The following is a 71,689-nucleotide window of genomic DNA, read 5'->3' as shown; positions in this document are numbered from 1 at the left end:
GCATTGGCAGGTGGATTCTTAACCACTGTGCCACCAGGGAAGTTCCAATCAAATTGATTTTTAAATTGAGACTTATAATAGGACAAGGTATTTAATAACTGAAAGTAACTGAAAATTATGGGCTCTGCCCAAAATGATGTTTGGAGAAGGGAGGAAGATTTGACACAGGGCATATGGGGGCAATGACTGGAAAGAATAAAACTATTTAATGTGGATTCTCGAACAAATTGAGATTCCTCAACAAACAAATACAGGAGGGGACCGTAGCACAACATCATTTATGCAAAGTAAAATACACATATAGCAACACTACGCATTTTTCAAAGATACAGACTTCTTTAAAGACATGTATTAAACAGATTTCAGTAGGGGCCTTTTGTGGAGAGAGAAAATGGAAGATGAAGGGGAAAATCAAGCCAGTGATAATCAAGCTAGTGATATGGTTGACTGGACTCTGGCAATCCAGAGAAAAAGAGAACTCAGAGGGAGAGAGAGAGAAAATAGAAGAGAGAGAGAAAGATCTTGTATGTGGACATTCTCTTACCATCGTGAAATTAAGCCAGAATCCAGTAACAAAATGTGAATCACCCCCATCAAAGAAAAAAAAATTAACTTTCAAAAATGTTAAAGTAAAAACAGAATTAAAACCTACAGTTAGAGTGTAGAAAGATAAGAAGGCCATACATTGCAAAGCCCATGGGGTGTGGGCCTGAATTTCACACAGAAGAGTCTTAGTCTAAATACTTTAATACCAAACAAGAGAGAACGAAAATAAATTATTTATTATCATCATCAATAATTTATCACTGCACATTCAGCTGAAGACACTTGAAAAGGAATTAATAAAGACAAAAAGCAGATGTCATGCATTAGAAAGCAAAAAAATCATAGACTTGAGGAATAAAGTCAATAAATTGTACTTAAAAAACAACAACAAAATAAATATATTGTAAGTCCTACCAAGAAAAACTCAAAGAGAAGGAAAATTCAAATACTTTGTGGTGTAAGTAGAAAAGAGACTAGAATCAGATCCAGGGAAAATACACTTTCTAGAATCTGAAGACTATTTATAACTTTCTCTTTATGGATCTAAAATCTGGATGAAATGAATAATTTCTAAGAAAATCCAATAATAATGGACAAAACAACTTAAAGTATTGCTCAAGAACTACCCCTTCAAAGGAAAACAGGCCTATGTGGTTTCGCAAGCAACTTCTATCCAGCATTCAAGGAGCAGATAATTTATGTTATTTCAAATGTTCCAGAAGATAGACTGCGCTTTCAAGTGAAGCATATTTGTGATTCTGTAACTTGACAAAGGGGGTGCCTTCCTCAACACACCTTCAGCGGAGCCCAGCCTCACTGGAGGAAGACAAAACAAAACGCAAAGGCTGCGTGGATGGTGTCTCACAGGACTGCTGTTCCAGGGCCAGTACCTTTCCTGGGCCATGCACCAACACTATCCTGTGCTTGGCCTAGAGCCCAGCATAGGGTGTCTTGTTGGATGAACAAATAAATTAAATGTATTCTAAAAAAAGATATTATAAATCTGAATCCAACAGATGAATGAAACCAAAGCACACCATGACCAGGGAGGGCTAATCCTGGCAGGCAGGGTAAATGGACATGAAGAATCTGTTCATGGCACCGACTCAGCACTCTAGATATGGAGCCCAGTCAACCGTATCTCTAACTCACTCTAGCTCGGTTACAGTGTAGCGTCATCGCGATAGCTGCAGGAAACACATTTTACGAAGCATAGCATTCATTCCTGAAATAAAATGCCACAGTGAAACAAAGGAATGGCTCTCTCCTCAACAGATGATATGCCATGTTAGCAACATGCTTCATGATGAAGTGTGGGAAGGACTTCCAGGAAGGTAAGCAACAAGAAAAAGTAGAGCTACAATTCCAGGCTGCTTTGGGGGAGCAGTACCCAAAATAATGAAAAAAGTAAAAATCATGAAAACGAAAGAGGCAAAATCATCACTAATTGTAGCTCATATGGGCATAGACCTGGAAAGCCCAAGAGAGTCAACTAAAAACTCTTGGATATAATAGAAGGGTTCAGTGAGCTGAACTCCCAGATGTTTTCAACAAGATCAGTCTGGGGGATGGAAATGAGGCAAGTGAAAAGGAAGGGAGGCTCTTGTCCTGCTAAGGAGGAAGCAGTAGACATTGATTAACTCTAGGTGTTAAGTCAAGTTTAAATATGTGTGTGGAAAATATCTGTAGTAGAATGACATTGAGATATGACAACTTATAAACCACTACAGGGGAAAAGTGGAGTGGAAAAAAAATCAAACCAATACATAAAGTAGGGGGATAAAAAGAAACATTCTTCTTGCTAAATGGATTAAAGGAAAGCCTCCCAAATGTGTTGAAAAATATAGCACTGAGCATTATACTGTTTATTAAGAGACATACCTAAAACAAGATAACACAGTGTCTCCTGGAAGACAGAGCAATTGTTCTGGAATATGATTCTTGACATTGCAATAAACAAGAAAAAGAAGTAAGAGGCATACATATTGAAAAGTAGGAGACAAATTTACCATTGTTTGCAGATGGTATGTCTCAAAATTAAAGAGAATCCATTATATCCACTATATCTAGGAATTTTGCTTATTACAAAGTAAATACACAAAAAATCAATATATAATACAAACGGAAAATACACTGAAAAAAACATTTTATATTACAATAGAGATGTAATATAAAATATCTAGGAATAACGTTAAGAAGCAGCATGCAGTAATTATATGGAGAAAGCTATATAAACTCCTGCTCTAGGGACACAAATAAAATAGAGCAAAATAGAGTCTATTTTCCCAAAATCACCACATGATTTTCCTTTTAGTATTATACTGAGATTGTTCAAAAGAAAATGGGAAAAAAACCCAAACACCTGGAGACTAAACAACATGCTACTGAAAAACCAATGGGTCGGGCTTTCCTGGTGGCACAGTGGTTAAGAATCTGCCTGCCAATGCAGGGGACACGGGTTCCAGCCCTGGCTGGGGAAGATCCCACATGCCGTGGAGCACCTAAGCCCGTGTGCCACAACTACTGAAGCCCGCATGCCTAGAGCCTGTGCTCCTCAACAAGAGAAGCCACTGAAATGAGAACCCCATGCACTGCAATGAAGAGTAGCCCCCACTCGCCGCAGCTAGAGAAAGCCCAGGCACAGCAACAAAGACCCAATGCAGTAAAAAATTAATTAATTAAAAAAAAAAAACACCAACGGGTCAACAATGAAATCAAAGAAAAAATCAGAAAATACCTCGAGACAAAGATTGTTCAATTAGAATGAACATGGGAAAAGAGCAAGGTAAATTCTTTAAAAGAAGAATAATGAAGGAGGACTTGCCTTACCACATACAAAAAGGAATTATAAAGCTACAATAATTTAAAAAGAGTGGTGGCGCACGAATGAGACTGCAAAGGGCAGAAATACACAAAAATAAGATAGGAATGTATGATATAATAAAGAGGGCATTTCTAATTCACTGCCAAAAAAAGTATTCAATAAAAATTATTGACATAACTGGCTACATTTGGAGAAAAATAAAACTGGTTTCCTCTCTCACTCTTCTAGATGAATCAAAATTAAAATATTTAAAGAAAAGAATTAAGAACATGTATGAGTAAAGAATTTTATAATCTTAGGGTAGGCAAGATATTTCTAAGCACAGCACAAAAACTATAATCATTAAGGGAAATAACAATAAATATGAACATATGAAAATTTTAATAATTAACTCTATGGGAAGAAATCCACACCAAAAAAAGGTAAATCATGGACAAGTAGCGTAAAATATTGTAAAGCATTTCACAAAGGGTTAAAACTTCTGGTTCCTAAAGTTTTTTTTTAACTTTTTATTTTGAATTAATTTAAGACTTACAGAAAAGATACAAGTATAATATTTTTACCCAGACTCACTAATTTAATGTTTAACCATATTTGTTTTATCTTCTCTCTCTCTCCATAAGTATGTGTGTATGTATACACCTTACTTATGAACCACTTAAAATTAAGTTGAAAAAGACATGATGTTCCTTTACCAATTACCACAGCATATAATATCTACAGTTTTTACAAATCAATAAAAAGAAAAGTAGTTTAACGGAAAAACATGGGCAAAGGACAGGGAAAAGTGTAAATGGTACATTGAACACAACAGGCATCTTCATTGGAACCCCCTTTGTCCCTTTAAAATGTATTTAAGGGGTGAGTTCTTTCCCTGATCCTGGGTAAAAACTGGGCAGAGTCAGAACGTTTTGCTCACTGTGATTAATGTAATCATAATCCGTATGATTACACTGTCACATAAACATCTCAGTACAGAAATCAGAATATCCATAGCCATGCAATAATCACAAAGCTAGACTTGATTTAAAGTCAAACTTCTCAATAGATAACTAATTAGGACCTACTGTATAGCACAGGGAACTCTACTCAATATTCTGTAATGGCCTATATGGGAAAAGAATCTAAAAAAGAGTGGAGATATAGATATATAGATGTAGATAACTGATTCACTTTGCTGTACACCTGAAACCAACACAACATTATAAATCAACTACATTCCAATTCAGCCCCATTTACTTCAGCACTCCCCTCCTCTGGGGCAAAAGCCCCAGTGGGGGAGAAGGAAAAACACACACTTAAAGGGAACAGAGCTGGCTCAAGCCCGACCTCAGAGTTTCCGCTCTAGCAATGTGGGAGCAGACTCCACCCCTGACAGGGCGGCCACAGCCAGGGAGCAGAGAGGAAGTCCCACCTCACACCCTGTGCAGGCTCTAGCTCCTCCATCACCAGCCACACCCTCTATCAAGGGGATAGTGGCCAGCACACCATGAGGAAAGATGTGGCTGGCATCCGCATCAAATCTGGCCCTCACACCAAAGACACTGGGCACACACAGTCTATGTAGGGACACTCCCACATAAAAACACCACTTCAAGACCACAATAGATAACTGTTTCACCTAAATTCACAGAAACAGAGAAAGTAAAATGAAAAGAGGAACTACTCCCAGCTGAAAGAGCAAAAGAAAACCCTTGAAAAACCAAATAATGAAACAGATGATCAGTCTACCAGACGCTGACTTCAAAAAGTTGCTAATACCCGTGTGCCACAACTACTAAAGTCCACATGCCTAGAGCCTGTGCTCAGCAACAAAAGAAGCCACTGCAATAAGAATCCTGTGTACCGCAACGAAGAGTAGCCCCTGCTCACCGCAGCTAGAGAAAACCCGCATGCAGCAACGAAGACCCAATGCAGCCAAAAATAAATAAATAAAATAAATTAATTTATTTTAAAAAAAAGAAAAGGGGGAAATTTCAAAAAAAAAAGTTGGTAATAAAAATGCTAAGTGGGGGCTTCCCTGGTGGTGCAGTGGTTGGGGGTCTGCCTGCCGATGCAGGGTACACGGGTTTGTGCCCGGGTCCGGGAGGATCCCACATGCCATGGAGCGGCTGGTCCTGTGAGCCATGGCCGCTGAGCCTGCGCGTCCGAAGCCTGTGCTCCGCAACGGGAGAGGCCACAACAGTGAGAGGCCCGCGTACCGCAAAAAAAAAAAAAAAAAAAAAAAAAAAAGCTAAGTGGGGCTTACCTGGTGGCACAGTGGTTGAGAGTCTGCCTGCCGATGCAGGGGACATGGGTTCGTGTCCCGGTCTGGGAAGATCTCACGTGCCAAGGAGCGGCTGGGCCCGTGAGCCATGGTCGCTGAGCCTGCGCATCCGGAGCCTGTGCTCTGCAACGGGAGAGGCTACAACAGTGAGAAGCCCGCGTACCGCAAAAAAAAAAAAAAAAAAAAAGCTAAGTGAATTAAGAAAGAGTATCAATATAAACACAGATTCTTTTTAACAAGGAACTAGAAACTATAAAGAAGACCTAATCAAAAGTAGATAATTCAATTTCTGAGATAAAAAGCACTCTAGAAGCAATGAATAGCCAACTAAATGACAAAGAAGAACACATAAGAGATCTGGAAGATAGAATAATGGAAATAACCCAATCAGAACAGCAGACAGACAGACAAATGGAAAAAAAAAAGAAAGCAAAATATGAGATCTATGGGATAATATAAAATGTGCCAACATATGCATAGTAGGGGTTCTGGAAGGAGAAGGGAGAGAGAAGGGGATTGAAAATGTATTTGAAGAAATTATGACTGAAAACTTCCTAAGCCTAAAGGAGGAAACAGATATCAAGGTACAGAAAGAACAGAGGGTCCCAAACAAAATGAATCCAAACAGGCCCACACCAAGACATATCATAGTTAAAATGTCAAAAGTTAAAGATAAAGAGAGACTCCTAAAAGCAGCAAGAGAAAAACAGTCATGTACAAGGGAACCCCCATAAAGCTATCAACTGATTTCTCCGCAAAAACTTTGCAGACCAGAAGGGAGTGGCATGATATACTCAAACTCATGAAAAGGAAAACCCTAAAACCTAGGATACTCTACCCAACAAGATTATAATTTAGAACAGAAAGAGAAATAATTTCTCAGACAAGCAAAACTAAAAGAATTCAGCAATACCAAATCTACCCTAAAAGAAATGTTGAAGGATATTCTCTAAATGGAAAAGAAGAAAGAATCTGTAGGAAAGGGAAAATCCCAATAGGAAAAACAAATATATAGTAAGGATTGAAGATAACTTAAGTAAGCCAGTACATAGAATAAAAAAACAAAAAATATTGTAAAAGCAACTATAACTACAATAAACAGTAAAGGGATAAGCATGAAGATATAAAATATGACATCTAAAACACAAAATCTGGAGGAGGGGAGTAAAAAATGTAGATCTTTTAGAATGTATTTGAACTTGAATGACTTCAGTTTAAAGCAAATAGATATAATTATGGGTCAATATATATATAAACCCCATGGTAATCACAAAACAAAAACCTACCTATTGTAGGTTTTGTATACACAAAAACCAAAAAGAAAGGACCTCAAGAATACTATAAAAGAAAATAATCAAACCACAATGGGAAAAACAAAAAGAAGAGGAAAGGAAAAAATAAGAACTACAAAAACACTGGAAAGCAAGGAATAAAATGGCAATAAGTACATACCTGTCAATAATTACTTTAAATGTCAATGGACTAAATCCTCTGATCAAAAGACATAGGGTGACCGATTGGATACAAACAAAACAAAACAAAACCCTGCATTATGCTGGCTACTCACTTCAGGGACTCACTTCAGGGCAAAAGACACACACAGACTGAAAGTGAGGGGATAGAAAAAGATATTTCATGCAAATGTAAATGACAAGAAGGTGGGGGTAGCAATACTCATATCAGACAAAATAGACATTAAAACAAAGACCATAATGAAAGACAAAGAAGCATATAATGATAAAGGAATCAATACAAGGAGAGGATATTACACTTGCTAACATATAAACTCAATACAAGAGCAACTAAATATATAAAGCAAATACTAACAGACATAAAGGGAGAAATTAACAATAATACAATAATGGTAGGAGACTTTAACACCCTACTGACCTCAATGGACAGATCATCCAGAAAGAAAAACAGTAAGGCAACAGAGTTCATAAGTGACACCAAACACCAGTTGGACTTAATTGATATCTGCAGGACACTACATCCAAAAAAGAAAAAAAAAAGTAGAATACACATTCTTTTCAAGTGGGCATGAAATATTCTCCAGATTAGATCACACACTAGGTCACAAAACCAGCCTCAACAAATTTAACAGGATAGAAATTACATCAAGCATGTTTCTGACCACAATGATGTAAAACTAAGAATCAACTATAGAAAGAAAAATAGGAAAAGAACAAACATGCAGAGACTAAACAACATGCTACTAAAAAACCAATGGGTCAATGATGAAATAAATGAGGAAATCAGAAAATACCTCAAGACAAATGAAAATGAAAACACAACTTTCCAAAATCTTCAGGATGTAGCAAAAGAGTTCTAAGAGGGAAGTTTATAGTGATACAGGCCTTCCTCAAGAAAAAAAGAAAAATCTCAAATAAACAACCTAACCTACCACCTAAAAGAATTAGAAAAAAAAAAAACAAAGAAAGCCCAAAGTTGGCAGAAGGAAGGAAATCATAAAAACCAGAAAGGAAATAAGTAAAATAGAGATTTAAAAGATATATATATATATAAAAGAATGATGAAACCAAGAGCTGGTTTTTTGAAAAGATAAATGAAATTGATAAACCTTTATCCAGGCTCACAAAGAAGAAAAGAGGACCCAAATAAACAAAATAAGAAAGAAAGAGGAGAAATAACAACCAATATCACAGAGATACAAAAAAATCATAAGAGAATACTATGAACAGTTATATGCTAACAAATTGTACAATACAGAGGAAATGGACAAATTTCTAGAAACATATAGCCTGCCAAGACTAAGTCAAGAAGAAACAGACAATTTGAACAGACTGATCACTACAAGTGCAATAGAATCTGTAAAACAAATAAACAAACAAACAAACAAACAAACTCCCTGCAAACACAAGTCTAGGTCTGGACAGCTTCACTGGGGAATTCTACCAAGCATAGGAAAAACAGGTTACACCTATCCTCAAACTATTCCAAAAATTGAAGTGGAGAGGACACTCCCAAATTCATTCTATGAGGCCACCATTACCCTGATACCAAAGCCAGAAAAAGACACTACCAAAAAAGAAAATTACAGGCCAATATCTTTGATGAATATAGATGCAAACATCCTCAACAAAATATTAGCAAACTGAATCCAACAATACATAAAAAGGATCATACACCATGATCAACTTGGATTTATTCCAGGGCCCCACGGATGGTTTAACATACACAAATCAATCAATGTGATACACCACATTAACAAAAGGAAAGACAAAAACCACATGATCATCTCAGTAGACACAGAAAAAGCCTTTGATAAAATTCAACATCCATTCATGATAAAAACCCTCATCAAAGTGGGTATCTCAACAACATATGGGAACATACCTCAACATAATAAAGTCCATTTATAACAAACCCAGGGCCAACATAATATTCAACAGTGAAAAGCTGAAAGCCTTCCTCTTAAATTCAGAAACAAGACAAGGATGCCCACTCTTGTCACTGCTATTTAACATAGTATTGGAAGTCCTAGCCACAGCAATTAGACAAGAAAAATAAATAAAAGCTATCCAAATTGAAAGGGGAGAGGTAAAACTGTCACATTTGCAGATGACATGATACTGTATATAGAGAACCCTAAAGTTTCCAACCAAAACTATTAGAACTAATAAATGAATTCAGTAAGTTTGCAGGATACAAGTTTAATATACAGAAATTTGTTGCATTTTTATACTCTAATAATGAAATACCTGAAAGAGAAAGTTTTTAAAAATCCTGTTTAAAATAGTGTCAAAAACAAACAAACAAACAAAAAAACTAGGGCTAATCTTAACCAAGGAGGTGAAAGACCTATACACTGAGAACTATAAAACATTAATGAAGGAAACTGAAGACCGAAAGAAATGCAAAGATATCCTGTGCTATTAGATTTCAAAATTAATATTATTAAGATGGTCAGGGCTTCCCTGGTGGCGCAGTGGTTGAGAGTCCGCCTGCCGATGCAGGGGACACGGGTTCGTGCCCCTATCCCGGAAGATCCCACATGCCGCGCAGCGGCTGGGCCCGCGAGCCATGGCCGTGGAGCCTGTGTGTCCGGAGCCTGTGCTCCGCAACGGGAGAGGCCACAGCAGTGAGAGGCCCGCGTACAGCAAAAAAAAAAAAAAAAAAAAAAAAAAGATGGCCATACTATTCAAAGCAATGTACAGATTTAATGCACTCCCTATAAAAATACCCAGGAGGGCTTCCCTGGTGGCGCAGTGTTTGAGAGTCCGCCTGCCGATGCAGGGGACACAGATTCATGCTCCGGTCCAGGAAGATCCCACATGCTGTGGAGTGGCTGGGCCCGTGAGCCATGGCCGCTGGGCCTGCGCGTCCGGAGCCTGTACTCCGCAATGGGAGAGGCCTGCGTACTGCAGGAAAAAAAGAAAAAAAAAGTTCCAGGATTAAAAATACCCAGGAGGGCTTCCCTGGTGGCACAGTGGTTGAGAGCCCACCTGTCGATGCCGGGGACACAGGTTCATGCCCCGGTCCGGGAAGATCCCACATGCCGCAGAGTGGCTGGGCCTGTGAGCCATGGCCACTGGGCCTGCACATCCGGAGCCTGTGCTCTGCAACGGGAGAGGCCACAACAGTGAGAGGCCTGCGTACCAAAAAAAAAAAAAAAAAAAAAAAAAAAACCCAGGAAAATTTTCACAGAACTAGAATAATCCTAAAACTTATATGGAACCACAAAAGATATCAAATTGCCAAAGCAATCCTGAGAAAAAAGAACAAAACTGGAGATATAACTCTCCCAGGCTTCAGACTATACTACAAAGCTACAGTAATCAAAATAGCATGGTACTGGCACAAAAATGGACACAGAGATCAATGGAACAGAAATAGAGCCCAGAGAGAAACCCACAAAACTACAGTCAATCTATGACAAAGGAGGCAAGAATATACAATGGAGAAAACACATTCTCTTCAACAAGTGGTACTGAGAAAACTGGACAGCCACATGTAAAACAATGAAGTTAGAGCATTCCCTCACATCATATATAAGAATAAATTCAAAATGATTTAAAGACCTAAATGTGAGACATGAAACCATAAAACTCCTAGAAGAGAACATAGGTGAAACACTCTTTGACATAAATCAGAGCAATTTTTTTCTTGGATCAGTCTCCTAAGGCAAAAGAAATAAAAGCAAAAATAAATAAATGGAACCTTATTAAACTTAAAAACTTTTACACAGCAAAGGAAACCTTGACAAAACCAAAAGACAACCTATGGAATGGGAGAAAATATTTGCAAATGATGTGACTGACAAAGGGTTAATATCCAAAATATACAAAGAGCTCATACAACTCAATATCACAAAAACAAATAATCCAATCAAAATGGGCAGAAGACCTGACTAGGCATTTTTCCAAAGAAGACAGGCCAACAGGCACATGAAGAGATGCTCAACATTGCTAATTATTAGAGAAACACAAATCAAAACCACAATGAGGTATCACCTCACACCTGTCAGCAAGGCTATCATCAAAAAAATCTACAAATAACAAATGTTAGAGAGGATGTAGAGAAAAGGGAACCCTTGTACACTGTTGGTCGGAATGTAAATTGGTGCAGCCATTACAGAAAATAATATGGAAGTTCCTTAAGAAACTAAAAATAGAGCTACCATATAATCCAGTAATTCCACTCCTGGGTATATACTTGGAAAAAATAAAAACACTAATATAAAAATATACATGCATCCCCAATATTCATAGCAGCACTATTTACAATAGCCAAGACATGGAAGCAACCCAAGTGCCCATTCACAGACAACTGGCTTAAGAAGATGTGAGAGATATATATATAACAATGGAATATAACTCAGTCATAAAAAGAATGAAATACTGCCATCTGCAACATGGATGAACCTAGAGAATATTATGCTCAGTGAAATAAGTCAGGTAAAGACAAATACTGCATGATATCACTTATATGTGGAATCCAAAAAATACAAATGAATGTATATGCAAAACAGAAACAGAGTCACAGATATAGAAAACAATCTTGTGGTTACCAAAGGGAAGAGGGAAGCAGGGAGGGACAAATTAGAGGTATGGGATTAACAGATACAAACTATTATTCAATATATATAAAATAGATAGGCAACAAGGATATATTGTAGAGCAGAGAGAATTATACTGATTATCTTGTAATAACCTATAATGGCATATAATCTGCAAAAACACTGAATCACTACGCTATACACCTGAAACTAACACAATAAATCAACTATACTTCAATTTTAAAAACCACAAGAAATACTTGTCTTAAAAATGAAAAAAAATTTTGAAGGTGTCCAACTCAAGAAATTATCCCGTGTATATAGAAATTTGATTTATGAGAGAAGTGGTGACAGCCAGTACAGGAAATGTTTTTTTCAGCGAACGACACTGGGACAATTGGTAGTCCATACACAAAATAAATAAAAATAGACCCCTAAATTACATCGTTCACAAAATGAATGCACATGGATTCAAGACCCAAATGTGGAAACCAAAATTCCCAAACTTTTAGGAAAAAGAAAACATAGGAAAATGTCCTTATAACCTCAGGAAAATGAAGGATTTCTTAAATAAGCATAAACCAAAAAGAAAAAATAAGATATGTTTGATTGAAATAAAATCTAAATTGCTAATACAACATTATGTCAACTATACTCCAATAAAAATTTGTTTTAAAAAATCTAAATTGCTGTTGAGCAAAGGAGAGTATATACAAAATGATCAAAAAGAAAGAAAATATTTGCAATATACACAATGAACATAAAATCAGTATCCAAAACAGAAAAATATAATAAAAAGGGGGCTTCCCTGGTGGCGCAGTGGTTGAGAGTCCGCCTGCCAATGCAGGGGACACGGGTTCGTGCCCCGGTCTGGGAAGATCCCACATGCCGCAGAGTGGCTGGGCCCGTGAGCCATGGCTGCTGAGCCTGTGCTCCGCAAAGGGAGAGGCCACAACAGTGAGAGGCCTGTGTACAGCAAAAAAAAAAAAAAAAAAAAAAAAAAAAAAAATATATATATATATATATATATATATATATAAAATAAAAAGAAAATGGCAAACAATAGAAAAATGTGTAAACTATCTGAACAAGTGATTCACAGAAAAAGAATTATGAATGGTGAATAAAAATATGAAAGGATGCACAGTTGCATTAGTAACTGGGACAGGTACATGCAACCGCAAAGGGATACTATTTCTCTAGTTCTCATCCTCAGAATGGAAAACATTTTACATTCTGACCAATACTAAAAGTTGGCAAGGATATGGAACAATGGAATTCTCAAACACTGCTGTAAGAATATAGATTAATACAATCACTTTGGAAAACAATTTGGCAATGACTATTAAAGATGAAAGTATGCACAGCCTATGACCCATCAGTTCCTTGCAGGATGCACCATATGGAGAAATTCTGGAACATGTAAATAGGGAGATGTGTGTAAGAATATTCAGAGCAGCAGAGTATGCGATATGAAAAAATTAGAAGCTACCTCAATGTTTATAAACAAGAATAAACTGTGGAATATTCACAAAAGAGAATATTGTAGATAGAGCTGTTAATGAATTACAGAGGCATGTATCAATATGGATAAATCTCAAAAACAATGTTGACTAGAAGATGCAAGAAGCAGAAGCTTGCTTACAGAATGATGCCATGTATGCTAAACTCGTTCTGCCAGCATCTGGCCCAGATCTGGGCATGTGACTGATGTTCAGAAATGCTCAAATAACCTGAGAAGTACTGCCATTATTAACCATAATTGTGGAGAGGAGTGAAAAGTATTTTCACCCTTATTTTACATATTGGGAAACTGAAGCCCAGGGAAAGGAGATTTTCATAAGGTCTCCCAGTGCCATGTGGAAAGGAATGTATGACCACTGAAAGTCATCTTCTTGCCCGGGTCTAGACACTGCACACCTGACAGGTGTCCATGCCCCACTGTAAGATGGCACAAATCATGTCATTCCCGTTTAACTTTTTCTGGCCCTTCAAGAAGAGGAACTTGTACTGTTGTTTGCAGATCTCGTTGGTTACAATCTTGACAGCCACTTCCTGAAGACTGTAGGAGGGCTGTGGGGTCTCTGAAGAGAGAGAGAGATCCTGCCTCGTCATCCCTTCAGTTCTTTGGCACATCTCCATCTTGGAGCTATCCAGATTCGTAATGTGGGATGTAGGGCCATTTCCTGGGATAGTGATGTATAAAGGCCCCAAACCACAATCTGACTTTTGAAAAAGCCCGAGCTCATTAAAAAGTCTCCCAAGGGGCTCAGACCAACATCCAGGCACTGAATGAAACCAAGGAGAGATTACCCCAGTAATTCACGTTCCATGAGGGTGAATGGCTGGGCACTGCTCCATGGCTACCTGCCAATGTGGCAAGACCCTAGAGCCCAGAGTGAGCCGCCCCCTGGAGGGTAGGACCCCACAAAGGCTCCTCAATTCTAGGACCTCAGAATGACACCAACAAGGGACAGGAATTATTGGTGCTCAAGGTAACAAGTGTGTACAATGGCTACCCAATGCCACACACTCCCATGGCTGGTACCCACCTGAGACCACAGCCCTTGTGCCACCTGCAGACAGGAAATCCAATTCATAGTCAAAGATTAATATCCTTCCAGGCTGCAAAGTAAGAGCTTGACATTGGAGTTAACTTAACTTTGGGAACTGAGGTTCATACACGCCATGAGTGTCTTTTACACCAGGGCACTGTGTATATCCTCCTATCAACAGAGTTCAGGGCAATGTGCAGCACGTGTAGGTGCTCAGGAAATATTTGCTGATGGAGTGAATGAGTGAATAAAGGAATGGGTGGAGGAGCCCATGGTGGAGTTATGTTCTGAAGAGGCAGGTGTCTTGGGACCTCGGCCTGCCTTCACTTACCTCGAGTATATGTTTGTCCCCACCCAATCATCCAGCACATGGATCCAAGAGATGGCTTGAGTTTAGGGTTAGGTAGACAGACAGGCTGGATGACGGGGGACCAGGAGACAGAGTCCCTGAGCTTCAGGAGGGCAATATCCTGGGACATGAGGCTGGTGAAATCTTCATGAATCACGATGCGAGTTACTGAGAGTTCAGTGCCATTTTCTGAGAGGCGTTGAATTCCCATCTTCATGGAGTATGATCTGGGGTCCTTGGATCTACAGGGTCACGGGTAGGAGGCAGATCACCAGCAGTGAGGTCAAATATGGAATGGTTGGAGAGACACAGGCTGAGCACAGGGCTACCCAGCCAGGCCCCTACTTCCGGATCCCCAGATTCAGCAGGGCCTCCCAGGCCAGAAAGCAAAGCCCCTGAGACTGGCTGGCCACCCTGACTGACCTCTGAAAGTAGTGCACACCTGTAAGGACCCATTGGTGGTGGATGAGGGAGCCGCTGCAGTTGTTCGCGCCCAGGAATAGGATGCTCACCTGCCATGGCCATTTGCCTGCCTCTACTAGCTTCCCCTTCACATTCTTGCAGCAGATGTTAGTCTGACCACAGGCCTGGAACCAGGACCCTTAGAAAAAAGGTAGAGAGGGGGCCATGACAGCCCCATGCAGACTCTCAGGCAGCAAAGGGCAGCCCTCAGACTTCCAGCCGTCACAAGCAGCCACTGCCACATGCACATGTGGGGAGGGGCTTTTCTCACCACCCCCAAAGTGGCAACCAAAGGCCCAAAGGCAGCAGGAGCCCCATGTTATAAAGAGAGCCTCCAAACAATGGGGACCAGACAACCCCTCCAGGGCTGCTTACAATCCATCAGCCCAGGATTCATCCCTTCGCCCTTGTTTACACAAGTGAAGGAGAAGAGAGAATCATCAGAGGGGTGAGTGTCAGTAAGCGCTAAGTGATGGGGCACAATGAGCAGGGCTGCTAGTCAGTTGTAGCCAGAAAGCAATGGACAGTGATGTCACATTGTACAACTCCAGGGCATGCCTCCATAGACCACCAGCCCTGGAGGTGCACTCTCTGCGACCATACCAGGAAATGAGTAGAGACGCTTGTCAATTTCCTCCTTGCCCCTCACTGGCCCCAACAGCAGGAATGGGAGCAGTGGGGGCTGCACTGAACTGGATAGGAGATTGAGATTCTGAACTGGACCACCTTGGACTGGTATTTAATAACTAAACATCACCGAGGGCAGGAAAGGGAGAAATTCTACAGCGAAGGTTGGAGACCAAGATTAAAGACAAATTAAAAGGTTCCTTATGTATAGCCTGCTGTAAAGTTTGGGCTGGCCAAGAAGCTGTCACAGGCGGTCATGGACCTCCTCATACAGGCAAAGTTGGACACGTATTTACACTGTCTCAAGCAGACGTGGTTCCAGAAAGTGTTCCCCTCAGCAGTTCGGTGTGCAGTGCCAACCAGAGCTTCAGGGACTCAGCAGCAGCAAGCAAGGCTCGTCCTTGCCTGGGAATGGGGCGGGGGGCGAAGGGGGGCGGCAGGGGCGCGTTCCGTGGTGGTGGTGGAGAGGGTACAACAATCAACAGACCAGGCTAATAATCTATTGCAACTTATACACACTAGCAGAAACATCTACTGGGCTCTACCTCATAGCAGTCCCTCAGAGGGTCCCAAACCATTGATGTTTGGTCTTGTTCCACCATGTCCCAGGGCTCCTGGTACTGCTATCAGATGCGGATGGCTAGTTCCCTTGCCACACACTCCCATGGCTGGTCACCTTTACCCTCAACCAGTGGCTCCCCCCAGGGATACACAGGCACCTGCACAAGCCCCAACATCTCCATGGAGTTTTGTCTGCCTTGCCCTCTCATTGCTCCATTCTTGCCCATGTTTCTGTCCAATGGCTTGCTGTCTTATTTTCTGTCTCCCCCAAGGGGGAGCCACATTTCCAGCCCTTCTCATATACTGTGGTGGGTTTATGGCTATCTTGTTTCAGATTACAGCCTGCTCCAATGGAGACTTTGGGAGGAAAGAGAGGGCTTCCAAAGCCTTGCCCTTGCCTCTCTCACAAAGCTTAGGCCCTGGAGACCCAGGGTCCCACAGAATGAACTTCGCTACTTAAAAAGTGACAGCTCTAAGAGGTAGGGTTGGGCTTTGCTTCTGTGCTCCACACCCTCAGTGGGTTCCTCAGTTTCAGAGAACAGTACTCCTCAGAACTCACGTCCAGGACAACGTTGACTCTGATCTCCTTCCCCCAAACCTTATACAAGATGTGCAGGATTCAGCCTGGAGATGCCAGCACCAGATGCCAGCACCAAGAACAGCAGCTGAATCTGGAGGGAGCCATGATGGATTAATTTGGGAGTATGAGGTGTTGCGGATCAATCTGGTCATAGACACAGTGATACCATTCCATACACGGGGGACACTCAGTGGCTCAAACAGATTCCATTGCGGACCACCTCTACCCCTCCTTGGAGTTCCAGAGTGCAAGCACTCCCACTCACAAGCTGTATTCCAACGTCACCCCGTGCACTCACACGTGGCAATGAGAATGTGTGTCTTGGCTCATGACCTCCGTCCCTACAAGGTCCCAGATCCTCACCCCCACATCATCACAGGCACAGCAGTTAGCTACAAGGAGCAGTGCACATCCTCACCACCCCCAGACGTCACAGATGCCTGAGGACAGCACAGAGTAGGAGAGCACTCATTCATTCACTCACTCACTCAAGGAACTGGTCTGGGAAGGGGAGTCAAACAGTGAAGGAAAAGGACAAATTCCCTAAGTTGGGGAACACATCCCTACTAAGAGATGCCACGCCAGCAAATTTTCTGCCAAGGGGCAGAATGGACAGCTGGCAGGTGACCTGAATCAGGGCTGCCACCACAAGATTACATGTGGTCAGTTAGGGTGGGAGCCCAGAGACCTTGTCACATGGGGTCCCACACTTTTTACCCCCAAAGAGTCTACTGAAAACTGGTATTGAATCCTGGCACCACAAGCACTTAGTTCTCTGGGCCTCAGGTTCCTATTGTGAAAGGCGGATATTGGTAAAGCCCACTTCAAGGGGTGTTGAGATATAAGCCATGTGAATGATGCCTTATGTGGCATGAGCAGTCACCCACATATCACATCGTCCTCATCACAAGTCCCAGTTCTCTGAGATTGTGCCTCCCAAATCCGTTCCATGGATATTACTTTGTTTCCATTTTTAATAAGGCTCTTTCCTCATGCTCGTGGTCACTGGCAAACAGAAACTGCCTCGACACTGTCTGGGTCCCCAGGTTTGGCACACCATGCAGTCTGATGAGGAGGTGCCCATCAGGAACAAATGGAGGCCGTGCAGGCATGAGGACAGTTGATATAGGCACCCGGGCAAACAAAGCCCTCCTGCCTCTCTCCCATGTTCCCAAAGCCCTACCTTCAATATAGAGATTATTCTCACTAGTCCTCATTATGGGACTTGGAGGCAGGGTGGGGCAGGGCATCTCCGTGAGAATTCTAGAACTCATGGTTTGTTTATGCAGGGCAGCAGGGAGTGAGCCTCTGCCCCAGGGTTGGGGGCTCACCCAGCTGGGGCAGCAGCAGGAGGCTAAGTAGACAATGTGGTCTGGGTCATGGCCTGCCAGAGCCATGATGTGATGCTGCTGCCAGACACCTCTCTGGAATGGTGCTGCTGATGCCTTGCCCTGAGCCTGTGACAGCACGTGCTGTCTGGCCCGAGACAGTGCCTCCTGGGCTCAGCCTTGGCCTTGACAGGGCCCCTGTATCCCTAACCCTAACTCTGTGATAGCGCCAGGTATCTGGCTCGTGACAGTGCCTAGTGCCTGGCCTGTGAGGCACTCCCAGTACCCAGTTCAAGTTCCGTTATGAAGCCCTTCTCATGGCTCCCCTGGAGGTATGGAAACTGAGGCTCTGAGAGGGGGACAGCTAGTTCCTGCTGTGATTAATTGAGCTGGAACTGAAGTTTTCCTTTTTCCCACTCTACATTTTTAAGAGAACAGCTCATGGGTAGAGGCCAGGTGTTTTGGGCCTGGGAGGTGAATTCCTGAGAGGAAGCAGCTTGCAAGCCTGGGTCTTCATGAATCAGCAGAATAAATGACATTTTGGGACCCCTCCCCACCACTCCATTGAAGTCCCCACCCCAAGAATCCCCTGAGGAACTGTCCATGAGGACAGCTCACTTCGGCTCCACCCCGTTGTCAGTGTTGTCAAGATCATGGGTAATGAGATTGCTGCTCATTACACTGCTAGTGGAGATGGACTGGGGCCAGCACTGTGGAAAACTTTGGAATCATTTAGCAAAGCAGAAAATGTGCCTACCTCACAACCTGCAGTTCCACTCCTGGTTGTGAGCCCTAGAAACATCATGCATGTATGCAGGAGGAAAGACACATGAGACTGCTGGCAGCAGCACTGTTGGGTAGAGCCCCAACTAGAAACTACCCAGCTGCCATCAAAGGCAGGATGAATGCATGGAATACTTGAGCAATGAGAACAGACCACTACATGTAGCGACATGGGAATCTCATAAAACATATTGCTGAGTGAAAGAATTCAGACACCAAATGGTACATATTGCATGAAATTCAAAAACAGGCAACACAAACTATTTTTAGGGGTACATGGTAGAAAATCAGATTTCCCACAATAAGATTTCCTCTGGGGGAAAGAGGGAGAAAGAGGGAGGGAGAGAGAGAAGAAAGAAAATCCAGAGAAGCAAAATTCTCTCTACTCTTCTGCCTTTGTGGAAAGTAATGCTTTGCGGGGGAATGATCAACCAATAAAACCAAGATAATTGAATAAAGACCAAGCATATCCGTTATCACTGCCAATGTGAATACAAAGAAAAACCTCTACTTTTACAAGTCAGAGATTCTTATATTGGGTAGAAAAAAATCCACTCACATGCTACTCAATAGAGACTCACCTAAAACAAAGTGATATGAAGCAGTTGAAAGTAAAAGATGGTCAAAAATATATTAAGTATATGTAAGCAAAAATAGAAATGACAATATTAACCTCTAAAGATGTAATTCAGGACAAAACAGAAAAATAAAATTACTTTCTGTTGAAAAAAGATAAAAATTATAATGACTATGTAACATTAAAGTTGTTCATCAATAACAACATCAAACAGTGACACATGAGAAATAGAAAAACCTCACTTGCAGTGGGAGAGTCTTCTCCAGCTTTGTCTATCTTTGAGGGATTGAACATCTATAAAAATCAACTGCACACTAGACTACTAAGCAGAAACTAATACACCATTGTGAAGCAATTACACTCCAATAAAGTTGTAAAAAAAAAAAAGAAAACCACAATAACTTCCCTAAAAGTGGAACTAGTTTGGGCCACGTTTTTTACCATGATGAAATGAAACAAAGATTTAATAAGAATGAGTAAGTGAAATAAAACAAATGACTTGAAAATTTTAAAAATAAAGTTGGTTAACTTATTTCAAGGAAATAAAAACATTCTATAAACTATTTAGAAAATACTAATAATTAGAGCAATGCATTGAAAAAACTTTTTGAGTGTGTTCAAGGCAAATCTATAACCTTAAAGGTATTTATTATCGAATAACGAAGAATGAAAATTAATGAATTAAATGTTCAAAGCAAGAAACCGTAAAAGGTACAAAATAACCCCAAGGAAAATCTGTAAGAAACATGTACAAAATATAAAATTATACCCTAATCAATTAGTACAGCAGAGTTAGGAATGAACTCTATGATCTGGATCTTTATAAAAAGAAATAATATTAAATAGGACAATGGGCATATTTTACACTGATAGGGTATAACCCATCAAGATGGTGCAGCAGGCATGAACCTTGCACTCCTAACAACACAGCTTTCAAACATGAAGCAAGAATTGTTAGAACTGCAGGAAGAAATAGACAAACTCTGAATTCTCATGATAAACCGCTCAGAAATCAGCAGATTTATAGATATAAAATATTTGAAGTGTTGAGAGGATTTGAATAACCCAATCAACAAGCCTGATCCAGTCAGTTATAGCTAGAACTCTATTTCAAAACACACTCTTTTACTTCAAACGCACATGAAATATTCAATAAAACTGACCAAATACTAGGCACAAAGAAAACCTCAATACATTCCAGAATGTGGAAATAATTAAATCCATATTGATATAATTTTTAATAGAGAAAAAGGAGAAGCCCCTGTCCCTCTCCCAAACTATCCGTCAGGAGATTAAATAACACCCATATAGTACTCTTGGGTTAAGTAAGAAATACAGTGTGAAATAAAAAACAATATAGAATGAATGGCAATGAGGTCAGTACATATAAAACCCTGTGAAATGCGGCCAAAGTGAGACTCACAGGAAATTTTATGGAATTAGTGAAAATATTAGAAATGAAAAAAGTCTATAATAATGAACTAAGCATACTACTCAGGAAGTTAGAAAAAGAACAATAAAGTAAATCTCCCCAAAGGAGAAGATTGAATTACTAAAGCTAAAAGAACTTTCATGAAATAAAATAAACAAAAAGCAGCATATTTGATCACTAAAATCAAAAGGTAGTTTGTACCATATAGGAGTTGACAAGTTAAGAGAAACTTCCACTCAGACAGGCTTAAAATTTCTGTCTCCTCTCTTCAGTGATGGTGGCTTCATTCTGAGTTGATCCCCTTATTGAAAAATGGTTGCCAGCATCCTTCTGCCTCCTCATCCACATTAAGAGAGACAGTATGGGGACTTCCCTGGTGGTACAGTGGTTAAGAATCCGCCTGCCAATGCAAGGGACACGGGTTCGAGCCCTGGTCCGGGAAGACTCCCACATGCCACGGAGCAACTAAGCCCGTGTGCCACAACTACTGAGCCTGTGTGCCTAGAGTTCACATTCTGCAACAAGAGAAGCCACCACAATGAGAAGCCCGTGCACCACAAGGAAGAGTAGCCCCCGCTCACCACAACTAAAGAAAGCCCGCGTGCAACAACGAGGACCCAACGCAGCCATAAATAAATAAATAGATAGATAGATAGATAGATAGATAAATAAATAAATAAGTAAGTAAGTAAGTAAGTAAGTAAGTAAGGAGAGACAGTATGCATTTCTCTCCTCTAACCATACCTTATGCTTATTGGGATAACCTAACTGGGGTCAGGTGGCCGGGCACTGGACTATGCTAATTAGATCAAGCCAATGAACCATCCACTTGGGAGCTGGGAGTATGACAGCTTCTCCCTGAAGATGATGAGCAACATGGCAGACAGTGTGGACTAATGACTAGGACCTGTAGTAATATGAGGGAAGGATGGATACCATAAAGCTAACCAGTAACAGTACACCAGGTGTTTTTTTGGAAAATACCTATGAAATAGACAAAAAATTGACAATTTTAATCTTTAATCATTAAGAAAAGTGAAAGAATACACATGTAAATAATATTAAAAATAGGAAAGGAGCCATAGGTTCAAATTTTACGTATCAGTTTAAAATTTTAAAATCTAAGCTAAATTGATTTGTTTTACTAAAATTAATGCAAAAAGAGGTGGGAAACCCAACTAAGCCAATAACTATGCAAGTTTTTTTTTTTAAATAGTCAAAGATTTGTCCCCTAAAAAAGGCATCAGGCCTAATAAGTTTTATGTGTACCATCTACCAAACGTAAGGAACAGACAATGTTGGTGTTATATAAACTGCTCTAGGGCACAGGAAAAGACTAGAAAGCTCCTCAACATGTTTTAAGATGCTAGCATAGCAATGGCACCAAGGGTGGAACAGAAAGGAAAATTGTAGGCCAATCCAATATTGGAACAAAAATTCTAAACAAAACGGTAGAAATTTAATCCAGAGTGTATTACAGGATTTACCTAAGAAATCTACCGGAGATCTAGTCATGTGTTTCACTAAGTAAACAAATTAAATAAGAATCATCATCTTAACAGTTCACAACTGTGTCACCTGGGCCCAAAACAGTGCCTGACACAGAGGAAATTCCAAGTATCTGGGGAATGAATGAAAGAATGAAGTCAGGGTCAGCACATGTACCCTCACCATTATTGCTACTATTTCATATTGTGCTGGAGTCTCCAGCAATGAGATAGCAAAAGAAATAAACGGTGTGACTTTCAAAAAGGACAAGAGGGAGCTGTCACCATTATAGGTGATGTGATTACCCCAAAATAAGCCAAGAGAATCAACTGAAAAACTACTGAATTTAATACACAGTTTTGCAAGATGACCAGGAATCAAGATCACTGTTTTTTTTAAATCCATCAACAGCTTTAAAATACCTAATATGCAGAATTAGAAAAAGTGTAATGGGAAAAGATACCACCCATAACAGACATAATCAAAATTTGTAAACTACTTAGAAATAAACTCAATGGTTTTCCAGACATCCATGAATAGAAGAGCTGAATGAATGGAGACATATACCATATTCCTGGTTAGGAACTCAACACTGTAAAAATGACAGTTCTCCCCAAATATTCTGTGTATTTAATTTCAGTTAAAATATCAATAACATTTTTAGTGAAAACCGACAAACTGATTCTAAAGTTTATATGGAAGGCAAGCTCTGTAGATTAGGCAATTTTTTTTTTTAAAGAAGAAGGAGAGCTTTTGCTACCATTTAACAAAACATAACATGAAGCTGATTGAAACAGCACAGCACTAGCCCAGGGACAGACAAACAGATTAGTGGGAAATAATAAAGGTTTCAAAACCACACCCACAAATATATTAGGATTTCGTTATTATAAATGTGGACATTCAAATCAGCAGGAAAGGATGGACTCTACAAGAAATAGTGTCAACCGAGTTGGCTCTCCAGTTGAAAACAGAGTTAGCGCCTGACTCACACTATACATAACAGAAATTTCAAAAGGATTACAGTTACACATAAAAAATAAATTTATCAAAATATTAAAAGAAATATGTGAAGATAGTTTTATAATCTGGAGATGGAGAAGGCCAAGTTAAGCAAGCCACAAAATCCATAAAGAAAGTAAACACTGACTTCATTCAATAATAATTTTTAAAGTCTTTACAGGAAAATTACCCATATATTCCACATATTTGTAAAAGATAAGTGGCAACAACTGGAGAAAATATTTGTAAAATAATTGACAAAAGCTTAATATTCAGAAAAGATAAAGACCTTCCATGAGAAAAAGATAAACAACCTAATTTCTAAAATAAGCACATGAACGGAGGATTTACTAGTGAAAAGGTATAGCTTTTTTTCAATAAACACATGAAAAGACATTTTTCCAATCAAGAAAATGCAAATTAAAACAGCAATGATATAACTTTCTACCACTGGATGGGCAAAATTTTTGAAGATTAATAATATCCACTTTTAGCAAAAAGAAGCATTCATTCTTGTATACTGTAGGTGTGAATGTATAGTGGTTCAGCTTTTGCGAGGAGTAAATTATATTCATCCAAAATTACTAAATTTGTGTCTACTGTGATGGTCCTCCCGAGTCCACTCCTAGGAAGACCGCTGCAGAAATGCTTCAGACTGTGCTCTCCCCCACCCCACCCCTGAGCACGCAGCAATATGCTCATGGCAGCACTGTCACAATGCTGACAAGTCAGAAACAGCCTAAAACCTGGTGCTGGTTAAATAACATACATTACATCCACACGGTACACATGCAATAATGTAAAATTATGAATAGCTCTAGGTACTGACATAGGTTTTCAAGGCATATAGATTTTGTTTTTTTTTTTTTTGCGGTACACGGGCCTCTCACTGTTGTGGCCTCTCCCGTTGCGGAGCACAGGCTCCGGACACGCAGGCCCAGCAGCCATGGTTCACGGGCCCAGCCGCTCCGCGGCATGTGGGATCTTCCCAGACCGGGCCACGAACCCGTGTCCCCTGCATCGGCAGGCGGACTCTCAACCACTGCGCCACCAGGGAAGCCCCCATATAGTTTTTTTTTAATGTAGGTTATTAATAATACATATATAAGATTCTATTTATTTAAAAAACCATAAAAATATTTTATTTAAGGATGCTAACAATGATTACTTCTGGGGAGGGGAGCAGCATTAGTGGTGGGGGTGAATGAGCAAGGGAGAATCTTTACATGTATTTCTGAATTTTTTTGGTAAATCACAACAAAAATTCAGACATTGCTTTCAATTGTTTTAAATTTTTTAAAAATGTAGGAGGGGGGCTTCCCTGGTGGCGCAGTGGTTGAGAGTCCGCCTGCCGATGCAGGGGACACGGGTTCGTGCCCCGGTCCGGGAAGATCCCACATGCTGCGGAGTGGCTGGGCCCGTGGGCCATGGCCGCTGAGCCTGCACGTCCGTAGCCTGTGCTCCGCAACGGGAGAGGCCACAACAGTGAGAGGCCCGCGTACCGCAAAAAAAAAAAAAAAAAAAAAAAAAAAAAAAAAAAAAGTAGGAGGGGAACTTTTGTAATCAGTTTTTTTTTTAATGCCATTTTTTTTTTTTTAAAAAGCTGATTTTGGAGCACAGTATGTGGGTCCTTCCTACTGTCACCTACAGTGCATGTCTCAACTGCTCTCTTACAGCATGCCCAATTTACAGTTGAGGAAACTGATGCCTCAGGCCCAGGCCCTTTCCCAAAGCCCCAGCATAAGTGATATAGCAAAAACCATCAGTCCCCACTCTGGGGAGCCTCCCAGCAGAATTAATTCCAGGAGGCCTTACCCATGCACCAACCCCCAACTCCCAGGGCCACCGGGAAAAGAGAACAGAGCCAGCTCATGTTTGCACAGATTTAATTAATCCCTGCTATCCTGGTCCCCAATTCCAAAGCCCTTCTAGGCCGCACTTCCCTTCTCCTGGTCACTCAAGGCCTAGTCATCCACCACATCCTCCCCACTAGGAGGTCAAAGAAGGACCCAGTCTCCCAGGGGCCACTCTTTCCCCACCTTGACCCTTGTTGAATACAGACCCATGACCTTGGTCTAACCTTGATCTGGCCCCATTTGGCAAAGGCAAAGCATGGAGAAGAAAGGAGAAGGGAGATCAGGGGCCCATCTGGGGCTGCAGCAGCCAGGACAGGAGTAGGAGCCAGGAGGAGGTGCAGGGGACTGAGAGAACCCCATTGCTTATTTGCTTCTTGATCCATTTGCTGTATTTGGTGATACGGGTGAACACGCCTGGATTACGTACTTGGGCGCAGGCCTTTTCCCAGGATAACACCCCAGCAAGAATCCATCTGCCCTCGACTTCACAAGCCAACGGACCCCCAGAGTCCCCCTAGGCAAAGAGAGAGGAGTGATGGAGTCTCTGGACCCAGCTGGGATGCAAGGGATTGGGGGACCCAGAATGCCTACCCTCTGAGTTCTGCTTGGAAGCTTCTTTCATTCCTTGAGGATCTCACTACCTGGAGCCCTCCTTCACTCCTCAGTTGGGGATCCCATCCCAGAATATCAGGCAAAATCAAAGTCATGGGGAAGGAAGATGGGAGCAGGGCACTACCTGATGATGATGACAAAGAGGGAGGCCAAGCAAACCTCTCCCTGGGGAAATGCCCCCTACCTGGGGTCATCCCAACCGAAGGAGAGCTGCCAGAACTTCCCAGAAACTCACATAGCACAAGTTTTCTCCATAATTGGTGGCACAGATCATGTCCCCCAGGACAAGGGGGACAACGCGGGGGATGAGGGACTTCTTGCAGTAAATCTGGTCACACATCTTGTTGTCCATGATAAACACCTCGGCCTCCCGCAACTCTGGGGTCAGCGTGGAGTTGGCTGTGGAGGAGTCCAGTGGGGTGAGAACTGACTCCTCACTCTACTCAGCCCTGCCTATTCCCAGGGTCTTGTCACCTCCATCCTCAAGACTCAGCCACACCCCTTCACACCTCCATGCCCTCCTTCACCTGGCCCTTCCCCCTGTGGTGTGGACCATGTCGGGCAAGCACCTTGCCCTCTAAGGCTCTATTTCAGAATCCCTTTCTCTGGGAATCTTTTGCTCCTGAACCAAGCAGGCTACAATCCAAGTTTCAATGCAACCACTCAGAAATTGAGACCCCACCCCCATGCTGCTTCTCTCCAGCCTCTGAGCTCTATACTGGCTGTGCCCTCTGCCACCTGGTTGACATTCGCTCTTCCTTCAGGCATCTCAGGCAGACTCTCTGCCAGAGATCATCCCAGATCCCTCCCGACTTGCTCTCAAGATCACCTGACAAAGTCTTTGCCTCTTTCCTTGTTAATCTATGCTTCCACCCATACTCAGTTATGAGTTCCCTAGAGGCAGGGCATGCATTACCAGTGACAAGGGTTTGGCGTGTGGCAGATGCCTGAACATCGAAGTTTCTCAGGTGAACAAATCAGTGAGTGAGTGAATTTATGAATCCCTGACTCTGAGCTTCCGTAAGAGGCAAATGATCAGGTTTTCCTAGGACTAAATGAAGTGCCCATAGCAAATGCAATGGTGTAAACCACGGCAACAGTTCCCATGTGAGGAGCAATCCTAACACATCCAAAGAACCAGGGGCCAGAGGTAACAGCCACAAGCTTCCTGAGAGGCACCATGAGGGGGCTCAGCAGGAGAGGGCCCAGAGGAAAGGAGTGTACCCTCTGGGGTACCACACGTCACCCCCGACCCCATTCTCCTCACCTGAGAAGCGCTGTTTAACCTGGCCCCAGCCAGTCACCCAGCATTGCATCCCAACCTTCAGGTTGTAGTTGGGCTCCGGGAGGCAGATGGGCTGCACGTACTTGCTGACGACGACAGGAGTGTGAAGCTGGAAGAGGGCAATATCACCCGTGATGAAGTTCCGGCCCCAGTACTTGGGGTGCATAATGATGTCCCTCACAGGGATCAAGAGGGCCCTCGTGGAGTCCGTGGGCTTCAGCTTGGAGGTACCGAGAATCACTGAATACTCTTTTGTGCTACAGGAGACACAGAGCCCCACCTGGTAGATGTCAGGTTATCAAGCAACACTATGCTCCTACCTCCGCCAAGGACGTTCCCCTTAGCAGAAGTCCTGCCTCATTTGCCCTGCTCACTCCATCTTGCTCATCCAGCCAGGGGGCCCTCAGAGTCAGAGATATGACTGCCTCCTCATTCATCAGTCAAGCTGATTCAAAGTGGCCGGGTCTATGTGCTGTGTATTCGAGTGTGCAGCTATTAGCATGCACGCATGTTCTAATGTGTGTGAGGGGTGGGGTGTATACAGGGTGTATGCTGTTGCCCTGGTCAGGATATAGTCTTTGTTGCTTGGGGCTCCTGCCCAAGCTCAGTCCCCAGCCTCTGTGAGATCATGAGCATGACTCTTCCCTGTTCTGGACATCCCTTCCCACTCCGCCCCACGTCCCCCACTGCCACGTTGTTTCATAGAGGAAATGAGGAGTCTAGGCTGGGCCCGCTGCAGCCCTGGGTCTCCGTGGGCCACACTCACCCTTGGATGCAGTGGGCAGCAGTCACCACCCAGTCAAGATCAACGAGGGCCCCTCCACACACATGCTCATTTTCCACTCGGAGGCTCACCTCCCAGGGCCAATGGCTTGTCACATCCAAATTCTTCGGCCACCAGGGTTTGCCACAAGCTTCAGGAACAAGCATGACAGGGAGATACAGTGGCCGCATAGAGGAGGATAAGAATGACTGTGACCAAGATGCCCTCCAGGGTAATTTGCATGAGGCTGTAAACTTGGGGACTTGCTTCCATTTCAAAGAAGGGGAGAATGAAGGTGAGAGAAGAGCAGTGGCCTGCCCAAAGGCACTGAGCTGACAGAAAATGACAATGACAGAGATAAAAAGCATCAAGACAGAAACACAGAGACATGACAGGAGGAGGAGAGAGATACTGAGACACACAGGGAGCAAACAGCACAGAACCTCAAAACAAGGGAGGAGCATAGAAGGAGCCCCAGGACAGGAAATGTATTCTCTTGTGTCAGGGTAAGTCCCTAGGCCACGTTCCTGAAAGGCTATAAAGCTTTCTGCATCTCTTAGATGCAGAAGGCCTCTGTCCCCACACTACTCAGAGTCAAGAAAAGCTCCAGACTTCTATGTCAGAAGTCTTTACGTAGACCATTCAAGAAAAAGTCCCAGCATGGAGCCAACAGAGGCCTCCCACTCTGTGTAACAGCTTACACACTATCAGTCTGCAAGTAGTTCCAACAATCAAGTTGTATGACTGCATGAATATGAACACAGATGCAGAAATTGTAAATAAAATATTAGCCAATATTATATTTTTTAAAATAATGCACCATGATCATGTAGAGATTGTCCTGGGGTACAAGGGTGGTCCCACAATTGGAAGCGCTCTCTGTGTATTCCCCACATAAACAGTTCTTTTTCTCTAGAAGAACTGTGCTTTTCTCAATAGACACAGAAAAAGGCATTTGAAAAATTCAACACAGATTTATGACTAAAAAACAAAACACTCTTACTTAGCAAACTGGGAACAGAAAGAAAATACTTATTTATACAAATTATATGCCACAAACCTACAGCAAACATCATATAACATTAAGAAACAGGCCAGGGCTTCCCTGGTGGCGCAGTGGTTGAGAGTCCGCCTGCCGATGCAGGGCACACGGGTTCGTGCCCCAGTCCGGGAAGATACCACATGCCGCGGAGCGGCTGGGCCCGTGAGCCATGGCCACTGAGCCTGCATGTCCGGAGCCTGTGCTCCGCAACGGGAGAGGCCACAACAGTGAGAAGCCCGCGTACCGCAAAAAAAAAAAAAAAGAAACAGGCCAAAAAAATTATACTTTCTGAAGCCAGGAATAACGATACTTTGTGGGAGGAGGACAAAGGAAGTAACTGGGAGGACATAAGAGAGCTTCTGGGTGCTAGTACTGCTCTACTTTCTGACCTCGGTGGAGACTGCACAGGTGCGTTCACTGTGTGATAATTTCTTGAGCTGGACACATAATTTGTGCACTTTTTTTGTGTATGTATATAATACTTCAGTAACTGACTTTTAAAATCAATAATATTTCTCTATGCCAACCAACCTGAGTATAGCACAACTATATTCAAAATAAGATACAGTTTATAGCTAAAAATTATAAAATACCTTGGAATTAAAGTATCCAACACTAAGCAAGATTTTTGCAGTAATACATTTTAAACTCTAATAAAGGACACTGAAAATGACTGGCATAAATGGAGAAAGAGCCATTGCTTTTAAATAGAATAACTAAATATTTCAGATGTAATTTTTCCCAAAATTAATCTATAAAGTCACTTACCCAGTTAGAATTTTTAAGAAATTTGATAAACTTACTCTAAAATTGAAATAGAAAAACAAAGGTCCATAAATAGTTCCATCTTTGACAAAGCAGAGCAAAGAAGGGACACTTGTCCTAGCAGATATTAAGGCACACATCAAAGCCATAGTGACAAAAACAGTGTGGTATTGACAAGGACAGACAAGTGGACCAAAAAAAAAAAAAAAAGGAATAGAGAGCTTGAGATTGTTTCAGGGAATACAGGAACTTAATGTAAATAAAGGAGCCACCACAATCAGTGAGTAAAGGATGGATTGTTGAGTAGATGGTACTGGGAAAACTCGCCCACTATAAAAGAAATAAGAAAAACAAAACTGGATTCCTCTCTAGTCGTACTTGAAGACCTAAATGTGAAAGGTAAAACCGTAAAGTTAACAGCTAACCATGTGGCATGGGATGGGAAAGGACTCTTTAAACAAAACCTCAAACCACAATCCATAAAGCATTAAACTGATTAACTTGATTACATCAAAATCAAGGATTTTTGACCCCAGGAACAAAGTTAACCATCAGATGACAGATTAGGAGGTAATATTTGCAATATCTAAAATCAATACAAGACTTTTATTAGGAATATACAAGGAAGTCCAGGAAATCAACAAGAAAAAAGAACAGACAATATGCAAAGGATAAAGACAGTCAATTTATTAGAAGAGGAAACTCAAGAAGCCAACAGCACATTGAGACATGCTCAAACTCATTAGTAATGAGAAAAATGTCAATTAAACTAAGAAGTCATTTTTTTGTCTATTAGATAGGCAAAAATGTAAAAGCTGGATCATGCCAAGGGGTGGGAGGTCTGTAGCAATATATACACCTTCACAAACTGCTGGTAGGAATGCAGAGGGCTGACTCAATTGGAATATGGGCCATAGATTAAAATATGCTACCAATGTAAATTTTTGAAACTGATAACTTGTACTGTGGTTATCTAAGAGAATATTCTTAGAAAACACACACCAGAGTATTTAGAGATAAAGAGCCATGCTGTATGTTACCCTCAACTGATTCTGAAAAAAATTTTGTGTGTGTGCGTGTTCCTTGTACTATTTTTGCAGTCTTTTTTGTAAGTTTAAAATTATTTCCAAATAAAATGTTTTTTTAAATGGGACTGAATGAAAAGAGGAGGAAACAGAAAGAGATCTAGAGAACATACTATTTGCCTAAGTTAGAAATACATGCACACAAAACCACAATATGTATTTTTATAAAAACACACACAAACAGAAAGATACACATCAAATACACAAGAAAGGCTGGGAGAAGGGTGAAGAGGGGGAATAGGGGTGGGGCATGGACACAAGCAGAAATAACTAACTTACTCAACCAAACAATCCATAACAAATTAGGGTGCACCTGTGACAAAGGAAGCCCGCAAACAAGCAGGAGCAACCCAACCCTCCACCCCTGAGGTCTAAGGAAAAAGACAGGAAGACCCCAGAAGAGCCAGGCTCTGCAGACACCGCCACAGGGCCCAAGAGGTTCCATTTGCAAATGAACAGTTTAGAGCTCAAAATGTTTCTGTGTGGAAAAGGATCTGCATCAGCTACCTGGACATGTTCCCTGATGGGATGCAGCCTGGGTTGAACTTGAAGAGGTTCTGCATTCCCACAGGAGGCCCAAATACTCTTTTAATGTGCACTGTTGAGTCTGTACGTCCTGAACAGCACAGGCTGTTCTTTAGAAGGCAGGCCATTTAGATATAGACCCAGAAACATTATCTCTGTGACCCTCTTCAGAACATACCCTCCCAGGATCCAAGGTTTTCTTGAAGCAGGGGCTCACCTTACCCACCTGGTTTGGTGTTGTCTCCTTTGTAACCTGGAGGAGAAAGGGGGACAGAGATGAAGTAAGAGGTTGTAACAGGATGACAGTGAAGAGGTGCATTCTTCATTAATTAGTTAATTCATTCATTCACCAAATATTTCCCCACCTCCCACTCTGTTCCCAGCCTGGAGCCCAAGGCCAGGGGGCTGGGGGAAGGGAGCGGGGGGGTACAGAGGTGTATCAGACAGATACATCCTGTATTTGCCCTTGAGGAGCAGGTTGCCCAGCAGAGGAGACATAAGTAAACACACAATCACTCATGTGCGATCAATGCGGGGACAAGGCCACAGGTGTGTCAGGTAAGCCCAGAAGAAGTGGTGGAGAGGGAGGCTTCTAGGAAGAGGGGTTATTGTGCCCGATCTTAAAGATGAGAAGGTAAAACAGAAATGAAAAGTGACAACGACATTCTTTATGAAAGAAACACCATGGTGTAAGCTGGAGACTCCAGAGGATAAAGGGCAAGGCCCATATGACAAGAAATGATGCCAGGGGAAGAAAGTCAGGGGTCAATCACAAGTGCCTTCATAAGCCAGGCCAAGAAGCCTGAGTGAGACACTCTGGGAGAAGGGAGGCCAATGGAGGTGTGACATGGTCGGACTTGTATTGTGAAGGCAGTATGGAGAACAGATAGGAAGGTAACAAGACTGAACGCAGTTAAGATCCCACCGTAGGCTCTGCAGAACCCAGGCAAGAAATGAGGGCTGAATGAAGAAGTGGCAGTGAGAACAGACTTGGTGAGCTGGATGTGGGACTGAGGGAGAAGGCTGAGTCTAGGATGACCCCCCAGTTTCTGATTTTAGAGAAGAGTGACTACTATCCACTGAGTAAGAGAACCCAGCTTACAGGAAGAAGAGGGCCTCAACTTTGGAACCCAAGGAGTTGAGATGGTTCTAGGTCATCCAGGTACAGATGTCCAGTAGGCGGCTGCACATCCGTGCACATTGTGTTGTGGGGCAGCATCACATATATGGCAGCTCAATGCCCAGAGCAAGTGAGTTCACCCAGGGAGCAGTGAAGAAGGAACCCAGACAGCACCTTAGGGAACACCACTACGTCAGGGATGAACGGAGCATGGGTGGCCTGGGAGGGACACAGAAGGGCAAGGGAGTCACCCTGAGGTAGAGGAGAATTAGGAGGCATGGCCTGAGAGAAGCCAAGGGACTAGAGAAAATGAAAACAGAGGGAGGAGCAGAAAGGTTAGGGATGTTAGGACAGAGACATGCCAGGAATGGGCTAAAGGTTAAGTAAGAAGTGAGGAAGCACCTGAAGGAAACATGAAGTGAAAACTTATTTTGAGAAATGTGGCAGTGAGGGGAAGAGAAGGGTGAAGAAACACAGCAAATAGAAAGGGAGAGGATAGAGATCGATGAGAGCACAGGAAGGGCCCAGAGTCCAGAGCAGGGGTGAGCAGGCTGACCTTGAACAGGAGGCCTGTCTCTGATTCCTAAGGAAAGAGGAGCGGGTGGCACTGAGTTGTCAGGTTTGGAGGGGCCCCCGGGCTGAGGGAGTCAAGGGGACAGCACCTGAGGGCATTCGTTTCCTGAGGGAAGGAAGCCGCTGCTAGTGAGGCACCCTCGGTAGGAGCTGAGGGTCTAGGAAGCAAGTGAGGTGAGGAACATTCGTTTAAGTGTTCGGAGACCATGAGTTTGGCCCGGACCGCCTGCCTGGAGCGGGGTCTTCAGCAGTGCCCTGCTGCGTGGGAAGATGAGCGAGGCTGGGCTGGGGGTGTAGAGGGTGAGAGGCCTGAGGATGCCGTCAAGAGCGTGGTTCGGGTCTCAGCCGCGACATCCACGCCTCCAGGAGGAAACACAGGGGTGCCCCCCGCACCACAAGGCCCCAGGAGGCTACAGGGCTGGCGGGTCTGAGGGCGGAAGCTGAGAGCGCGGGAGTCTGGGATCCCCAGAACCGCCCTGGGAGATGCCCCGAGGGGTAGCAGAGGAGAAGGGGCTGCGGGTGGGTGCCGCGGGGCCTGTCCTGGCCTCGAGTGTGGGTTTTGGGGGGGGGGGTGGCGGCGTCGGGGAAGAAGGACCCAGAACGGGAGCGGCGCAGAGCAGGCGACGCCTCACTGGAGTTCAGCTGCAGCAGCAGCAGCAGGAGGTGGCAGCTTAGGCCCGAGGGCCTCGAGGCTGCAGGCCCAGCGCTGAGGCAGGACAACGATGCGGCCATGAGGCCCCTGAGGCGCCCGCTAGCGGCAGCAGGGACGGCTCGCACGACCCCCGAACGCCGCGACTACGTCTCCCGCACATGACGCACGTGACGGAGTTCCGGCACGTTGACAGCCCTTCCGGCACGTGATGACGTCGCGGGCACGTGATGACGTCGCAGACCCATGACGGTGCCCCTGGAACGCTGAACGTTCCTCTGCAGGTACCCCACCTCGTGCGGGTTCCTTGAAGATGACTGCAGATCCCGGGGCCTGTCATTGCCTTCACGGTGGCCAGTCCCATGGAAGTACCCCCAAGTGCCTTAAGTGGGTGACTGTCTCCCAAAACCTGGCCGGAGAAGGCACATCCAAATCCCTGGACTGGTGTTGGCACCTTGTCGCCCAGCCTCTGATCAACCTTGTTTCCCTGGGCTTCGTGCACTGAAGAGCTTCATAATTTATACTGATTTGAGAATCTGAAAAGGTGTAGAAAGCACAAGAAAAGAACAGTAAGGCTAGGGAATCAGGGAGGATGTCTTTACAAAAGTGATATTTAAGCTGGACCTAAGATGAACAAAGAGTCTTGGGGGAGAACTCACAGGAAAGGCATTTATCCTCTTCCACAAACCGTCAGTGGGATGGTGGAAACTGAAAGAAATGGTGGCAAATACCACCATTTCTTGGGCTTTCACAGGGTGTTTTTGTAGAAGAATGTGGTCTTTGGATCTGCTCAGTGTGTCCAAGATTGGGAGATGACAACCAAGATTCCTGCTGCTCCTGTCCAGTGTGGGGGATCCAGCTCTGGGGACCACATTCCCCACCCTAGCATCTAAAGGGGTCCAGATGATGAGTTGCACCAATAGGAGGTGAGGAGAGGTTACAGATGCCACTTCCACGCCAAGGCAGTAGAGAGGAGGTTCACTTCTCTACTTGTGTTAATGCAGAGCAATGGTTCTCAAAGTGTGGTCTGCAGAGCAGCAGCAGCATCACCTGGGAACTTATTAGAGTTGTACATTCTCAGGACCCACCCCAGACTTATAGGATTGAAAACTCTGGGAGTAGAATCAGTGATCTGTAGTTTAACAAGCCCTCCAGGGAATTCTGAGGTAGGTAAGCATGAACCACAGGGTTGAGTGGGGCTATAAGATGGAGAAAAGCCACCTGCTGATCAAGAACACCTGATAGGGATGATACAGGAACAAGAAGTTAAATTTATTTTTAACCCATAAATACTCAGGTGGCTTCTTTTTTAAAAATTTATTTTATTGAAGTACAGTTGATTTACAATGTTGTGTTAGTTTCTACAGTACAGCAAAGTGATTCAGTTATATAGGTATAGATACTCCTTTTCATATTTTTTCATTATAGTTTATCACAGAATATTGAAAATAGTTCCCTGTGCTATACAATAGGACCTTATTGTTTATCCATTCTATATATAATAGTTTGCACCTGCTAATCCCAAACTCCCAATCCATCCCTCCCCCTCCCCACCTGGGCAAGCACAAGTCTGTTCTCTATGTCTGTGAGCCTGTTTCTGTTTTGTAGATAAGTTCATTTGTGTCATATTTTAGATTCCACATATAAGTGATATCATATGGTATTTGTCTTTCTCTTTCTGACTTACTTCACTTGGTATGATAATCTCTAGGTCCATCCATGTTGCTGCAAATGGCATTGTTCCATTCTTTTTTATGGCTGAGTGGTATTCCTTTATATATATGTACCACATCTTCTTTATCCATTCATCTGTCAATGGATATTTAGGTTGTTTCCATGTCTTGGCTATTGTGAGTAATGCTGCTCTTAACATAGGGGTGCATCTTTTTTTTTTTTTTTTTTTTTTTGGCTGCATTGGGTCTTCATTGCTGTGCATGGGCTTTCTCTAGTTGCAGCGAGTGGAGGCTACTCTTCGTTGTGGTGCGCAGGCTTCTCATTGTGGTGGTTTGTCTTGTTGCGGAGCATGGGCTCTAGGCGCGCGGGCTTCAGTAGTTGTAGCACGTGGGCTCAGTAGTTGTGGCTCACGGGCTCTAGAGCACAGGCTCAGTAGTTGCGGCGCACGGGTTTAGTTGCTCCATGGCATGTGGGATATTTCCGGACCAGGGACCGAACCCGTGTCCCCTGCGATGGCAGGCGGATTCTTAACCACTGTGCCACCAGGGAAGTCCACATGTATCTTTTTGAATTATAGTTTTGTCCAGATATGTGTCCAGAAGTGGGACTGCTGAATGATATAGTAACTCTATTTTTAGCTTTTTGAGGAATCTCCATACTGTTTTCCAAAATGGCTGCACCAATTTACATTCCCACCAACAGTATAGGAGGGTTCCCTTTTCTCTACACCCTCTCCAGCATTTGTTATTTGTAGATTTTTTGATGATGGCCATTCTGGCTGGTGTGAGGTGATACTTCATTGTAGTTCTGATTTGCATTTCTATACTAATTAGTGATGTTGAGCATCTTTTCATGTGCCTGTTGGCCATCTGTATGTCTTCTTTGGAGAAATGTCTATTTAGGTCTTCTGCCCATTTTTCGATTGGGTTGTTCATTTTTTTGCTGTTGAGTTGTATGAGCTGTTTGTATATTTTGGTAATTAAGCCCTTGTCGGTCGCATCATTTCCAAATATATTCTCCCAGTCACTAGGTTCTCTTTTCCTTTCGTTTATCGTTTCCTTTGCTGTACAAAAGCTTGTAAATTTGATTAGGTCCAATTTGTTTATTTTTGTTTTTATTTCTATTGCCTTGGGAGACTGACCTAAGTAAAAGTTGGTATGATTTATGTCAGAAAGTTTTGCCTATGTTCTCTTCTAGGAGTTTTATGGTGTCATGTCTTATATTTAAGTCTTTAAGCCATATTTTTAAAGATTTATTTATTATTTTATTTATTTATTTATTTTTGGCTGCGTCGGGTCTTAGTTGTGGTACATGGGATCTTTGTTGAGGTATGTGGAGTCTTTTGCAGCAGCACGCGGGCTTCTCTCTAGTTGTGGCACATAGGCTCCAGGGAATGTGGGCTCTGTAGTTGTGGTGTGTGGGTTCCAGAGTGCATGGGCTCTGTAGTTTGTGGCACACAGGTTCTCTAGTTGAAGCACGCAAGCTTGGTAGTTGTGGTGCAAGGGCTTAGTTGCCCCACTGCATGTGGGATCTTAGTTCCCTGACCAGGGATCGAACCCACATCTCCTGCATTGGAAGGTGGATTCTTTACACTGGACCACCAGGGAAGTCCCCTTTAAGCCATTTTGAGTTTATTTTTGTGTATAGTGTGAGGGTGTGTTCTAACTTCATTGATTTACATGCAGCTGTCCAACTTTCCCAACACCACTTGCTGAAGAGACGGTCTCTTTCCCATTGTATATTCTTGCCTCTTTTGTCAAAGAATAATTGAACATACGTGTGTGGGTTTGTTTCTGGGCTCTCTATACTGTTCCATTGATCCATATGTCTTTTTTTGTGCCCCTACCACGCTGTTTTGATTTTCAGTGGCTTCTTAAAGCAGCTAGCTCGATACTTATTAATGGACTGTATTTCATGTAAGTTCCCAGTCTCTCAACCCCAGCCTTCCTTGGGCAACACATGAGACAGACTGCACTCTGAAGCCCAGGGATATCTGGGAGCTGAAACGCTGACCCCTGGAAGGGCAGGTGACAGGAGATTGAGAGGGAATTAATCACCAGCAAGACACAGAGACTCTGGGACACTCTGTCCTGGAAAAATGGTAAAGAGCCAGTACGTAATATAGGGAATCTCTCTTATAATCCTCCCTGTGGGAATGCACTCTTTGGTAAGAGTGTAGGTGAGCAGCAAGTAGAAGCAGGGGAGAAGGAATAATATTGCTCATGCCCTAATTTTACTTACTCCTAGTTCCAGTCTATCTTGATTCTCTACTCTGAGCTATAAAAGCTATGAAATTAGACTACAAAGCTCCCCGCAGACATGCTGATGACTATAACAGGAGTACAGGGAGCAGGACCCAGCTGGCTGAAACCATCCTTAGACTCACAAATGAGCAGGTTTAGACTCACCTCTCCCTCTACGGCTTAATAAGAACCATGAATAGTTTCTAAGCCAAATGAGAAAATAGTTTTCCTCAGAGCATGTTATATGCAACCCCACAGTCCCAAGGAGAGCAGAGCATAAGAACACAAAAGAACAAACCAAATATTTATTCAGTTGACATCAGAAATCTCCATACTCCATAACTGCCTCAACACAACTTGGGGTGAGCCTGAATGTGGCCACTGGAGCACTGGGAAGGGGATTCCTAGACTGAGTTGCCCCAGGAGGGCTTGTGTGGCAGACGCTGGACGTTCACAGATGCATCTGCACTGGGCAGCCGGGGACCTTCTCCCAACCCAGACAGCTGAGTCAGATGTGGACATGGTGATGCCTCCTCACTCTCTCCCAACAATCACCAAGCGGACTGGTTTGATAAAGTGTCAGGTCTAACGCTGTTTCACTGGTGATGATGTCCCTTCTTTGCTAGATGTTCTCCAAGATGTGGCTGAAGCATCATGAAGCATCACCTGGCAAGTCACTGGCCATCCAGTTGGGATGGTTTCACCCACTCCTTTCCGGCATGTAGAGCACAGTCACGGTGTAGGTGTGGATGAGGCCGGTTCCTTGAGCACCAGACTGGAAAACTTCCAGGGTTCCTTTCTTGCTGCCATTCTCTGTCATGTCGATCTCCACAGGGTCAGTGAATCCCAAACAGGTTTGAGGAAAGTGCATTGAGTAGGAGTGGAAGGTCAGATGCATGGCTAGTGTGAGACTCAGAAACAGGAGACAGTGTAGGCCAGGGTGATCACAGGGTCACCAGGATGCCCAGAGGCAGCACCAGACACAGCGTTAGGATAAAGAACCCTGCTAAGCCACAAGAGGACACCTTAATGATATGATCAATGACCCAGTCTTTGTAGTAACTAACTTCTGTATAAACTGCAGGCAATTCTGTGTGAACACCCCAGCTCACAATCCCCACCTGGACCCATGAGTCATTAAACTGACAGACCAGGGGACCTCCAGAATCTCCCTGGAGAAAAAGAAGAAACACACACAGGAATGGAAGGGGATCATCATCAGAGCAGGCTGATTGTTAGCAAGGCACTAGGGAGATAGGCACCTAGGTCCTTTCCCAGGTACCCACCAGGCCCAGGTTTCTGTGAATGAGATTTGAGAGTTGGAAACTTTAACATCATCTGAGAAATACTACTCCTTCCCAGGTGCTCAGGGACCCACAGGAGCTATGAAGCCAGTAAGCCCTGTACATCAGTCCTGCCAGGAAATACTCTAATTCTCCTTCAGTGACCCTAATCCTTCACTGCCTGACCCCTTCCCCATGACCCTCTCCAAACCTCCCAACAGCCAGCAACTAAAGGGGCATCCTCTGGCACTGTGAGCAGCTTCCAGAGCCCCTCTCCAACTCTAAGGTCAGAGTCAATTCCAACTAGTCAGTCCTAGGCCTCCACAGCTGTAAAATACTTTGAGTATCATTTCTGCATGGGGACTCAAAATCATCACATCTACCCTGAAATCTCTCCCTGCCCCTAAACCCACATAGCCAATAGCATCCTCTCACCAGTTCCCCCTCTCTCCAAACACAACCAGTCATGCTAAACCCCACGTCACACACGCTGCACATCCTTTCCCAAAACTGTTCTGGTGGCCCCCCATCTACCAGCTCAGTCAGAAACTCAGAGTCCTCCTCAAGCTCTCCCTCACCCACACCCTCACATGCAGGCAGTCACCAAGAACTGATGACTCAACCTCAAACACAACCCCTTCACCGCCCCACCAGCCCAGGTCCTGCCTGGGGCTCAACACCATTGCCTACATGGTGAAAACAAACTCCTGGCCTACAGTCCTGCATGGACAGGAACAAGAAACATAGCACAGCGCTGCAGGCCACACATATTGTGATTCCAATCACCTTCTCTGGCCATACTTGCCACCTCATTGCTCCAGACCTGAAACACATTCCCTAAACATGACACGTTCTTCAGAACTCTGAGCCTCTGTACTTGCTGTTCCCTCTCCCAACAGTGATGGTCTCCTCCAACCAAGACTCCAAATACTCATCCTCTAAGACCTGACTCAGATGCCCCCTGCTCAGAAAGGCTGCTTGGTGCAAAGGGGAGACTGTGGGCCCAGGTACTCCCAGGGGGACCTTGAACTTATGTCTTTTAGGGACCACATCTGTATAATAATATGTATAATTATGTTGCAGGGTTGTGAGCTGGGTAACTGAGCTAACGTGGGTGAATGCTCACACTGGCACAGTAAGTTGCCATAGAAGGAACTCAATTATACGAACTTACATTATTATCATCATCACCCCCAACTTCACTACACCCTGGCTGGCAGCATGCCCAGGATGCAAGGGCTGCTCCCTATTGAAGGAACAGGCCAGGCCAGCTCAGGGGGGTCTTAAGGGGTTCTCCCCTGAATCCCCTTAAGTAAAGGCTGAAAGAGGAGGTGGCAAATAACCCAGGCCCTGCCACTGGGGATTGAGGAAACTTTGAGGGGACAACCTCAATGCGGAGGTGGCAAGAGACCCATGAACTTACCTGACAAGAATCGTTTCTTATACTATTATAGCCACTAATCATTCCTTCCAGTACTACATCCTTATCTGTTGGCATGGCCTTCTGGACCATCCAATTACATTCTTCATAGTAGATGATATATTGGTCCGTCTCCCAGAGAAAGAGTGAGACAAATGGGCCCCCTACAAGCAAAGAAACTCAGCAGTGGGTAGATCTGCACAGGTGGACAGTAAGCCCCCAAACATCTTGAATCCCCCTTGAAGAAGGCAGCACAGAGGATACTGTCCCCATTTGACAACGGACGAAACTGAAGCCCAAAGTTGACATGGGGAGAAGAGAAGGTAGGAACCAAAACCAGGACAAGAGAAGGAAGAACAGATCAGGACAGGAAGAGGCGAGGCCTTACCAGCCTGAGAAATGATAACCAAGCATCTGTCACTCTGTGCATCAATAGTAATAATGAAAGGTGTCCGGTGCATCAGCAAACTGTCTTTACTTTAAAGCAGAATCACAGACTCTCAGACAGGTAGTACCCAAAGGAACAATCCAGCCTCTTCCCAGAGATAGGAGGCCCTATGGCCTCACCAACTGGGGTCCTCGGGCTCTGCCAACACTCCCAAGGACAGGAAAGTCCCTGGGCACCAAGGCAGGTACTTCCAGCGAGGGACAGCTCTGCCTGGCAGACAGCTCATCACCCCCTGAGCAGAAATCCACCCTGGAGAGAACTCCAGAGCATCTGGCTCTGTCCCCAGGGAACCTAAAAAATGCCCCCAAACCAGCCAGGCACAGTTCCCCACAAATCTGCAGGAGACTTCACCCATGTATTTCTTCTTCTCCTGAGCAGCTCTAGTTCCCAGGACTGGTGCCTGGCTTAAACGGCTGCCATCAAATATTTGTGTGGCAACAAAAGACCTCAACCAATTTCAGGGCTCAAGCCAATCAGGAACCATTAGCCTGGCTGCCCCCAACCCACCTGCCAGGTGGTGTGCTTCCCTCCCCCTCCCCCTTTAGTGTTGCTGCCTACTCCAGGGATAAGGCTGCCTCCCTCTGCCCAAGGTTACTTTCTGCCTCAGAGTCTCACCGAATTCTTGTTGCTTGCCCCATCCAGTCACCCAGCACCTGGTCCCAGCTTCCACCTGGAAAGTCTTCTCAGGGATGCATATAGGCTGGATGAGCCCAGTGAAATTTACAGGGTAGAAGAGCCGGAGAAGAGCAAGGTCATATTTAACAGTTCCACGTGTTGAGAACTGAGGGTGAACAATGACTCGGCTGATAGGAACCACCAACCCTGAGATTTCGCCATAGACGCTCCAATCTCCCATCATGACACTGTAGCGGTAACAGCTGTGGGAGGAGGACATGTCCCTCATAGAGACCCTGGGAAGCATCCCTTGTGCCTTTCCACACATATCAGCTGTTTCCCAATCTGGCCCCAACCTCTCTCACCACTCTCGCTACGACCCTATCACCAAAAAACCCTCCTAATGACTCTCAAAATTGGTTTGCTTGCCCAAACAATTGGTTTTATTCACCAAACTAGTATTCCTAGTAACAAGACTACCAATGCAGGATCCCTCCCATTTTTATTGCGTGTGCTTTGGTTTGGGTTGGGTTTTTATCAACTTGCAGGGCAGCAGAAACTAGTGGGTATCTGAGGAGGGCAGGACTGACTCCAGAACTCTCAACATCTCCACTTGTCATTACTCACCTTAAAATACAGTGGGCTGGGGCTTCCCTGGTGGCGCAGTGGTTGAGAGTCTGCCTGCCAATGCAGGGGACGCGGGTTCGTGCCCTGGTCCGGGAAGATTCCGCATGCCGCGGAGTGGCTGGGCCCGTGAGCCATGGCCCCTGAGCTTGCGCGTCCGGAGCCTGTGCTCCGCAACGGGAGAGGCCACAACAGTGAGAGGCCCGCATACCGCAAAAAAAATAAAAATAAAAAAATACAGTGGGCTGCAGTCAGCAGCCACTGAGCTGTGATGAGGGAACCTCCACACACGTCTGCCACTGACCCTCAGGCTCACCTGCCAGGGCCACTTCCCTTCTTTTGCTCTGATTTCCTCCCACGATATTCAGGAACACTTGGCCACACAGTGGGGTGAGGACAGGGTAGCAAGAACCTCAAAGAAACAGGCCCTGTCTCCCTGGAGCCCCTCAGACAGCCGAGAAGGCCATGTCCTCCTAGGCTCCAGGGCAGCGCTTCCAAGTCCACAGGCCATGGACCCACAGACGAAGCGCGTCTCCCTCAGGCTCCACAGCAGGGCTGCGCTAATTCAGACCCTGATCCCCTCAAACTCCCAGGGAGCACCGGCCCCCACCCTGGTGCCTCAGCCCGCCCCTCCAGAAGGCCAATGCGAAGAGTCACCTGACCTAAACTCCACCAACTTGGGGGCTCCCGGAGCCCCAGGGGACCCAGGGTTCCCAGGGGCTCCCTGACCCCCCTCCAGGGCTTGGCTGGTCCGCCGTGGGGTCCTCGAGGCCGCCTCCCGAGAGGGGTGAAGTGGGCGAGGGCGTCACTGACCCGCCCGCTGGGGCCTCCCTGAGCCAGCGCTGAAGGAGCAGAAGCCAGACTAGGAGGCTGCGGGGGCCGCCCGGGGACACCACGGGCTCAGCGACGGCCTCAGCGCTCTGCGTGCCCCTGCCCACAAAGTCTCCTGCCCGAGACTGCAGGGTCGCGCTCTCAGATCCTCACGCCAGACTGTCCAGCCAGAACGCTGCCCAGGCCCGAGGGGTAAGGGTACATCTGAGGAGACTGTCCTTGCTGGGGACCTTCCAATTTAACATAGGCTCTAAAAGGCGGTGCTTTCTGACGCCCCTGCCCTTCTTGGTGCGGTACCTGGCCTGGAGCTGGTGAGGATGGGCAGTCTGGGAACTAGCTGAGGAGTCTTAATTCTCCATAACGGTTCCTCAAGGCAGGGCCTCATTCACCAAACCTAGACTTGCGGGGAGGGGGACTACAGATGAAGTGGGTGTGGGTTGGACAAAGGAGCTGGCTGCTATGCAATTTCAGTCGCGGGGATGCCTGTAAAAATGAGCCACCACCAAAGATACCCGCAGGTCGATCCATTCTTATTAGCTCTATGCCCCTGATGTCTATTTGTCTTTGTTGCTTAAGTGCTTCTACCAGGCCTCTGCCTCTCTGGGTTTCATCATCCCTGTTGAAGTCAGGGGAAAGACAACAATAACAACTTTTGAGTTGCAGTACTTCCCACTTTTCCCCAGCCAGAAGAGGACAGCCAGTTACAGTGTTTTTTCAAGGATATGGGTGTTCCCCTCACAATTTATTTTTCAATGTCTTGATGAAGGGGTTATTCTCTAAAGCCCTCTCTCTTTGCATTCCTTTCTCCACATTAGGCCAAGGAATTTCTGACACATCAATTTGCTTTAGTGTGGTCCACTATTGCATTCAGGTTTAAAACAACCCAGTAAACACGTAGAATCATTCCCACCTGCCTGAACCAGCAAACTGAATTCCAAATTTCTAGCAAGTGTACTGTTGATAAATTTGGGACCAAGCCTTCCCAATCAAGAACCCTTTGAATCCCATCCTATATATATACCCCTTGTTCCTTCCAATGTAGATCAGCAAAATCTTGCAGTTCTTTTTGTAAGGAAGCCTTCTACCCCTGGGTTATACTTTGCACCTGTCCTAGAGCATGCTGGGATCTTACTCTAGTTATTAGGTCTAGAGGCAGTGAAGACTGGGGTGATTCAGGCAGAGAATTGGTATGCCCTTATAATGTAATTTACTCACATGAAGTCATTACAGTGTCTCTAAGGTGGAGAGGACTGGCCTTATCAAATGGGAGGAGGCGCTGTTTCTGTTAGCAAGAGTGGTTCAACATGGCTGGGGGGTAAGGGTGTCTTAAATCTATCCAAATGTATTCCCATGTAAATTTTCAGGGTCTCACTCCCAATCAATGCCCTAACTTTTTTGTAAGAGTTCTAATGAAGCTCTTAATTCAATTTATGTTGAAATTCAGCAAGCCAAAAGATCAGATACTACATCTTATTATCAACTACATCAACCCTGCAGTTATAAGGCATATGAAAATATTTTAGGGAAGTCATGGAAGTTTTTAAACTGAGAAGTTAAAGTTGTAAGCCTTGGGGCTTCCCTAGTGACACAGTGGTTGGGAGTCCACCTGCCAGTGCAGGGTACACGGGTTCGAGCCCTGTTCTGGGAAGATCCCACATGCTGTGGAGCGGCGGGGCCCGTGTGCCACAACTACTTAGCCTGTGCTCTAGAGCCCGTGAGCCACAACTACTGAGCCTGCGCACTGCAACTACTGAAGCCCACGCGCCTAGAGCCTGTGCTCCACAGCAGGGGGGACCGCCGCAGTGAGAAGCCCACGTACCACAGCAAAGAGTGGCCCCCGCTCACCGCAACTGGGGAAAGCCCACGCACAGCACTGGAGACCCAACACAGCCATAAATAAATAAATAAATAAATAAATAAATAAAAATTGTAAGCCTTAATTACAGTGCAGTCTTTAGAGAGGTAAGCAGGAATCACTATGGGAAAGGTATGAAGTCTGGCCTGGGTCCTTCTATTCTGTTTCCTCTCCCCCTGTGCTGCCAAAGAAGAAGGAGAAGGAGGAGAAGGAGGAAGAGGAGGAGATGCTGCCTTATGCAACTAGGGGAAGGGCACAAAACTGTAATTTTCAGGACACAGTTTAAAGCCTACTGTAGCTGGGTGAAGAGAACATAAAATAACCTCTATCCTTGGGGGAGGAGCAGGAAACTCTCCTGGACCAGACTTAACAGAGATCTCCTATACTGCGAGAGGGTCAAGGTCACTGAGAAGGCCTCTTCTCTGAGAGCCAAGAATGTAGCACCTGCCTAAGACGGAGGCAGAATCAGGACAACAAAGAATGCCCCACCTCCTCCCTCCACTAGCAAGTGTCCAGGAACAAGTAACAGCAGTCTATTGCTAGAAGAGACAGTAAAAGCACGGAGAGACATCTTCTGTGAGACACAGGCACAAAGAGAGGACAGATAGGTGAGAGTGGAGAAGACACTGAGAAAAACTCTCCAACAAATCAGCTACCACTCTAAGCAAAAAATAACACTAGAAGAGTTTGAAGCCTGCTGCATATTGAGGGTAACCATAGCAACAACAAAAATCAGAGACAATCAGGACACAATTATCTCAACACTCCCCACTAAAGAAAAAAGACATGCCCATTTCTGGACATAAATAGTAGTGCTTAAGTCTCTACTATTCTACACAAGATGGCTAACTTTCAACAAAAAATGACAAGACACACAATAAAACAAACAAACAAACAAAAAATAAACAACACTCTTTCAAGAGACAAACCAATCAACAGAACTAGAGTACGATATAACATGGATTTTGGAACTATCACACAGGGAATTTTAAATGGTATGATGAATATATTTGAAGGCTTTAGTTCAGAGGTCCATAAACATTTTCTATAAAGGGCCAGATAGCAAATATTTTAGAATTTGCCAACCATAAGTTAAAATTAAGGATACTATGTAGGTTTTCTTATAAGAAGGAACCATTTCCTCAAAAACAGTAATATGAATTAGATATAATATTTGATAATATAAATCTACTAATGAGAAGATTGAAATTTTGGAGAGGGGAGGAATAACATTTTACTTGATTGGGGTTCAAAGTTAGCATTCTCTATCATCAAAATCAATTGTAAATGTTCTGTTAATGGTGAACTGTAATGATACCAGGTTGGCCAGAACTTTTTGGCCAACCCTATATTTTATGCTTTTCATCTTTTTTTTTTTGGGGGGGGGGCGCTGCGTCAGGTCTTAGTTGTAGCACACGGGATCTTTGATGAGGCATGCAGGATCTTTTCATTACCCCGTGCGTTCTGCTCAGGCTTCTCTCTAGTTGTGGCGGGTAGACCTCTCTGGTTGTGGCATGTGGGTTTTTTCTCTCTCTAGTTGTGGCGCACAGGCTCCAGGGCGCATGGGCTCTGTAGTTTGCTGCACGCAGGCTCTAGTTGAGGCGCACAAGCTCAGTAGTTGTGGCACGCAGGCTTAGTTGCCCCGTGGCATGTGGGATCTTAGTTCCCCGACCAGGGATCAAACCCGCGTCCCCTGCATTGGAAGCCAAGTTCTTTACCACTGGACCACCAGGGAAGTCCCTATGCTTTTCATCTTTTTTTTTTTTTTTTTTTTTTTTGCGGTACGTGGGCCTCTCACTGTTGTGGCCTCTCCTGTTGCAGAGCACAGGCTCTGGACGCGCAGGCTCAGTGGCCATGGCTCACGGGCCTAGCCGCTCCGCGGCATGTGGGATCTTCCCGGACCAGGGCACAAACCCGTGTCCCCTGCATCGGCAGGCGGACTCTCAACCACTGCGCCACCAGGGAAGCCCATATGCTTTTCATCTTTAAGAGTGTCTTTTCATGCAGATAAGTGCCATCATCAACTGCTGCTATTAATCTATGAACATATGGCTTTGAGCAAAAGAAAAATCTTCACTTGGAAGGCATTTATTGAGTTCTTTTGGATTTTTCTCTTGATATGTGCCTTTTATCCTGTCATTACATTGCAAATTAATCACTTCATTGAAGTTTCGGTGGAAGCTCCTCAACTGCAATGTTAAATGGATTTTTGAAATATGTAAATCTCCTTTGCACTTGCATTAAGGTCCAAAAACTGCTTCTCAAACTGTAGCAGAAAGCTCAGAAAATATATCTACTGCAAATGTGTGTGGAAATGCATGTCCTGCTCCTTGTTTTAACTTTGGACAGCACAGGGACTTTTTTTAAAGTAGCTTGATATAACTTGTGATTCAAAAAACATTACTTATCATCAAAGCGATTTTACCATAGTATAGATAGCAACAGAAAACTAATAAAGGATGGGAGATACTGTTATAAGGCCCTTGCACTACCTAAAAAACTAATCCTGTTATTTGAAGAAAGAGGACAATTAACTAAAGATATTCACTGTAAACTCAAGGGAAACTAGAGAAAAGTTAAATAACTATAATAAGTAAGACAATAGTGAGGATAAAATAGAATCATAAAAAATACTCCATTAATTTAAAGAAGAGCAGAGAGGAAAAGAGAAACAAGAGATGGGACAAATAGAAAACAACTAGCAAGGTGGTAGATTTTAATCCAACAGTAACAATACTTATACCAAAGGTAAATGAATCTATTAGATTAATTAGCGATTCTATTAATTCACGTTCATGTTGTATTATATGAATTAAGACAGACTGTCAGACAGGAGTTTTTTTTAAAAAGCACAACTATTTACCCACATTAAATATAGACAGGTTATGGGGGAAAGTATAGAATATCATATATGATGCAAACACTAATCAAAAGAAGAAATGGCTAGATTATTATCAGGCAAAGTCACCACCAGAACAAAGAATATTGTCAGGGATAAATAAAGACATTAATTGCATAATGATAAACAAAATCCTAAATATGTTAGGATCCTAAATGGAGCTAACAACAGATCTTCAAAATTTACAGAGCAAGGGGAAAAAGACATTCTAACCACAATTAGAATTTGGAACTTTAACATGTCTTTCATAATTGATAGAACAAGTACACAGAGAGCTACTAAGTATATATAAGATCTGTAAAACACTATCAATGAATTAGACCTAACTGACATTTATAGAATACTATATCCTAGCAACAACAGAATATACCTTTTTTTGAGTGTACATGGAACATACACCAAAATAGAGCATATTACAGGGCCATTAAACAAATAGTAGCAAATCTGAAATAACTAAAATTGTACAGAATATGTCTTCAAATTCTAACAGTATTAAACTAGAAACCAATAATAGAAAAATATCTTGAAAATTGCCAAATGTTTGGACAGATTTTAAAACTTTTATTTTGGAATTCCAGAATGGCTGCATGAGGAACTCGGTTGATTCTCTCTCCAGAGAGAAAGCTATTTAGCTGGTGAAAATTATTTTTTAAAAAATAACTATTTAAGTTCTATGGAAATTGTCCTAAGGGCATACAGAAAATTGAGAAATATTTATGCAAGAAAATCTAAAAATTCTTGGTAAGAACCAAGAGTTCTTGGCGAGAGTCTGTGGTATTTGAGCCACGACCAGCTCCCATCCCTACTCCTTGGCTTCATATTATGGAACTCTGTTCTGGGCAGGTGGCCAAGACAGTGGGGTCTCCCTCTCCCCCAGCTATGGTTTCACCCCAGGAGAAGCAGATAGCTGCTTTCATTCTCCCAAGACCATTTTGCAGAAGCTCTGTTCTAGAAGGCATGACCAAGAGGACTAGAGCTTCCTTCCCTCACTTAGCCCCTACTCATAGAGCAGAAGCTCTACCCCAGGCACAGCAGGCTAAGAATCCTGGGTCTTCAACTGTCCCATCCCAGCTCACTCACAGAGCAGAAGTTCCATGGGAGGGGCAAGTGAGATACCAACTCTCTCCCCATTGCCCACTAATAGAACAGGAGTTTCATTCCAGGAGAAACAGGCTGCCATCCCCATCCCTAGCTCTGGTACAATAGCACAAACATTCTGCCCAGGAGGATAGGCAGGCTGAAAGAAATGCTCTGCAACTCTGCTTGAAATAGCTGAATTTATTTGGAACAGAGGGTGCAGAAATTCATGCCTAATGGAGTTGTGAAAAACAACAGAGATCTTCCTGGTGAGCAGTTAAGAGAGGGTCAGTAGCTCCATGATACTAGCAACAAAAAGTGAAACAGCAGACTAACCAGAAGTTTAACAGAGAAAACCAGTGAAAGAAGCAGCCAAGAAGAGTTCTCCTGGGATCACACTCATCCCCAGGGGTCTAAAACACTGTGCATGCACTAGGCTACACCAACTCAGGAACAATAAGAGCAGAAAGTAGAGCAAATTTAAATGTATTTCCCAAACCAAACACAGATCAGCCAAGTACAGAAACCTTGCTAGTGCAGTGAATTTAAGCACAACCTCTGACCAAATACTGGCTGCACAATGAGCTTCTCTGACCAAGGAGCAACTCCTAATAAGCCCAGCTTAAAAATAAAATCACACTCATCCTTAGTAGGCTGAGAGACGGTGCACATACCCAAGCCTGTGCCTTTTCAAGAATGAATGGATAGGGAATTTCCAAGTTTCTAGTCATTGGATGAACATGTGGTGGCGGAGGGGAGAGTAAATTCCCTGAACGGTGAAAGCCGTCTCCAAGGCACGCAGACATTTCCAATGATAAATAGTGAAAATAAAACTGACCAAAGGGGCTTACACACAACCATTGACCAACGAGTAGCTAGCTTACAGTGATCTAGGAGTTAACCCTAGGAAGCCAGGCTAAAATATAAAAATAAGGAAAAAACCTAAGCAGGGATATCAGAGGCTGCAAACTGAGGGGGAAATAGACTTCACAAAATTATCTCACACAAGTACTAAACAAATAGACAAATGATCACCACAAATCCTGGGTGGGCAGGAATCAGTATCCTGATTTGCTATACTATATTACCTATGACGTTTGCTTTTCAATGAAAAAATTACAAGACATGCAAAGTGATGAAATAAAATTATTTTTAAGGCAGGACCAGAAAAATTTTAAACATAAAATTCTCTCTCTGCCTGTTTGAGCCACTACCCCCTCCCCTTTAGTGTGCATTGTGCATCTGCATTATACACTAACTAGCTCCCCTCAGAAGACACAGGAATGCCTACTCGACAAAAGAAAACCAATTTCCTCCTGGCACCAGAAGGTAACTCCTTAGGAGATAACATTCCTTTCTCAATCCTGTAAGGGCTCACAATAACCCACTACTCACCTTGGTGAACTATGTAAACTGTCAATATGGGACTTTGATGCATAAAACTTTGTCTCAAAATCTTATATAACTGTGCTTTGATCTCTAACAGGCAGAACAGTCCTCAGAACTTTCTTTTTTTTTTTTTGGATTTATCTATTTTATTTATTTATTTTTGGCTGTGTTGGGTCTTTGTTGCTGCATGCGGGCTTTCTCTAGTTGCAGTGAGCAGGGGCTACTCTTCCTTGCGGTGCTCTAGAGCACAGGCTCAGCAGTTGTGGCGCACGGACTTAGTTGCTCCGTGGCATGTGGGATCTTCCCCAACCAGGGCTCGAACTCATGTCCTCTGCATTGGCAGGCGGATTCTTCACCACTGCGCCACCAGGGAAGCCCCCTCAGAACTTTCTGAGAAACTGTCTCCCAGGTTATAATCCTCAGGCTGGCTCAAATAAAATTTTCTACTTCTTTCTTAGATTGACTGTTGATTAATTTTTTGTCAGTAAAAGATACAGGAAAGTTTAACCAATACATGGGAAAAGAAGCAGATAGGAGAAACTTAACTTATAGGTTCTTCAAGGGGCCCCATGTGTTGGACATAGTAGACAAAGACTTCAAAATAGTTATTTTACACATGTTCAAAGAAGAAAAAGAAACACATACATACACATACATGTCATCTCAATTGAGGCAATAAGCATTTGGCAAAATTTAACACCCTTTCATGATCAAAAAACAAACAAACAATAAACTAGGAACAAAAAGAAACTTCCTCAATATGATGAAGGCCATATATGAAAAACCCACAATGAATATCATACGTAATGGCAAAAGACTAAAAGCTTTTCCCTAAGATCAGGAACTAGACAAGGATGCTCACTTTTACCACTTCTACTGAGCATTGTACTGAAAGTTCTAGCCAGCCAATTAGGCAAAATGATCTTATATATAGAAAACCCTAAAGATTACACAAAAAACCCCGTTAGAGATAATAAATGAATTCAGAAAAGTTGCAGGATACAAAATTAACATGCAAATATTTGTTGCATTTCTATGCACTAACAGTGAACAATCAAAAAGGAAATTAAGCCGAAAATTAACCAGAAATCAATGACAGGCTTAAATGTCAAACCAAAAACTAAAAAACTCCTAGAAAAAACTATGAGGGAAAATTTGTGTAACCTTGAAGTAGGCAAATATATCTTAAATAAGACATAAAAACAAGTGATAGAAGAAAAAACTGATAAATTGGACTTTATCAAAATTTAAAAATTTTGCTCTTTGAAAACTACTGTTAAAATGAAAATTCTAGGTAGAGATTGAAAGAAAATATTTGCAATACATCTATGACAAAATATTTGTATCTAGAACATATAAAGAACACTTACAGCTCTGTAAGAAGACAAATGGCCCAGTAAAAACTGAACAAAAGCCAAATACTGGGAGAAAAAAAAAAAACAATGACCACTGACAGGTAACTGGATAAACAAAATATGACATCCATATGCATCAAAAGTTAACTAATTAATTAATTAACTAACTCCTGATACATACAAATGTATGGGTAAATCTCAAAATCATTATGTTGAGTGAAGGAAGTCAGACCCATACAGAATTATTCCATTTATATAAAAATTCATATAAAATTCCAGAAAATGTAGACCAATCTATAGTGACAGAAGGCAGAGAGAGCAGTGGTTGCCTTGGGCCAGGGGCAGAGGGAAGAACGAACTGTGAAGGGACACAAGGGCACTTTTACAGGGGATGGAATTGTTCTGTATCTTGATTATTGTTGTGGCTTTACAAAAATATGTATCTCTCAAAACTAGTCAAATATGTGCAATTTATTTCATTTAAATTATACCTCACTAAAATTGATTTCTAAAAATACATAAAAATAAAATTGGGATAAAAAGGGAAATTAAGAAAACAATCCCGGGACTTCCCTGGTGGTGCAGTGGTTGAGAATCCACCTGCCAATGCAGGGCACATGGGTTGGAGCCCTGGTCCAGGAAGATCCCACATGCCGCGGAGCAACTAAGCCCGTGCGCCACAACTACAGAGCCTGTGCTCTAAAGCCCGTGAGCCACAACTACTGAGCCCGCGTGCCACAACTACTGAAGCCCACGCACCTAGAGCCCATGCTCCACAACAAGAGAAGCCACGGCAATGAGAAGCCCGCGCGCTGCAATGAAGAGTAGCCCCCGCTCACCACAACTAGAGAAAGCCCGCGCGCAACAACGAAGACCCAACGCAGCCAAAAATAAATTAACTAATTAATTAGTAATAAAAAAATTAATAGCTTTTGTGCTGCAAAAAACACTATCAGTAGAGTGAAAGATAATCCACAGAATGGGAGAAAATATTTGCAATTCATATATCTGATATGGGATTGATATCCAGAGCATATAAAGAACTCCTACACTCAACAACAAACACCCAATTTAAAAATGGACATAGAGGGCTTCCCTGGTGGCGCAGTGGTTCCGCCTGCCTACGCAGGGGACGCGGGTTTGTGCCGCGGTCTGGGAGGATCCCACATGCCACGGAGTGGCTGGGCCCGTGAGCCACGGCCGCTGAGCCTGCGCATCCGGAGCCTGGCTCCGCAACGGGAGAGGCCACAACAGTGAGAAGCCCACATACCGCAAAAAAAAGTAATAATAATAAAAAAAATAAAAATGGACATAGAAATTGAATAGACATTTCTCCAAAGAAGATACAAAAATGTCCAGTAAGAACATGAAAAGATAACCAACATCACTAACATTAGGAAAATACAAATCAAAACCACAATATGATACTACTTCACACCCATTATGATGACTAAAAATAAACAATCCAAAATCAACAACACAGAAAATAACAAGTGTTGGTAAGGATGTGAAGAGATTGAAACCCTGTGCATTATGGAGAGGAGAGAGGAAGGAAGGAAGGGGAGAGAGTAGGGAGACAAGCAGAAGGGGAATGGAGGAAGGTAAAGAAAGGAAGAAACTGAGCTATATATAGGCAGGAAGATCAAAATGCATCATTTGTGGAAGATATAATTGCTTTCTAAAACAAAGCCAAACAAACCAACTGAAAAATTAATAAAACTATAAGAGAATAAACTAAGAGGGCTGGGGAAAAGATCAATATACAAAATCAATAACTTTCTACCCTGAAGCAATAATAAATTAGAAAATGTAATAGAAAAAAAAAAAGATATTCCATTAAAGATAGCCACACACACTTTTTAAAAAAATACCTAGGAATTGGCGCAAGACCTTGCACCATCTGCCTGGGTTCCTCTGACCCTTTCTTATCACTCTCCTCCTCACTCACAGGGCTCCAACCCTGCTGGCCTCCTCGATGTGCCGCACTAGCTCCTGCCTCCCGGCCTTTGAACTGGCTGTTCCCTCTGCCCCCAGATGTCCACACAGCTCATTTCCTCACCTGGTGGGTCTATACCAGGATCGGTAAACTTTTTCTGTAAAGGGCCAAATAGTAAATATCTTAGGCTTTGTGGACCAAGAGACAAAATTGAGATTATATGGGTACTTATATAACAAAAGAGAAAATGAATCTCCATCAATGTTTATTGATGAAATTCAAAATATAATTAGAAGAACTGAGTACTAGTTTTGGGGGGGGGGTTTTGTTGTTTTTTTGGTTTTGGTTTTGGTTTGGGGTAATACAGGTCTACTAAGAAGAATGGAATTTTTTTAGGGGGATAACATCAAAATTAGTGTTCCCTATCTTGGAAATGATTGCAAATGCTCTTCTGTAAAAACTACTCTCAGCTAAGAGGTGGTGAGTCAGATTTAGTCTGTACTCAAATGTCACCTCCCCATTGAGGCTCTCCCAGGACACCCTCTCAAAACGTGTGCTCCCCTATTCTGCCCTCTTGATCCCCCTTATCCTCTAATTTTCTCTGTAGCGCTTCTCACAATCTGAAATACTGTACACTTTACTCACATATACATGAGCTGTCTTCCCCTTCCACATGTAAACTTTCTGTGGACAGGGTTTTTGTATGTCTTGTCACTGCTGGATTCGCAGCACCTGGGACATGTCTGGCACACAGTAGGTACTCAACAAACATCTGCTGAATGAATGAACAAATGAATAAAATTCTAGGTAAGAGAGAATGAGTTAATACCTGTAACTGCTCAGAGCACTGCCTGGCACACGCTTTGCTCAAAAAGTATTACTCACTATTACTGTTGTTCCTTTGAGGAGGGGCCCCAAGCATCTGCAAAGTGCAAGCTCCAGAGCAAACAAATCTTCCAGCCACCAGATATGTCCAACGCACACCTATCTGCCTGCTACAACTCCTCTCCCTGTCTCCCTGCTCCCCCTGTGGCTCCTGGCCTCTGTCCCTCCACTAGACCTTGTGTCCTCCTCTGGCTTTCTGTCTTTGTCCCTCAGTTACAGATGGGGCTTCAGGACCAGTTCCCAAGGGCCGTCACCCCCTACGGTGCCTCCAGCAGAGTCTCCACTCACTACCAGAGATGCCTTGGACCCAACTCTCTGGTTCCACTCTCCATTCTGTCCCCCACCTCACCCCTTCATTGCCTAAGTACTCTGCCCCCCGCCCCGGGTCTTAGCCTGACTAACTGCACCTCACTCAGCACCTCCTCCTCTGGAAAGCCTTTCCTGACACCCTTCCCTGACTCCCAAGCCCCCTATGCTGACCCTTCACTGAACACTGTCATTCTGCCAGGACATCTGTGCTGCCCTATCCATCTATCTCCCCGGAGGCCCTTCCTCTACCTCCCCAACTCTGCCCCAGGAAGACCAAGGCCTGATCCCTGGCCCCTTAGCTCCCGAAAGACCCCTCCTCCAGCCCTCTGGAAATTACTTGTTCCTGGGGTCCATCTGCTCTCCCTTGCTAGTGCCCTCTCAAATCCCACAATGACCACATCCTACAGTGGAGGAAATGAGAGGTGAGAGGTTAAGCAGTTTACCAGGACCATAAAACGAGGCAGGAGGAAAGCGGGAGCCTAGGCATATCTGAGGAGGAGGGGCGCTGGAAGCACTGGCCTGGGATGCACAACACTGCAGACAGACAGAGGGACAGATTTTTGGATGAGCCAGCAGCTGAGCTGGGACTGGAAACCAGAGCTCCTCCTCTCTGCCCGACTTCTCTGCAAGGCCAGGCATCAGGGGCTCACTCTGAGGCGGCTCCCGCCCCCTGGCCCACAGCCAGCCGTCATCCCCGTGAGGTCAGCCACGGGGCCGCGATTTCGGGGAAATACCAGCTGCTTATTAAAAACAGGCGGTGGTCAGGCCCCTGCTGCTTTCCCAGTAGAAACTAGTAGGCTGTTTGTTCCAAGAGGAGCAAGAGTGGGCAGGGCCTAGTCAGGGCCGCGCGGGGGCCTGAGTTGCAGTACCTGGTGGAGGGTCCGGGCTGGCCCGAGTAACTGGGGGTGGAGTGGGGCGGAATCCCATGTTTTGGCGAGGGCAGCCGGTGAGGGGACCGCCACCCAGCACGTGGCCGCTGAGCCGCCCACGGGGGTCGTGGGCTGGGACCTGGAAACCGCGCGGGACAGGCGGGACAGCCTTCGCAGCAGCACACCCCCGGCTCCGAATTCGGGCGGCGGGCAGAACCGGAGGAAAAGCGGGCGGGTGAGCTAAGCCCCGCCCCTTCCGGGGGCAGCCCCACCCCGTCCCGCGGGTGCCTGCACCGCCGGGAGCAGCTGAGCCCTGCAGGGGGAGCCAAAGGGCCGTCCTCCGCGCTCCCGGCTCGTGCCGCGGGGCATCTGGAGCGCGTTAGACCTGGGCGGCCGGAGGCGGCGTGAGCTCATCCCGGCCGGCCCACTGCGGTTTCTAGGCGCGGCGGAGGGAGCAGGACACAGAAGCGCCGCGCCGCGGACCCCAGGGGAGCGCGGCGGGAGCAGAGCTCCTCCCGGGACGTGGGTGTGAGTCGGAGCGGCGACAGTGTGTGTGTCACTGGCGCGTCGCCCAGGGAGAGCGGGCCCTGGGAGCCGGCTGCCAGCGTGCGTCGCTGTGTGTCACCGTGTGTCGTGGCTTGTGAGGGTGTGTGTGTCCCTGTTGGGGAGACACTGCGTGTGATAAGTTGCAAACATCACAGCACATACTTCTCACTTTACAGAGAAAAAGGCTGAGTGCAGGGGAGGGAGAGGGCCGGCTGGGTGGCACAGGCCCGGGACTCCAGGCGCCCCGCCCCGCAGCCTGTGTCCCTGTGTGTGTGCAGAAGTTGCGAGCCGGCCCAGGCCCATCGTGTTCCACAGTGCCGGGCGTGGGGTGCGGGTGTCCGCCTTCCCTCCCGCACTAGACATCCTCTTCCTGGTCACTACCGCACCACCACCCACCCCCATCCCTGCAGGACCTCGACGACACTGGTCTCCTTCAGGAAGCAGGGAGAGACCCCTTCACACCAGGGCCCTGGTGAACAGTGACACACACCTGGGTACAGACTCGCACATGGAGCACACACCGGCACACATGTGAGACACCCTGCTGTTGGGGGGACTCTGAGCTGGGAGAGCCAACAGGCAGGTTGCAAAGTGGTGACAGGGTTTGGAAAGGCCTCTTGGTGCAATGCCCCCATCCCTGCCAGGGAGAGGGAGCAGGAGGGACTAGAGGTCACTGAACCCTGCATCTTGGGGGCTCCAGCTCCCTGCAATGGGCCCTGAGGCTACTGCACAAGATGTGAAGCGCCCCAGGACTCCCAGGACCAGGAGTCAGGGTGGGGACACTGTGGGCAACACCAGACACAGAGTGGGGAGCTGGGGCTGCAGCAGGTACCTCTGAGCATCCAGGGCTCCCCCAACCCAGAGGGCTGGTCCTTACCTTGGGCCCTCACCTCAGGAACCTACTGTCCCAGCTTTGGTTAATCGTAGCCCCAGCTGTGCTGGAGACCTCAGGGAGGTGGCCCAGCACCCGTCAGCCTTCCTGGCTGGGCTCACAGCATTGTCATGCCTGCATCCTCCTCCCCTCACCCCACAGCTGGGCAGAGGCTCTGAGACAAAGACCCTGCCTGCAGGATGGGGCACAGGAGTCAATCGCCCTCCTCACCAGCTATTGCTCCCCAGGCCCAGAGCACACATTTGCAGGGGGTTGGTGATGCTGGGCTTGCTAGGAACCCTAGGCCTCTGTAACCCCTCTGTGTTCACACCTGTGAAACAGAGAGGACACCTGCCCTAGCTAGACCTCCATAGGGAATGTAAAGTCTAAAGGATGTGCATCTACTGTAGCCACAAGGGTCCTCAGCTCCCAAGACACTGGGGCAAGCTGGGTGAGGGATTTTTTTAACTGGAATGACTCTGGTTTGCATAACCAGAGCTTCCAAATTACTTAGCAAAACATGTTTGCTTTTTAATTAACATGTGCTTGAAAAACAATGGTTTTAATTAAAGTGGGTGGGGGGAGAGAAGGGATGGTGGGGGAGAATATTTCAAGCCCCAGGGCCCTGGTCAGACTTCTTAAAAATAAAATGGGAGACTTGCCCCAAGCTGGCAGAGGCTGGGAGGCCAGGATCCTCGGGGAGCCTTAGGAACATCCCTACCTGACTCCACTCCTCTACAGCCCCCTTGCTGAGAATTTACTCTTTTGCTGACAGTTTAATTACTCACTTATCCACTGTTCCCTGAGCCCCTCTGGAAAGGAGTGGGTTTTTTTTTTTTTTTTTTTTTTTTTTTTTTTTTTTTTTGCGATACGTGGGCCTCTCACTCTCCCGTTGCGGAACATAGGCTCCGGACGCGCAGGCTCAGCGGCCATGGCTCACGGGCCCAGCCGCTCCGCGGCACGTGGGATCTTCCCGGACCGGGGCACGAACCCATGTCCCCTGCATCGGCAGGCGGACTCTCAACCACTGCGCCACCAGGGAAGCCCGGGAGTGGGGTTTTTTTTAGAAAGCAGTCTTGGGGAGTAGATGAATGGGGGTCCACCAGACAGAAGGAAGAGTATGAGTGAAGTTCGAGAGTGTGGACCTTGTTGGGGGAACATTAAGTTTACTGGGGAGGGAGAGAGAGGAGGTGGGAGGGAGGTGGCCCATAATAAAGCCAGATCCCTGGTGGACTGGAAAGGTAGAGCTGGACCCAGAGCCACTGATGTCCAAGCCCCAGCAAAGGGGGCAGGGGTAGTACTGAGCTGGGGCCAGGAACATAGGGGTGGAAGGTGGGTGAGGCCATAGGGGACAGAGGAATTGGCAGGGGAAGGGGAAGGACTGTGGAGACTGGAGACAGGAGGTGGCCTGGGGCCTGGGGGCTTGCTGGTCAGATGCTGATGGGCTCTGTGGATTTGATCAGTCCAGCAGGGGGCAGCGTTGACCCCACCATCCTGCTGGCAGGAGATACCTACCCAGTAGGTACTCAGTAAATGCTTGAAGAAGGGAGAGAATGAGGAGATGATCCATCCAAATCAGCCTCACCATCTCCCCTTTCTGACCTTTCAGGGCCAGCACTGGGGTGCAGCCTGGGATCAGAGGTCAGCATGGAGATGGGACAGGATGACCACCCCCTCACCCATGCAGACAAAGGGAGATTGAGAGGAAGCTTCTGGGGAGTGAGAGCACCGCCAGGGGTCAGGTTAGGTGACCTCAAACCCCCAGCTCCCAGTGGCCCCATCCAGGACCCTGTTTCTCATTAGGAGCCTTCTGGCCTCCCCCAGCCAGCACCCTGACATGAAACATGCCTCCCTGTACTTAATTCATTACGTGCAGGGTGGGAGGCCCAGCGGGCGGGGGTTATTTTTCCCCTGAGCTCAGACATTCCTTGCTGTATTATTCTCCAAGTTTCAAAGCAGCTGTCGCCTCCCCCGACCGCCCCCAGCCTGAAGCTCAGAGTCCAGAAGGGGCCTCTCCAGGGCTCAGAACACCAGAGGTTCCCACCTCTGGTGGGAGCTCAGAACACTTCCAGCCCGCACCAGAGGGAAACTGAGGCCCAGAGAAGAAGCCCCAGGGCAACCTGCAGGGACCTCCCTCTCCCATAACACTGCCTTCCTTGCCCGGAAACACCCCCTCCCGGCCACCTTCCACACAGGTGACCTCAGGGCCCTCTACACTGCAGAGCCAGCCCTTGCCCTCCAGCTCCAGGAGCAGGTGCTGGGATAGTTCTCAGGACCCTAAAAAACTGAGTGCCGGGACTTCCCTGGTGGCACAGTGGATAGGACTCCATGCTCCCAATGCAGGGGGCCCGTGTTCGATCCCTGGTCGGGGAACTAGATCCTACATGTATGCCGCAACTAAGTCCTCATTATGCAACTAAAAAAAAAAAGATCCCTCATGCTGCAACGAAGATCCTGCATGCAGCAAGTAAGACCTGCAAGAAAGAAAGGACGGAAGGGAGGGAGGGAGGGAGAAAGAAAGAAAACACTGGGGTCCTTTAAAAAAAAAAGATTTCTATTAAAAAAACACCCCTGAACCCCCACTGGGTCAGCAGCCTTACGGAGGGCAAGGCCCATCCTGGAACAAGGGATCAACCTAGAAAATAGCAGGGCTGGGGTCAGCCTAGTGGATCACAGAGGGTTCAGGTCAGGGGAAAAACAGTTCTAAGGACCCAGTTTCTGAGGACTAGAGACGCCTGGACAGATTTTGGCCCTACGTCCGAGAGCTGCCTGCCTGGCCAAGCTGCCTCAACGGGGTGAGCTCCCTGTTTCTGGGGGTGTTCAAGCAAGCAGCAGCTCATCAGTCTTACCCTGGAAAAGATGTTGGCCCAGGTATCTGAGGCCCCTTCCTGCCCAACTTTGAGGTCAGAGTCGGGCTGGCAGGCACAGTACCCACTCCAGATGAACAGAATTAGGTGCGCCTTCTTGTTCACTCAGGTCTGAAGTCACAGGCACGACACAAGGACAGGAGACCTGGGAGCTGGGCCAGGGCCAGAGCAGGACCCGGCCAAAGCGTTTTCTTCGTGAGTTCACTACAAGCTCCTGGCACCTGGGGAAGTGCTGGGAGCACAGTAGATGTGTGATCACTGTGTACTGATGAGTTAAATGGGCCCTCCTAGAGTTAGGGGAGGAAGGCAGCCTGCAGGGTTCAGGGCCTCCACCTAGGAGAGGGACTCTGACCACAGGGGAAACTGAGGCAGGAGCCCAGGTGGGGCAGGCAACCTGGGCGTGCTGGGGAATGAATTTCAAGGTCATTCTTGGCACTCTGTAACCATTTTGCCCCTGCTGACCCTATAGCCAGGCCTGTCCACCCTGAGTATGGGGCCTAATGGCTGGATCCTCAGGTGCTCAGGAGGGTAGGAATCACTCTGTGATGTGGCCCTGGAGCCACAGCAAGCCTGGGGGCCCAGGGCCTGCCCACACCTCCAGCTCTACTCTCCAGACCAACCCCAGGGACCCCCTTACTACAAGGAAGGCACCCTCTGGGGGATGGACTACACAGAGCCTGAGCCCCTGAGAGAGGAAGCAGCTTGCTACTAGCTGGCCTGAGCTGTCTCCACCTAGAGCTGTGGGATCTGGGTGTGTTACCCTCTTGGGGGCCCCCAGCCCAGGCCGTGCAGAGGAACCCCCTGGTACTCCTGAGATGTGCCCAGCTTCCCTTCTTATCCCTCAGCCCTGAGCACGGTTTCTCTTCACAAAAGCTAGAAGCCATTCAGTGTTTGCCTTCCTGCCCAGCAGCCACCGTCCCACACCATGTGCTGCAGCAAGGAATGAAAGGTCACTGCCACTGGCTTCCCACCAGAGGTGCACACAGGTGATGGGCATCCAGCGATCTGGGGACACCTGGAATCTCAGGGTCCCAGACACTCCAACGAAGGGAGCTGAGGCATCTTCACTCATGTGCCCCACCCCCAAGCTCATCTGCACTGCCCCTGCCACGTCTCCACTCACCACTTCATCCCAGCTGGTAGGGCCAGGCCTCTGTTAGTCATCATGGTGGAGCACAGTCGGCACCTGATTCAGACGAGCCTTGAGCCTGGAAAGGACCTGCCCCATTCAAGGGTCTCTATCCAGGGATTTGGGGAGGTTTTCACTGCAAAAAAACTATGCGATTGCCTCAGAACTTAAAAATGGACTTGTCTTATTTTGCTAAGTAAAGACATGGAAAACAACTGCCACCAGCTATCATCACCATTGTTTTATGAACAAAATAATATTCTTAAGGCAAAAAATAAAAAATAAAAATAAAGTAAAAGGGCTTCCCTGGTGGCGCAGTGGTTTAGAGTCCGCCTGCCGATGCAGGGGACATGGGTTCATGCCCCGGTCTGGGAAGATCCCACATGCTGCGGAGCGGCTGGGCCTGTGAGCCATGGCTGCTGAGCCTGCGCGTCCAGAGCCTGTGCTCCGCAACGGGAGAGGCCACAACAGTGAGAGGCCCACATACCGCAAAAAAAAAAAAAATAAAAAAAAAATAAAGTAAGGCAGGATGCAGTCCCTGAAGAAAAACAGCCAGGCCTTGAAGATGCATAAATTGAGCTTCATGGAAAACACGCAACATGGGCCTTATTCTTCTCCCATGAAAATTGTCTTGGATATTGTCACACGTTGGGCCCTGGAGCCTGAGGACACCCAAGTGCTTCCAGTCTCCAGCAGAGCAAGAATCCCTTCTGCAGCCCTTCCTGACTGGAGTTGGTTCCCCTCTGCTTGCACATCCCTTGGGACAGGGTGCTCACTGTCTCTCCGAGTTAGCCTGGGAGCTAGGGATGGCATTCTAAGCACCTTTAAGTGGCTTCCAAGCAAGCCTACTACGGGAGAGAGGGAAAGAGATGAAGGGAGTGAGATGGACAAGGTACTGATGGGAGGGAAGACAGACCTCCAGACCCAGGGCATAGGAGTGGTGGGGAAAAGGGGTGCTCGTGTTCAACTGGACCAAAGTATAAAAATTAGGAGGTTGGCAAAGATCTGAGACTTCCCAGGGAGCACTGTCTTCCCCATCTCTGGAGTTCCAGAGTCTTCCACTGCCTCACTCCATTCCCCAGCCCTCCAGAAAGGCTCTGACACACCCATTCTCATTCTCACCAAGGCCTCAGTAGATATGCAAAGTACCCAGACCCACAGGCCAAAGAAGAGAGTGGAGATTGGAAGAAAATGGTGGAACCTCAGGTGTCCACCAGGCTGGGGAAGAGTGGCAGGCAGGCGCCCTTCCCAGCCCTGACCTTCTAGGCCCTTCCCCATCCAAGGGGACCTGGGCCCTGGCTGCTGAGACTAGAGGGGCCTGTTGGGCGGGCGACCCTGGGGAGCCTCGTGTACACACACACACTCTACATTCCAGCTGTGCTCTGTCAGCGTTTGGGCAAACCAGCATTGTGTGGCTTTGGGAGGGCAGGAACAAATAACCCCCAAACTTGGGCAAGGGCGGGCCTGGGGCTGGTTGGAAGGGGAACCCCAGGGAGGCTCTTCTGTGCTGGGTCACTGGGTTCAAGGTCTAGGGTTTTCCTGCTGTTCCCTGAGGTACCTGGATTCCCTGGGGTGTGGCTGGCCCTGTACCCAGGCAGGCTCGCCCTAGCCCCCTCCCCTAAACCCTCCTTACCAGCACTCCGGCCTGGCACGCCCCCAAGTACCCCTTATGCAGCGTGAGGGCTGCCTCACACCACTGCCCAGTTTTTGTTGCCCCTCCTCCCTCCCACCTCATCTTCACACCCCCTCTGATTTTGTGCACGCCACTGCTTGGACCAGTTTAGTCTACCCGCCCCTCCCCACATTCTCTTAAGATCTTTATCCGCTGTCTGTCAGCCCCTGTGCCACTGAGCGCTTTGAGCCCTAGAGTCCAGGGCCTCATCCCTACAGTTTGATTTCCTTCCTTCTTGTGACCTGGTTAAGGATTTCCTCCAATACTTGATTTCTTCAAGACCCTGCCTGACTTCATTCTGCCTCGACTTGAATTTCTGGCCTTCTTGTCCCCCCACTCAGTGCTACCTAATCCATGTCCCAGTGGTGACCCCAGGATCCCTGCAGATGGCATCTGGAGAGAAGATGCAGGCTGTGGCAGGGAGCCGTGCAGAGACATCAGAGCAGAGGAGGGATGGTTGGTCCTGGGGTCGTGAGGCTGAACTCTGCCCCTGGCCCCCTAGCCCCCTGCCTGCCCCACTGACCCTCTGGTTCAGCCTGGACCAAGACTGGAGACGTAATAAATGTTCCTGACACCTTACAGAGACCTCAGAGATGAGGCCTCAGGCCAGATGGGGGAAGTAAGGCATAGAGAGACCCCAGACCAGACTCCAGCCTTATGGGGCACATGACCTGGCACCTGAGGCATGGAGGGGACCAGGCTGACATGAGGGCAAACCCTTTGCCACACCCACCCCTTTCCACCGGCCGCAGGGACATAGGCTGGACCACCCGGCTTGAGGGGGGAGCTGGGACCAGTGTTTATGCAACTGTGGGGAGGCCACAGCCTGGCTGGCAGTGCTGCCCGCCCAACACAAGCACTGACTCAGCAGAGCCCCCCAGCACGTACACACTCAGACATGCACACAAACAGACACAGACACACACACACAGGTAAACATACATGTGCATGTGCACAGACAAATGGACACCTGCATTCGCTGGTATACACACAGACACACACTCACAGACACAAGTACACAGGCAAACTTGTGCATGTATGCACACACAGACACAGGGAAACACAAAAATGCACACACATTTCACCCAGCCAAGGTAGGTGGGAGGCTCCTGAGTGAGGAGAAGCCTCAACCCTGCAGCTGGGTTCTACCCTCTAGGCCCCTCCACTCTGACACTCACACCCACAGCCAGTGACCCGAGCCCACACGTGGTCAGCACAGCCACATATAACAGGCAAAATGCCCCAGAGTGGCATCATGGCCATGACTGGGACAGAGACACATTCTAAGTGAAGTAGAGCCCCAGCAAGGGGACCAGACGGCCCCAGGCAGAGCTCAACAGACACGACAGCCCCAGCTCTGCCCGCAGCAGCCCCCCACAGCCTGGCCACTCTCAGTCCACACTTGAAGACTGGCTGGTGGGAGCTGCAGAGGGTCTCGGGGGATGTGTGGGATACTCCCTTCCACTGCCGGGCCAAGCCGAGTAGGGTGGTAGCTCCCAGGAACTAGGGGAGCCTGCAAGAAGGAGGGTGTGTTTGGGGGAGGGCTGGGGGCACTGCAGGAAACCAGAGGAGGGGGCAGGCTTTCTTGCGAGAGCAGGACACATACTCCCTGGGATCCCAGATACATGGAAACTTGGAGGCAGGACCACTTCTTGCCTGGGGATGGCTGAGCACAGGTGTGATCCCTGCCTACAGGACTCAGCCAAGGGTGGAAAGAAAAAGCTGGGACCACTTAGTCCCATGTGGATCCTGGAGACTTTTGAAGGGGAGCTCAGCTGTTCCTGGGTTTGGTGCCCAAGAGCAAGGTGGCTGGGCAGGCAGGAGCCTGGGCCTGCCCAGAAGGATACTGGCCAGTCTCTGTGCCCTGACTGAGGCCAAAGGGAGACCCTGCTCTCCTCTGTGGGGGTCCGCGGCCACCAATTGGCCAGGGAGGCTAGCCAGAGTCCAGCAAAGTCAAACATGCACAAGCAGACACCCTTACTAGCAGAGGCCACTGCAGCAAGTCCACTAGTGCCTCCATTCCCTGCCCTACCAGCCAGCCAGACTATGCACCATGAAAGGGCAGACCACGGTCCCTCACTCCCACCCCACACCAGACCTGGGGCTGGAGGGGACTGTGTTTAGATAAGGAAAGGAAGAAGAAAGCCTCAAAACCTGCCCAAAATGTTGCTGAGAGTGTCTTAAAAAATGACCTGGAATCTGATCACTTCTTACCATTTCCACTGGACCACGCATGCATCTTCTTCTCTCTCCCGGACCCTCCTACCTGCGGTCCCTGCTTCCACTCATGTGCCCCAGTCTATTCTCCACTTAGCAGCCAGAGTGATGCTGATAAAACATCTCCCCAGAGCACACACCAAAGCCCTTCCCACGGCCCAAGGACCCTCCACCACATCCTGTCACCTCCCCACCGCACTCTCTGCTCCCGTCTCTGCTGGAATGTCTTTGCTCTAATGCCCTCATGGCTCCCTGGAGCAGATGCTGAAGTATTGCCCCACACAAATGTTCCAGCCTGCCTCTGGGGCCCTGCCCTAACCAGCGAAGGTGGGAGCTGGTAGATAAACAGTCTGGTTTCCTCATGCCCTCAGTGAGACACCACCACCATCTTCTGGAGGTCCCCAGTGGGGCTGAGCCCCTGTTGCCCACAGGGTCTTCTGCTCCCATGCACCCTAAAGACTTCCTTCCCTGCCCAGCTGCTCTCCCGTGCTCCCTGGGGCCACCTCCCAAGGACACTACTTACATTCAGGTCCTTGTCTCAGCTCTGCTTCTGGGGAAGTCCAGACTAAGACACTCCATCTTGCCTCTCTTTTTTGTGTTTCTTATCTTCAACAACGATTCCCCATTCCTCCCTCCCCCCAGTCCCCAGCAGCCACCATTCTACTCTCTGCCTCTATGAATTTGACCACTCTAGGAACCTCGTTTGAGTGGAATCATGTTGCATTTGTCCTTCTATGTCTGGCTTATTTCACTTAGCATAATGTCCTCAAAGTTCATCCATGTTGTACCATGTGTCAGAATTTCCTTCCTTTTTAAGTCAGAGTAATATTCCATTGTATGTATAGACCACATTTTGTTTATCCATTCATCTGTTGATGGCCACTGGGTTGTTTCCACCTTTCAGCTATTGTGCATAATGCTGCCGTGAACATGAGTTTACAAATATCTCTTCAAGTCCCTGCTTTCAATTCTTTTGGATATATACTCAGAAGTGGAATTTCTGGGTCATATGGTAATAATGTTTTTAATTTTTTGAGGACTTTCCATACTTTTTCCACAGCAGCTGCACCATTTTACATTCCCACCCACAGTGCCCAAGGGATCCAATTTCTCTACCTTCTCGCCAACCCTTGTTATTTTCTGTTTTCTGGATAATAACCATCCTAATGGGTGTGAAGTGGTATCTCATCGTGGTTTCGATTTGCATTTCCCTAATTAGTGACGTTGAGCAACTTTCACATGCTTATTGGCCATTTGTCTATCTTCTTTAAAGAAATGTCTATTCAAGTCCTTTGCCCATTTTTGAATTGGGTTGTTCATTTTGTTGTTGTTGTAGGAACCCTTTATATATTCAGGTTATTATCTCTCCTCTTTTCAATTTTTGCCCAGCCATTGCCTTCTCAGATACTCACTGACCTCATTACTTAACATGTCATTTGCCTCCCAACACACACACACACACACACACACACAAACACAGACTGCACAGCCCCTCCCCTACTTTGGGTCCCTCCCCAGCCTTTATCACGGGTTGACACACTTTATGGCTTTGGTGATTTGTCAGCTTTGTATGAGTGCCACAGGGGTGAAGGGTTTGGCTGCTTCCTCCACTGCAGTGTTCCCAGGGCCTAAAGAGTCTGGCACACAGTAGGTGCTCCATAAATGCTGAAAGGATGAAAGGAAGGGAAACAGACTCCTCCATGCACACTCACAGCCCCTCACAGACTCTCACATACACTGCCGCCACTCCTCCCACACATACGCGCACATACTCTCACACTCACAGTCCTGCCATGCTCGCCGCACCACAAACACCCTGAGGCAGCCTGATCCGTGCAAGCCTCGAACCCGCTCTCACACACCCACACACTTATCTCACAAGCAGATGCATTCACATCCAAACGCGCCCTAGTGGGGCTGCCCTGACCTCCTGAGTCCTCCTGGCCTGCAAGCTATTTCCTACCCTGTGTGGCCCGCTCCACACTCTGGGCCCTTGATCTCTCCACAACCCTTATCTCTAGGGCCCCCAAGACTCTCTACAGGGCATTGCTCTTCCTCCCCTTCAAACCGGAGTGGATGACCTCCTCCAGGAAGCCTCCCCTCACCCTCCCCACTGAGCTCCGAAAGGAGGGGAGGGCCTGGCCCCGGAACAGGGTGTGACAGTGGGGCTGGCATCTGCAAGGGTGTGTGCATCTCCTCCTTTCATTGCAGGGGTTGTGCACTTGTCTTCTGCTGAGAAGCCCAGGGCTGAGAAACCACTGGTGGACCCCGGATTCTCGCCCTCTGGCCTAGAGCCACAACACAGGCAGAGAGACCGGAGTCAGGCAGGGATCTAAGGCCTCTTCGGCTCTGACAGCCTGGGGACAGTGTCAGGCAAAGCCATTCTCTGCTGTGGGCCTCAGTTTCCCCACCTGTGACATGGGTGGCTCTGGGCCAGTGCCCTGCAGTTCCCTGATTGCTGGTTGTGGAGTGAGACAGCTCCGACAGTGCTCTCAGGCACCGAGTGGCAACCCTGTGTTAGAGGCCAGAGCATGGCTACTGTCTCCAGAAGTGGGGCGGGGCACCCAGTCCTCGTCCAGCTCAGCCCAGTGTCCTGGTGGGCAGGCTCGGAGGGTTTGGCACAGCAGATGGGACAGTTTTGATGTGGTGAGCAAGGAGGCAAGATTTCAAAGTGATTCCTCTCGTTTTGTCCAGGGCTCACCGTGTGTGGCTCATAGATTTTTATAAAAGTCAACCAAAGAGCCACAGAGAAGACAGAAGGAAGGAGGGAGGGAAGGAAGGAGGGAGGGAAGGAAGGAAGGAGGGAAGGAACGAACGAACGAACGAAGGGAGGGAGGGAGGAAGGAAGGAAGGAAGGAAGAAGAGAAAGAAGGGAGGAAGGAAGCAAGGAAGAGAGGAGGGAGGAAAGAAAGAAGGAAAGAAGCCATTTATTCATGAGGCCCAAGGGGTGGGGACAGAGATGCAGTCACAGGCAAGTGCAGCCTGATGGGGAGAGATGACAGCCCCGCGGAGCTGTGCAGACAGAGCCTGTGCAGGAGTCTCGATGCGCTCCCGTCCGTCCCACAAACTCCAGGCCACTGGTGTCAGCAACTCGAGTGAAAGATGAGCTGTCCCTAGCACGGCCTCCCCTGGGCTCCCTGAGAGCAAAGGCGGTCACACGTTACAGTGGAGGGGGGCAAGCAAGGCTGCGGGACGTCAGCTGAGAACTGGAATTGGTGGAGTTGGGGAGGTGGCAACAGGGGATCTGGATGACAGAGGCAGGAGGGGGACAGTAGGGCTGAAATCAGCAGAGGTGGCAAAGGTGGTAGCAGGTTTGGAAGGGAGGGTGGGAGGTCTCACCTGGGGCAAGAGGTTCAGCTGGACATGATGTGCTTGACAAATGCTGAAAAGAAGGAAAGGGTGAGCAGCAGGGCTTCGGCCCTGGGTAGCCAAAGGTGGGGACCTAGGATCCTAATGCCCCACTCCCGCCAGCAGACTCCCTGCCCTGCTGAGTTTACCTTTTTTTTTTTTTTTTTTTTTTTTGCGGTACGCAGGCCTCTCACTGTTGTGGCCTCTCCCGTTGCGGAGCACAGGCTCCGGACGTGCAGGCTCAGCGGCCACGACTCACGGGCCTAGCCGCTCTGTGACATGTGGGATCTTCCCGGACTGGGGCACGAACCCGCGTCCCCTGCATCGGCAGGCAGACTCTCAACCACTGCGCCACCAGGGAAGCCCCTGAGTTTACCTTTGTAGTTGATGCAGCCATTGGAGTCCTCTTGCCCAGCCATCAACTTCTCCACCTCATCTTCTGTCAGCCTCTCACCTGGCAGGAGTGGAAAGCTGAGTCAGCATTGTTGAGGTGTGAAGGGTGGGGGGCCCCCTTAGCCCCTCTGGATGGTGGATGTGCCTCTCCAGTATTCCCACACCTCATATTGGTACACACAAGGTCTGGGCTGTCACCCTTATTTCTAAAACCAGAAGAATCAGTGACAAGTCAAAAAGGGCAAGGCCTGGGGTGCAGGCTTGGCACTCCCTCCGAGCCTGGGCTCTGTCCGTAACAGTGCCATCTTGTTGTTCAGGTCACCAGCACACACTGTCCCCTGTCCTCAATAGGCTGGCAGGACTCCCTCCATCAGGAGTAGGCCAGGTCCCCCATCTCCCTGGAAGCAGTCCCTCGGGGCAGCCCTTCAAGGCTAGAAGAAAGACGCATAAGATAGAGCTGGGGACTTTAGGAGATGACCATGGGGGGGAACAAGAGACACCACCACTGTTCCCCAGACAAGTCTGGCACTTTCCCGCCTCTGTGCTTTTGTATGTGTTGTGTTGGTTCCCCCACTGGAATGCCCACTGCAGTTTCCCTCACATCTCTTAGCCCTCAGTCACACACACACACACACACACACACACACACACACAACCCCAGAGACCAGCACAGGGCTGAGCACACAGTAGGCACTCAGTAAATGTCTGGTGCAGGAAAAGTTCACTTTGCGCAGACACAATTGGTGCTCAGTGAACCTTTGCTGTAGGAAAACTTCTCTTTGAGAAAGGAACGCTCCTGCCAGCCAGGCACCTGACAGCGGGGGTCAAGATGCCCAAGAGGCAGGCACAGTACCTCCTTGGCTCTGGAATTTGACCTTGAGGCAATGAACACAAAGACTGGATTGATCCCCCTGGATGTACCGCCGTGCCCCACCCTGTCCCCAGAGCTGTTCCTGTTCCCCTCCAGTTCTGTGAGCTGCACCAGCTGGCTTTCTTTATTCCCCACCTAAATTTCTAAATTCCCCACATTTCTGTCGCCTGCCGTGGAGACACCGTGACTGCATCACCCTCCATTTCACAAGTGAGAAACAGGCCCGGTGGGTGACAGAGTGCTTTCTCCCGGATGCCCCAGGAAGGAGAGAGTGGGGTGGGGAGGAGGCTGCCCTCACCCAGCGTGGCCAGCACGTGGCGGAGCTCGGCGCCCATGACCGTGCCGTTGCCCTCCTTGTCGAAGACCCGCAACCCCTCCACAAAGTCCTCGTAGGTGCCCGTGTCCTTGTTCTTGGAGATGTGCTGGAGCATGGGCAGGAACGTGTCAAAGTCCATCATCTTGGAGTTAAGCTCTGGGGAAAGATGGCCCAAGCATCAGGCTCTGAGGGGCAGATGGGCATCCCTCCCCTGTGTCTGGCAATGAGGAGCTATTGCCCTCACCCAGCTCCCAATGCACTCTACACCAGTTTGTCATTTACAGAGCACTCCACTGTCACAAGGCACTTTACAGTCAACTGAGAAATGCATTATTTACATTGTCCTTTGCTGTTCACAAGGACAGTGGCACGACAGGGGGCTCTGACTAGCACCTCTGCTCTTCTTTGGGGGAACAGTTCTTGCTAGCGTCTCTCTATTTTTCTTATCAACCCGGCTCTCCCCACACCTGTGATTGGTCGAGAGCAGCTGGGCCGATCAGAGACCTTCTCTGGGACTTCTGTACCTGTGGCGAGGGCTTGGGCCTCACTGCTCCTTGGGGAAAAGCAGGCAACCCTCTCTGGCCGTGGTGGTGAGGGAAGCTGGCCCTGCCCCACAGAGGGATGCCCAGGAGGCCAGGAAGGACAGGGAGAGCATATGGGATGCTGAGGCCAGGCACACCCTGGCCTGCCCTCACACCTGCCACTGAAGCTAGTTTGCGCTGTTGTCAGTCCCCTCCGACCAGGAGGCCTGGCAAATAGGCATGGGGCCAGATGGTATAGGAACCATCACTGCTCGTCACCTTGTCAGCATCACCTGAGACTGGCCTCCAGGTCCTCCTCCAGACAATGGGAGGATGTTAGGAGAATGCACAGCAGAGGAGTTCCCATGTTGTCCCACCAGCGATGGCAGCCCACCCTGGTGGTCTCCCCCGGGACTGGCACTAATGGGGACATCTCAGGCTGGGCGTACCAACCTTCCTGCTTTGGCTTCCCTAGGACTCGGAGCACCTCGGCCTGTGTAGGGTTCTGGCCCAGCGCCCGCAGGACATCCCCACACTGCCCATACGTGATCTTCATCTCACACTTGGGTGTGCGGTCGTACAGCGTGAAGGCTTCCTTGAACTCTGCCGGGAGAGAGTGTGAGCTGCGGACACTTCTAGAGTCAGCCCCCCCCCCGACTCGCCCCACACTGCAGGGGAGGACTCTCAGCCTGGGGGACCCGGGCCCCAACCCTGCAGCCCCTGGCTCAAAACCCCCACTCACCTTCAATCTGCTCCGGTGTAAACTCGATCTGAAAGGGACCCCCAAAGATTCTGAGTGTCTGGTTCAGAGGATGGGGCCAGGCGTCCTCCTGGTCCCTCCGTGTCCAGACCAGGCCTCAACCCCTCAACTGCCCCAACCCGTCCACATTCCAGGATTCCAGCTTCCACTGCCCAGGACCTCCTGCAGTCCACCTTGACTCCCTCCTGCCTCCTTACCCCTCCCCCCATCCCACCTGAGGACCTTGGGTCTGCATGTGCCCAGACCCTGACACCAGGTAGGCCTCATCAGGGGAAGTGGTGAGGAGGGAGGCCTGGTGCCCTGAATCCCCAGCCCAGGGTGGGCCTTACCTGAGGCCCCTGGTCCTGGACAGACGTGCCTGAAGCACAGACTGGCTTTGCCAGCTCTGCCAGGCCTGGGGCCCAGTGGGCAGGACTGTCCACATAAGTGAGATGGGAGGCCTCATCTCACCAGGGTGGGGGTGGGAGGAGGAAAGGCGAGGGGGCAGGCCGGAGAGCCCTGTCACCATGAGAACATATTTGCAGGAGGGAGTGTGTGTGCGGTGTGCATGTGCGTTCACACACCTGTGTGTGCATCTGTTTGCATGTGTCTGCCCCCCACAGAGCCCTCAAGGCTGGGCACTTTCACTCACGTGGCCCTGCCTACGCCTGAGTCTTACACAGTCCCATCCATAAGCACAGGGCAGCTCCCCCAGCGTGGCACAGCAGGGGGCCAGGGCCCAGCGGTTGAGTGTTTGCTGAGGCCACATCAGGGCCACCTGAGGTCAGGAGGCCTCCTGGGACCCGGTTTCCC

At 46.7% G+C, this 71,689-nt stretch overlaps 4 protein-coding genes across 5 annotated transcripts in view; all 4 read right to left on the bottom strand.

Annotated features, from left to right (window-relative positions):
* Window positions 1-15,418, bottom strand: part of LOC308623765 (serine protease 46-like) — a gene marked incomplete at both ends in the record, with an annotated part of 18,409 nt that extends 2,991 nt beyond the window's left edge. The window contains 4 exons of the mRNA XM_081246461.1: window positions 13,576-13,739; window positions 14,542-14,801; window positions 14,983-15,160; window positions 15,397-15,418. Coding sequence (XP_081102587.1) covers window positions 13,576-13,739; window positions 14,542-14,801; window positions 14,983-15,160; window positions 15,397-15,418 — 624 coding nt within the window. The remainder of the gene's footprint in view (window positions 1-13,575; window positions 13,740-14,541; window positions 14,802-14,982; window positions 15,161-15,396) is intronic.
* A 10,020-nt stretch (window positions 15,419-25,438) lies between these two features.
* Window positions 25,439-33,757, bottom strand: LOC308623764 (serine protease 45-like; the record flags this gene model as incomplete). The annotated part of the gene is made up of 7 exons (XM_081246460.1): window positions 25,439-25,769; window positions 26,103-26,266; window positions 27,135-27,409; window positions 27,919-28,066; window positions 31,559-31,585; window positions 31,698-31,737; window positions 33,419-33,757. 7 exons carry the CDS (start codon window positions 33,755-33,757, stop codon window positions 25,536-25,538), a joined length of 1,227 nt encoding a protein of 408 aa, XP_081102586.1. The 3' UTR covers window positions 25,439-25,535.
* A 63-nt stretch (window positions 33,758-33,820) lies between these two features.
* On the bottom strand, window positions 33,821-43,340 carry LOC308623763 (putative serine protease 42; the record flags this gene model as incomplete). Its single annotated transcript, XM_081246459.1, is given in 10 exon segments — window positions 33,821-34,017; window positions 38,300-38,491; window positions 38,694-38,763; window positions 40,298-40,458; window positions 41,358-41,620; window positions 42,193-42,273; window positions 42,275-42,321; window positions 42,323-42,393; window positions 42,724-42,927; window positions 43,325-43,340. Coding segments are annotated over 10 exon segments (1,302 nt in total).
* Window positions 43,341-67,860: 24,520 nt separating this feature from the next.
* MYL3 (myosin light chain 3) overlaps window positions 67,861-71,689 on the bottom strand; it is a gene marked incomplete at its 5' end in the record, with an annotated part of 5,435 nt that continues 1,606 nt past the window's right edge. The window contains 6 exons of one of the 2 annotated variants that reach the window (XM_081246647.1): window positions 67,861-67,932; window positions 68,028-68,070; window positions 68,413-68,490; window positions 69,599-69,772; window positions 70,591-70,740; window positions 70,880-70,907. In XM_081246647.1, coding sequence (XP_081102773.1) covers window positions 68,042-68,070; window positions 68,413-68,490; window positions 69,599-69,772; window positions 70,591-70,740; window positions 70,880-70,907 — 459 coding nt within the window. In that variant the 3' untranslated portion in view covers window positions 67,861-67,932; window positions 68,028-68,041. Of the gene's footprint in view, window positions 68,071-68,412; window positions 68,491-69,598; window positions 69,773-70,590; window positions 70,741-70,879; window positions 70,908-71,689 lie in introns of both variants that reach the window. The other variant, XM_081246646.1, reaches the window with a different exon arrangement.

The sequence above is a fragment of the Mesoplodon bidens genome, assembly GCF_964165515.1.
Source record: "Mesoplodon bidens genome assembly, chromosome: 10".
Taxonomy (NCBI): domain Eukaryota; kingdom Metazoa; phylum Chordata; class Mammalia; order Artiodactyla; family Ziphiidae; genus Mesoplodon; species Mesoplodon bidens.
This window is presented reverse-complemented; position numbering and strand designations above follow the sequence as displayed.